We start from the raw sequence: 60,948 nt of genomic DNA on the forward strand, positions 1-60,948 counted from the left end.
TTGAAGGCAATTAAAAGTAAGGAATATGGTGAACTTGTTGAGTTCTGAGTTGACAGGGCAGTGTTTTTTTGTGGGTTTTTTTAGAACAGTAATATATGGTGCTGGTTATATAAGAAGTGAAAAAGTGTGTTGGACAGGTAACTTTAAATTTGGTGTTATCTGGAGGTTAAGGCAGGTCTTACTCAGTATCCATCTCCATCAGAGGGAAATTACAGTACTCTCCTAAATAAATGCTGTGTTGTTGTGTAAGACTGTGTTCATACAGTTTATGACGTTCACAAAATGGGGAAATTATGCATTTTCTTCCAATATAATTGCTCAGAGACAATGCTTTGCTTTTCTAATAAGATGATTGGCACCCTGTTTTCAGTAGTTTGTGCACATTCCCTTCATAAAACAATCCCACCAATGACCCGTCTCCATCGGGGGCTGATTCCAATCCTGTATTTTTCTCCTCAATTTTCTTTTTCTTACTCCTTTTCTTGCCCCTAGCTCCACCCATTACACTACATTACGTAATTTGTTTGACGCTTTTATCCGAAGCGACTTACGGTTGATTAGTCAAAGCAGGAGACAATCCTCCCTTCCAGGGCTGTGCGGATCTTATCGTGGCTACGCCGGGGGATCGAACCACCGACCGAGGCGGGTCCCGGTCATGTACCTTAACCACTACGCTACAGGCCGCACACAGAGGGAGAGGCTAGGAAAAGATGAAAGTAAGAGAAGTAAGGACGGGGGAAATCGAGGAAACGTCAATTAGGCAAATGGAGTGTCTTTGCTCCTTCAAATGTTAGAGACGTGGCAGATGTGTGGCAGATGGGGAGAGGTGGGGAGAGGTGGGACCCGCAGGTCTGCCTCAAAGGATGGGCCCAGGTTTCCTCACAACAAAGCTCTCAGCTTCTACCTCCAGCTCCTTGGAAGGACCATTTCACGGGTTGGAACGTCCTTAAAGGTGGTGGACCTGGATTTCCGGGTCAGGGGCGAGTGAAAGGCAGATGAGGAGAAAGCGACAAGCGACCGGAATGAGCCCCCTGTAGGTCCCAATTCCAATGCTGACCTCTGTTTGAGATGGAGATTATCTTTAGAAGAAGGACATTTACGCTGAAAAGGATGTCATACCTGCTGTGAAACACTGTGGTGTGCCGTGGAGGAAGGGTTCTAAAATCGTTCTGGGGTGACAAGAGCAGTCGTCTGGCAGTCGGAGGGTTGCCGGTTCGATCCCGCCCCGGGTGTGTCAAAGTGTCCCTGAGCAAGACACCTAACCCCTATAATGCTCCTGACGAGCTGGTTGGTGCCTTGCACGGCAGCCAATCGCCGTTAGTGTGTGTGTGAGTGTGTGTATGAATGGGTGAATGAGAAGCATCACTTGTACAGCGCTTTGGATAAAGGTGCTATATAAATGCCAACCAATTGCCTCATATGTAACTGTATGGAACCCTATTTGGTTTTGTTGGGCAAAAAGGTTAAATCTGGGAGCTATCTCAAGCCAAAGAACCCTTTCAGAACCCTTTTTTCCATAGTGGAGTTGGTTTGTATGTACTGGTCCTGCTGTATATCTGCATGCATTTCACACCACTGACTTAGACATCGGGCTTTCTTTTTCATATGCACACATGCCATTTTCAACCATGAAATTAATAGAAATACAAAAAGAGAATTTGAATCTCATTGCCATGGCAATTCATCATATTGCATGCTTCTTAACATTCGTGTAATGAGCTATGTACAATTTCAAAGCAGCCAGCTCCAGCACTAAATGAAAAAAAAAAACAGCGTTGGAAAGAAAAACAAATTGACTCGGAAATTCATTCATATCACATGACCACATGCGTTACTGAGGCTGTTAATCCGTGGAATTCATCTCTTTGTTCTGTTTTTCAGTCGTGGTGGGAGGACACTCACCCACAGATTCTTCATGGAGACACTTCAAATCACAAGAGTGACGGCCCAAGATTTCCAATTGGTCAAAATCCAATAAGCCTCAACCAGGCCTGAATGATGAACAGATTCTGATTTACACATGCAGATATGAACAAGATAGACCATTTATATTTTTACATTTATAAATATTAAATGTATAAAATATTATAAATATTCAAATCAAATGTTGCACATTTATAAATATAAGAGGCTGAGGCAATTTTCTCACCTGATTCTTTTTTCGGATTTCCTGGTTTGGTTTTGCCAGTTGGTTTGTCAGCTACACAGGGTTTTATATAAATACTAAACAGGGATTGCCCACAAACTTGTAATCAAACAGAGCAGATTTAGGTCGCTGCTGTGTGATTCAAGCTGTGGATGTTATTAGTGTTCATTTTGTGCCACTCGGGTGTGAAACCAAAAATGTGTGCTTTAAAGATGTTTTATGAGGAATATTTTTGCAATAAAATTGCAGTGTTGGTTTATTTCTTTGATTAAATAAATACCATAAATTATAAAGCAATACTGTAGTCTTGTTCGTCATGTTCCTGTGCATGCTATTTATGTATTTAGTTAATATAGATTAACGGATGTGAACATCACAATCAGGGTTCTTCTGAAATTTCAGGCATTCTTGCCTTGTTCTGGGGTAGATATGTGGCTTTGGTCGGGGTTTCTCAGTTCAATGGCCTTGTCACTACCTCATCTGCTTTCTCCTTACCTTAGTGTATGACTTCTCTACATGACTACACCTTATAGTGACCAAAGCAGGAACATTGGACACTGTAGAGAGTTTCTTCTTGAAACAACATGAACAACATGATTTTAAAGAATCTTTTTTTTTTTTTTTTTTTTTACTTAGTTTTCTTTATTCCTGTAAGCTGGGGCAAATGTTCAGCATCAAAGCTAACTCTGATTGTTCATTAGAATAATGGAGATATTTTTGGCCCCAGGCTCAAGTTTATTATAAGCTGCAGCATTTAAAAAAAGGAAAAAATATGATGCTTAATTCAAAATGTGTTAATGAATACATAAAATTTGTGACCCCCTGATCCTACTCCCTCTCAATATTTATACTGTTCTGTGATGGTCGGCCTTTGTATCTTTTCAGTATTAATATACAGAACTGTGGGATTTTTTCTGCCAATAAATCTGGATAAAATAAATTTGTCCTGTTTACGCTTCAACTGTCCCATATTAGCATGTTTAATTAAGCCTTGATGATTGAACATGATTGCGGTTTACTTTGCAATGTGCAGCTTTATACATTTTTATTAGATACATTATACCTAATTCCTTGATTTAGTTCATTAAAAAAAAAAAATGAAATGACAAATTATTTTCTGTAAGAGTGGCATCAGGGAAGGTAATCTACCCACAGCGTTTAACAATAACGCAACCCAAATAAAGTCTATTAGATGCTTCCCAGCTGCAGTAATACGCTTTAGGAATTCAATTACAGATGATATTATTCCACTCAGATTCAGCCAGGGAATTAGGCAAAAAAATTGAAAAGACACAAAAACAAACCAAAAAAAAAACAAGAATTGTTTTAACAATAAATGTAATGCACTGTAGGTTGTACATGCATGTGTGCGTGCATGTATGTGTGTGTGTGTAAGTGGGTGGGTGCGCACATGTGTGTGTGCATGTCCCTACTTGGGTAAAGCAGCCAAGGGGATTAAATCTGGGAAACATCGCACTAATAATAGGACAGACCCTCATATTTACTGGAAAGATAAACCTTTAAAGAATCCCACGTCCTCATTAATTAATTAACCACACATAGTGTACAAAATTATTCTATATCGCCTAGTCATTTATAAAGGCTATGGAATGGCGCTTTTTACAGAGAACTGTCATAAAGATGCTTTACTGAGTAACAGAAGGAAAATTCGGCAGAAACAAAAAGCCCCCCAAAAAGCGAGGATAAACTCCACAGTGGAGTTGAATGATAAAAACATTAAAGGTACAATAGGTAATTTCGGACTTCTAATGCGTGTGTAAGGCGTGTGTGTGTGTGTGTGTGTGTGTGTGTGTAGGTATATGTGTGTGTGCATGTCCATGTGAGTGTGTGTGTGTTGGTATGTGTGTGTGTGTGTGTGTGTGTGTGTGTGTGTGTGTGTGTGAATGTGTGTTGGTATATGTGTGTGAATGTGTGTTGGTATGTGTGTGTGTGTGTGCATGTAGGTATATGTGTGAATGTGTGTGTACGTATATGTGTGTGTCCGTGTCCACGTGTGTGTGAATGTGTGTTGGTGTGTGTGTGTGTGTGTGTGTGTGTGTGTGTAGGTTTATGTGTGTGGGTGTGTGTGTAGGTATGTGTGTGTGTGTGTGTGTGTATATGTGTGTGTGCAAAGAGAAGAAATAATGCTGTATGATGTAACTGTAAGACATGTGTTTGGCAGTACAGCCACAATACACAGTACACAAGTACTCCTGCAGTAGACATTAAAAAAAAAGTTTCTCAGTCCCAATAGTATTTGCAGTACCAGCCAAAAAGCGTTGGCTAATAATCAACTAGGTTTTTTCCATTAACCATATGCTGCTGCTTAGTTTTAATTTTATTCTATGAAAATAAAAATAATAATAGAAATGTACTTTTCATTACATAGACATACACCATAAAAGCTATGCCTTACACTTCACCCAGGCATATTGAGAAGTTGGCTACAGCAGATACTAGTCAGGAATACAATATACAGTATTTTTCCATGACAAATAGCTTGTAGATAAAGATTGTATACCTACTCATGTTTTTTTTAGGTTTTTTTTTTTTTACAGTTTGTTCAATAATCAATGTAAAGCCTCTTGTGGTGTAATGATGCTAAATGGGGTGAAGGCCTTATCCATACAGACGGCAGAGTGATGAATCCGAGTCCAACACAGGACATCTATTGATTATTTTATCTCTGAGCGTCAATTCTGCCCGAACATTTCATTGTCATCTCAAATACTCTTTTTGTCCAAGTATGTCATCATACATACTTGTTCCATCGATTATCTTGCGGATCATTTCCGAGGTACATACTTGAATTATCATGAGGTATGGACTTCAAATGCGAAATTCCGACAAAATATGTAAATTACCTCATTTGCCTACTTTATTGAAGAAAAATGATGAGATTCAAGGATCTAACAATAAAGCTTATAACAAGAAAATACTCGGCTCAAAACACTCTCCTGGATATGGAATAAAGGTTTGAAAGTTTTATGATAGGATGACTATGCACTTAGAAAAACGGTCTCCTGTAATATCGTCTAAAATATGCTGGAGACGTGACCTGTCAATCTTTAACTACTCACTCATGACTTCCAGAGTTCACAGTCCTTTTCACTCCTTTTCAGTTTTATGAAGGTTTGTTTTGCAAGCGCGAGCCTTTTCCCCTCATTCTCCGTGATTGCTGTATTGTTTACTTCTGTGCAAAACAGAGCTCCTCAAATATCCACATGAGACGCGAGAACCGGGAATACGCGTCGGCCAAATAGCCTCCCGCACTTCTGATCGCATCTTGAGAAAAATAAAACTTCGAAGCAAACCCGGATAAGGCTCTGTTTGTCCGTGTTTTTAAAGACTGACCCGGAGATACGGAAAGCGAGGGGCCGTTTCTGAAGCTCTGAACTTGTAGAAAGGTCACGGTGAGGTGCTCCTCCAGGGATGATGTCATTGGATTAGGAGGAGGCCAATCAGAAGCGGCGACGGATGGTAGAATGCGACGACGAGCGCACCGCGCACCCTCAACCTTTAAATTGTTATCTGAAATCCAAAGGACAGCGGAAAGGGAGACGTGACATTTGAATGACGCATTCTAGTCTGAGTGCATCATTTTATCAGTTAAATGTGAAGAAGGATGTAATTGCTGCTAGGTGAGCTATTTCGAGCAGGAGTGAAGACTTCCACATCAGTATTTTATGTGGTTAACACTTGATTGAAGGTGTTATTCTAACTAGTATGGAACCAACGAATACAAAATGCCCAGATTATGTGGCAATGTGGACAAAGGGCCTAATTAATTAAGAATTATACTTTATCCACAAAATGATGCATCATTACATCGAGTGAACAAACACAAAGCTTGTGCATCTTATGTGTTCAATACCATATGCCAAGGCAAAGAAACATACAGTATTAATGAATTACATACTATTTACTGTATATTGACTGTGCTGAAGGTAGGTTGTAGGAGCTGGGTGTTGGGGCACAGGCTGAGGAGGTAGGTTGTAGGAGCTGGGTGTTGGGGCACAGGCTGAGGAGGTAGGTTGTAGGAGCTGGGTGTTGGGGCACAGGGAAGGGATACAGTCAGTCAGAGGGTAGGGAGGGGGCAAACAGCCAGATATTCAAATGCTTCTCAGTGGATAGGAAAAACCGTCAGACTGAACTGCGATGTGAGTGAACTGGGACGCACTGTAAAAGAACATAGGCTTGGTGACTGGGGGACGGAACGTCTGAGAGGGAGAGAGTGAGAAATGCAATTGAGAGAGAGAAAGAGAGAGATAGATATTACTATAATAATATGATCATCAGTGTTCATTGTTATCCATCCATCCATCCATTATCTGAACCCGCTTATCCTGAACAGGGTAGCGGGGGGGGGGGAGGGGGGTCTGGAGCCTATCCCAGCATACATTGGGCGAAAGGCAGGAATACACCCTGGACAGGTCGCCAGTCCATCGCAGGGCACACACACACCATTCACTCACACACTCATACCCACGGGTGATTTAGACTCTCCAATCAGCCTAACCTGCATGTCTGCAGGACTGTGGGAGGAATCCAGAGTACCCAGAGGAAACCCACGCAGACATGGGGAGAACAAACTCCAAAAGGTGCAAAAGGTGTTTTTGTTTCTTGGGGGATATGAAGAAACACAGTAAAGGTTTCACTGTAGTTACCCTTGTTCCGGCGTCATTTTCAATTCAACAGACACCACTTGAATAATTATAGTTACTGCAGCCACTTCCTAATAATAATAATAATAATAATAATAATAATAATAATAATAATATTGATTAGTAATTTGTTCAGTGATAGATCCCCCAGAGTGAGAGACACAGATTTAGGGTTTGTTCCCGTTTTTGAGGGGAAGAGGATGCTCGTTTGGCAGTTCTGACATATGCACCCGATTCTGAGCAGAGGAAGGGCCGGATCGGTGTGACGGTAGCCGGCTCCGAAGGGAGACGCGCGTCGACAGCATGTTTAAATCAATACCGGAGTGCGTACGCGGCTGCAGAGAAGCCCGACGCGGACGGCAGTGATGGGGATTTCTGGAAACAGTCCCCGGCAGATACCGATGACGGAGGAATGTAGCAGCGCCGACATAGACACCGTCTCTTTTTCCACGTGCCATTTAAAGTGCACGCTGCAAGTTCATCAGCAAAGGGAATGTACTATAAGTAGGAATAAGGTGATAACACTGTCAAGGCTGAATCCCCGAACCAGCGCTCTGCCGGCTGTCATCTACTCAAGAGTGAAGGAGGAGAGAGAAGAGAGAGAGAGGTTTACAAACTCCTTCATTACTCCTTCATCATGTTCACGTGATCAATCTATTCCACGTGCAAAAGAAAGCTCACCGCACACATCAAACTCTCCATCACTTTAGAATATTTATTCTGCCCCTGATCATACCCTGAAGAGAGAGAGAGAGAGAGAGAGAGAGAGAGAGAGAGAGAGAGAGAGAGTGTGTGAGAGAGAGAGAGAGAGAGAGAGAGAGAGAGAGAGAGAGAGAGAGGGAGAGATTTAAAAATGATTATTTCAAACATATGCTCGAATGATGACAGTCAAATCAAAATTATTTGTTTGCATGCCACAGTAATAGGTAATTACTTACACGACACGCATGATCACTCCCAAATGGTAGCCACGATAAAAATATAGTTATTTTTTCATGGTTTTCTGTATAGAGTTGGCTACTAGTTATTAAAAAGGATGGAAATTATTGACCCACCTATAGAGGTCGCTGTTATAAAATATCTGTCACGACCTGACGTAGGATGTACTTCTCTTGAATACATTCGTTGACTTCCTCGAATGTATTCAAGAGACTCCGGGACCGTCTTCGCAGGTGCATGTGAGTAGTTCGCAACAGTTATATAGAGTCTATACTGTACTGCACAGAGTCAAACACTTTAAGTCACTGCTAACGTACGGTACAGTAAATCAGTAAAACAGTGCACGTAAAGCAGTTTGCTTTAGGCATTTGAAGTACTCGTTCTGATGATAATTTATTATTTGGTTCTCCAAAGTCGTTCTTTTTTGCAAGATAGAGTATAGCTGGGTTCTAGCGCACGACGATAGCATAGCTGCCAACTCTCACGCTTTCGGAGTGACACGCATTTGCCTGTTTTCACACGCACATGCAAATGCGTGTGTCTCACGCCGAAAGCGTGAGAGTTGGCAGCTATGCGATAGTTAAGTTAATCAGTTAGTTAAAGGATTTTGGTGGGTTTTTAACACTGTATTATTATTATTATATATTATTATTATATATTTTTTTTAAGTCAGTGTTTTAGAACTCTGTTTAGAGCTTTCAGTTACCCCCGTGGTTACATTGTTGCATCACCATTCGAACGCCCACGCAACATCCTGACCACGTTTGTGATCTTTTGAGGTATAACTTATAGCTTATACTATTACCGACATTTTTGGGGGCTGGGGTTTAAGCGAAGCATGTGGCGGGGCACTCACCCAACCGACACACACTATTCCCACCCCGCTGTTGCCACACACTATGTCCATAACACGGAACCTGTTTAAATTGTACTGAAACGCATTATTCCACGAAGAAACCACAGATTTAATGCAGTAATGCAGTCAGTGTTCGGCTGTTTAGACCAATTCAGTCACATTAGATCAGTGGTTTCTTTGAGTTGGGAGGGAAGTTGGGAAGGATGCAATTTAATGGAAATTTTTGAAGCCTTTCCTTGCTGGGCATTGGTCTGCAACCAGCAGAGCAGATCATCAAAAAATGACGGACATGTTTATCCCAAACACAAATTAAAAGCCTGAACCTGGACCAAAATGTCATCATAGAGTTGTGCTGACCTGGGACCTGTTTTATCTATCATTATAGGTAATTATACTATTCCATATCAGGAGTTCTACTCTGACATGTTTGATACATAACCCCCCTGAATTTGGGGTTTCAATACTTATTTGTTTTCATATTCTTCTTCTTTCATATACCCAGAGCAGAGTGCTTTTTAAAGTGATAAGGAGTATTTTTTGCATACTACCTATACATTTCCATCTTTATATTTGATAGAATTTCAATAACAAATAAGGAAAAAAGATAATATAATTAACACCAGCCAAGAAAAGGGCCAGCCTACCTGTGTACGTGCCTGGCAAAAAGCTGTACAGTACATTAACTGGCTGTTCAGAGTGTCACAGAACAAACAAGCTCACCCTGTTTCCGATTTGACAAAGGGCATGTTCTGAACACGTTTTGCTACAGTTTCTGTGTTGAACGATATGTTTTCTCCCAACGGTGTGCAACATTTTACAACGGGCTTTGAGGTACGTTTGCTCCCGTTTGGTGGGTGTGTCGGGTGTGTAGGCAGAATCAATAACGACGTAGGCCTATGCTGGATAACGCTTTCTCAAACGCCATTGGACCAAACCGTACTATGTCCGTCAGTTCCCCGACGGTTTGCAACAGGATGTTCGGTGCGCCACCGTTTCTTTTTAAATAAACATTTGTCTACGTTTTGTTTGGGCTGAACGTGGACCCTGAGTAGAGTCTGTGAGGTGTGAAAGCTGTCACAACGACAATGCTGAAACAAAACGTGCACGTGGGCGTTGCCCAAATGCCCAGTCCGTTCGGTCGCTAACGTTAGTGCTTTTCATTGCGTCATTGAGTCGTTGTTCATTTAGTATTTCCTACATCTACAGGCGTAATAGACGCAATATTGTATTGATAATTATTACGACAAATTGCCTCGGTCCTTAAGAAATAAATGGTACTCTTGCACAGAGCCGGTGCTTATAAGTAGCTGAAATACCAGTCGCTTTCATAGCGAATTTTGTTCTAAAATCCTTCTTTTTTGATGTAAAGTTCAACAAGTTCGAGATGAAAGAAAACACAGAGGATTTTTTTTATACGGAGTAACAAAATAAAAATGTATTACATTCTAATATTTCTTTTTGAAAGTACAAACGGAAAACCGAATGTTGAGCTTTATTGCAAAAGTTGCTGTGTTGACGTTTTACAATGCGTTTGTCATACTATTTGCAGCATTCTGTCGCATTTAGTGCATTTCAGGCAAAGCACTGTAAAAGTTAATGTATATAAGCTCTTGGAAAAGTTTGAAGAAGGGTAGCTGACTTGGATCATGGTAGGAAATGTAAAGGTTAAGGTTTAAGACACTTAATTTATTCAGGCTCAGCAACTATTCCGACAGATTTCTCTGATGTTTTTTTTAAAGGCATCTGCTATGTTTTGTCGATGCCCATATTTTTGATAATGAATAAAATATTGATTGCAGAAAATAAAAGGCATTGACTACGGGAAATGCAAAATATTTGACTTCTGTCACCAGAACAAGGTTTGGGTTGGAAATGTAAAAGGTCAATTCTGCAGTGACGTCTTTGAAGTCTTCTGGTATTGGGAGCATACTTGAGAGAGAATCAAACTGCTGTGCTTCATCACTGGACCTTTAATGATTTATTATTTATTAATATTTATTTTACAAAAATGGAAAGTCAGCATAGTTTCCTATGCCCTGAAAGTAGTAACCATGCGGTGTTTAGCGGTGATTACGGAGAGCTGTTTTGCCTGGGTCATTACATTACAGGTACTTACCAAAGTGATTTACAGTTGATTAGACTAAGCAGGGGCCAATCCCTCCTGGGGAAATGTGGGGTACGGGCCTTGCTCAAGGGCCCCAATAGCTGTGCAGATCTTACTGTGGCTACAGTATGAATACTTGGACCTCCAACCTTCCTGGTCCCTGTCATGCACTTTAGCCACGATGCTACAGGCTGCCCTGCCCAGTGGACAGACGTGATTGGCAGGGAGCCTCCTACAGATCTGCTTTCATCCGTTACTTTCTGCAAGTCACGTTTATGTTCTTTGCTGTTGGACTTTGAAGTGAAACCTTTGTCATTCATTCCATTTAGCCATTCTATTCACGGCTCACCACCATCTAAAATCAAAGATAGACTTTTATATCCCAGTTAAACCAGGAAAGAAGTTACTCTTCTTGCATATTGTTATTCCATGCATAAATTTGCATCATTTTCTCATCATGTTTGTGGTTATTTAACTGAAATTGAAATCCAGGGAATTTTTAATCATCCTTTTCTAGTAGCGTATACCCTAAACTATTACTAAATTACAGCGAGTGGTGTGGTTCCACGCGTAAAATTGGAAAAGCATTTCTATTGAAGGACGCTGGAGGTTTGCAGATCCACCAACCTAGAGCTATGCTCCGATCCCCGAGCAAAACAAATACAACTGTGGATTTAGTCTCGCAGCGCTGAGTAACGTGTTATTGCAAACCACCCGGACATGGTTTGGCCGGGGCATCTTTTGTTGCGACTGTGTTTAAAAAAAATAAAAAAATAACGGGCGTTATTTAATGCTTTCGCACTCGATGCGGCCCCCTCGTCATGGCGGGAGATGAAACGCGCCGTCGAGCCGTGGCAGTACGTATGAATCGACAGCGCGGTGATTTCGCGTTGATTTGTAATGCGTTCGTTTCAGCCGTTCTCCGACACAGCTTCACGTCTCCACTGAACCCTGTCCCCCCCCCAGGGGCTCCCCTCCACCGCGCCTTCTGCAAGAGCCCGCTGAACCGTGACCTCCTCGACAAATTGGACCCCCCCCCCCCCCCCCCTCGTTCACACTCAAACCCCCCAACCCCATCCCATCCCACCAGGTTCTTTCTCATTTCACTGCTATTCATCTCAAACCACCTGCCACAAGGCTCCGTTTAAAAAGAAAAGTAGGGCGAGAAATGTTCAGTAATAAAATAACACTTCATTACTTATTTTTTATTATTTCTCACAATGCGAACATCATGGAATAAAATCCCGATTATTATTATTTAAAAAAATGTTTTGTTTTTAAGTAAAAGCGTGTCTTGTATCGTTTTATTTCTTGCACACGTGTGTCACTTCTGTGGGCCTTCTTTTTCTTTGTGGGGGGGGTGGGGGTGGTGGTGGTGGTGGTGGTGGTGGTGGTGGGGGGGTGGATGGATTTGGAGTAATGACGTATTTTTGTGAACTAACGCATCTGAAGGCGGCCTGTAGCGTAGTGGTTAAGGTAAATGACTGGCACACACAAGGTCGGTGGTTCTAATCCCGGTATAGCCACAATAAGATCCGCACAGCCGTTGGGCCCTTGAGCAAGGGGAGGATTGTCTCCTGCTTAGTCTAATCAACTGTACGTCGCTCTGGATAAGAGCGTCTGCCAAATGCCAATAATGTAATGTAACGTAATGAAGCCTCTGTACAGCATCTACTGCTCTACTCAGGAAGATAACATTTGGCGGAGACGTGTTTGTATTTATGTATACAATAGTGGTGTATGAGAGAAGTCATTTGCATTTTCAGTATTGCCGTGCTTCCTGGTCATAGCAATAGGCCTCTGCCAAGATAATGATGTTGTTTTCATCTCAGCAGTAGATCTCTGTCTCACTCCCCCCCCCCCCCCCCCCAATCCCTCCCCTTCACAGTAAGGAAATAACATACATTCTGGTGCCCTCTGTCACAAAAAAATATGTTTTCTGTCGCGTACAATGCCTAACAAGCTGCTTTACTGACCTCTGTCACAGTTGCCAATCTAGCGTAGTGTGTGTGTGACTTGAGAAAATCCCAAGAGAGTTTTCCGTCAGGCAAAGCTGATTGTCGATGAGCCGCACAGCTGTTTAGTAGTCCTCCTTTTGACATACGCAGTGTGTGGCTAGTTAAATTAGTCACTGCGCTTTACTGAAAAAATATGATTAAATCACAGTCAGTGCGTTTCAGAAGCGTCTAATGTAGCTCTCGTTGGCTTTACTGTGTAGGTTTATACAGAGATATGCTTGTTCTGTTAGCCGGGAGCTTGAAGAAGGCTTGGAATATCAATGATCAGGTTCTTTGGCCAGTGTTGGTAGTATTGGGGAAGTCATTTTTAAGGTCTTTGAATAATTTTTTTGGTAAGCCCAAATACTCCTGGCTAGAGTTCTATCACCTGACAGTGTATGGCACTTGTATGGCACATTAGTTGTTTGACGACAACAACGTGTGATCTAGACTTACAAGCAGCAGGCTAATTACCAAGAGAGGCAAAGACCAGTAAATAGGCCGTGAATTTAATGGGGCACATAACTGCTCCTGAGAACCGCTGCTATAGCTGGGCATGCGGTGGTCATGGCTTTAAATCACTACTGTGCCATCACTCTGGTGCTATGCAGAACTGACTATGACCGATTATTTCCGGTTCTTATTAATTTGACGATATTACTGAGCAACGGTTATTTTAACCGCCAATTAGTTGAGGTAATTTAATATGTGATTTACACTCACTGAGCAGTTTAGCCTTTTTTTATTTATTATTATTATTATTTCTTTCTTTTTTTTTTTACGTATCGGTCTGCTGTAGCCTGTCCACTTAGAGGTTTGATGTGTTGTGTGTTCAGAGATGCTCTTCTGCATACCACCGTTGTAATATGTGGTTATTAGCATTTTTGTCAGCTTCGACCAGTCTGGCCCTTCTCCTGTGACCTGTCTTATTAACAACACCTTTCTGCCTGCAGAACTGCTGCTCACTGGATGTCTTTTGGCACCATTCTCTGCATACTCTAGAGACCGGTGTGCGTGAAGATATCAGATCAGCTGTTACTAAGATACTCAAACCACCCTGTCTGGCAGCGACAATCATTCCGCGTTCACATTTCTTCTCCATTCTGACATTCAGTCTGCAAAAACGGCTGAACCTCTTGGCCATGTCTGCATGCTTTTACGCATTTCGTTGCTGCCACATGATTGGCCGATGAAATATGTGCATTAACAAGCTGGTGTTCAGGTGTACCTAATAAAGTTCTCACTGAGTTCTCACTGAGTGTACATGGTTGAAATTGTACTTACCTCTAGGGTCTTTCAGCGAACTTATCCCTGGTTATGGGTATGCACTTTGTTGTACGTCGCTCTGGATAAGAGCGTCTGCCAAATGCCAATAATGTAATGTAATGTAATGTGAATGTTTTTTTCTCTCCTTAGGTTTCCTGGTAAAGTTACGGCCATGGATGAGGTTTTCACCCCGTTGGACTGCCTGCTCAATGCAGGTATTTTCACTCCTTTCCTTTGTACTCAGCTGTTAACCTGTGGGCTGTGAGGCTGTTGTGATTGTCCTCACTGCCAAACCTGCAACATTAATTATCCGCCATTAATGGTGTGCGGGTGGAAACCACTGTTCGAAATATGCCGGGTAAACCTATTTGAAGTTGTTTAAAAGATTTATTGATTAATTTTTAACTACAGTTTAATGGTTGAGTTCACCGCTCGAAACATAATTCACCTTCTTTTCTTTGAAAACGTTGCGACGTTTCTGTGTCAGGGATAGTCAATCCTACCCAGAAAGGGCCAGTGTGGGTGCAGACCCAACCGAACAGCTCCACGCCTGATTCTGCTTATCCAGGTCCTTAGACCCGAATGGTTGATGAGTAGAATCAGGCGTGTAGCCGTTTGGTTGGAACAAAAGCCTGCACCCACTCCGGCCCTTTCTGCCTAAGATTGAGTGTCCCTGGTTCATGTAATCCACAGTTGGGGCCTTGTGTTCCCGCCCAGCCAGATTGAGTAATTTGAGCTTTATTTCCCCAAAGAATTCAAATTCCTGAGGTTCCTGTCAGTCTACAGAGCACCACAGCTTGTGAGAAAACTGCAAGAGACTGGCTCTGTTATAGGCCGTCTAGACACCCTAAACACCCGAGACGTTGCCCTTAAACACTCAGTCTAAATAACTTAAATCAGATCGGAAAATGGAAGGAAAGCACCGGCCTTTGAAGATGTTGACAGGGTAACCACAGTGACTGCATTTTAAGGAGATTTTTTTTGCAGCTTGGCTAACAGCTATTCCTGTGTTGAAGTGTTGAAGTGTTGAACTGAAGTTACACTTTTAAGCAATTTACTGAAAACTCCTATTAATATAAATTACAAAACTATCTGTATCATATTGTTTCTATCAGTATCACATACCCTGAGTGTGTTACATGTACATACATTTGCATACAAACCCATGCAGTCATACCAGACCTAGGTCGAACGCATAATTGCTTTGGGTTCAAATAGATTGAACTCACATATTCTGGGACAGCAGGTTATGTGGGAGAGCTAAGCTTTGACATGTTTATTCCCCCTGTGAAGTGGCAATCAAAATACTTGTTACTAAATTCGTGCAGAGAAACCACATGATAAAAGTAATTCCATTGATGAGATGTCCTAATGGGGGTTCAGGCAAGCTTCATAGCTTGTTTGGTGTACTGGTGTGCTGAACCTATGAAATGGGCCTACTCTCAAACTGCAAACCCTGCCTTCTGGTCCTCTTGGTCAGTTCATGTGCACCAGGCAAGATTAATCGAGCTCTGAAAAGTATTTGAATCCAGAACAATAACGTATTTGACCCAGGTGTGATTTACAAACAAGATTCCTGTTAACATAACGATAAATCAAAGCGGACGAATGTGTCTCATGTCATTTCCTGAGGTGACATATTTTTACTTCCTTTGACCTTTGACTGGTTGATTTGGGTTTCGCTTGAATGTCGGGGAACGGATCTCCAGTGAATTCAGTCCGCGTGAGAAAAGCACAAACCTGCACAGCAGTTTAATGCCAATAAGAAGTGGAACATAAAGGCCGGTGACCTGGGTGATGATGTGTGCGGTGCATTTAAAAGTGCATTCCAGACTCAGGCCAGAGGAACTGACGCCTGATTATTACTCGGTGGGCGGGGGCCTGGATCTGATTGGGGGACGCACACACTGGCCGTAGCATGGCAGACGTTACTGTCGGCTGTCAATCATGTAGGATTCTGAAGACCTGTTTGGAGTGTGGATGGGGCTAAGGTTCCTTTTTTCTTTATGGTGATTTGAGCAATCGGGGGGCGCTAATCCATCCAGAACTGCTTCTCTTCGCGCCAGCCTCTGTATTGACCTTAAGGCCTGGTGCAGGGTGCAGGCTGGTTGTTGTGTTCAGCCTGGTGCTGTAAAGGTGCTTTATAATTTCCCAGAAGACCGTGCAGGTCACTCCTTGTCATGGTTGCAGTCCACTGCCTTTGATGTGCCCACAGTTTCCCCTCATCTGTGGGTAATTAATAAGCAGTTTTGCACTGCAAATGATTTTCTTCTGTTATGGTATACCAGTGCATTATCGAGCTGGAGTCAGAGCACCACACCCTAGCATTCTTTGTTTCCTTATATTGTGTGTGTGTGTGTCTGTTAGTGACTGAGTTAGTGCATGTGTGTGTCTTTGAGTGTGTGTACGCATGCGCGTGTGTGTGTGTCCGTTTGTGAGTGCCTGTATGTGTGTGCGGGTGGGTGTGTATGTGTGTGAGTGAATGTGTGTTTGCATGCATGTGTGGGCGGGTGTGTTTGCGTGTGTGAATGCAAGTGTGGGGGTGTGTGTGCATGTATGTGTGTGTGTGTATATGCATGTGTGTGTGTGTATGTGTACGTATCTGTGTGTGTATGCATGTGTGCGCATGTAGTTGTGTGTGTGTGTTTGTATGTATGCGTGTGTGTGCATATATGAGCGTGCGTGCGTGTTTGTGTGTCCGTGTGTGTGTGTGTATGCATGTGTGCGTGCGTGCGTGCGTGCGTGCGTGCGTGCGTGCGTGCGTGCGTGCGTGCGTGCGTGCGTGCGTGTGTGTGTGTATGCATGTGTGTGTGTCCGTTTGTGAGTGCCTGTATGTGTGTGTGGGTGGGTGTGTATGTGTGTGAGGCGGGTGTGTTTGCGTGTGTGAATGCATGTGTGTGCGTGTGCGTGTGTGTGTGTGTGTGTGTGCGCGCGTGTGTGTGTGTGTGTGTGAGCACATGAGCACATTATTTTGCTGTGAGACTTGTCAGCACGGCGGCCCTGTGGCTGTAGTGCGCAGAAGGAGCAGCTCTCCACGCCCCATCCATCACCCGCTCTCAAACTGAGCATATGTTTTATCCTCGCTCTGCTCTCATAAGGATTGCTTTACAGCGCCTTTGGAAGTGTTCGCTCCATGCGCGGGACAAGGTCGCTGGGCCTGAGTGACAGTCGCCGGCGGCAACGGGTCCCTTCAGATTGGGGCCGGCGCCGGACAGGGCCGAGGCGCGCGGAAACGAACCCCGCGGGGGACGCTGTGCGGCGGACGAACCCCGCCCTTAATACGGCACCGTGCCCTGTATCAACCCTTTTACTGGGTCAGTTTTCCCCTCTTTTTTGTACCCGGGGCACTTTCGGTTCCCCCGTGATTAATGTTGGTATGGTTTTGTATATTACGTTCATTTATACAGCCGTGTATTTGTAGGTCAGGTACATTTATCAGCGGCGTAGCTGGCAGTGCCTGGTTAAGGATTCGAGCACATAACCTTCTGGTTACAAGCTCCCCACCGGCTACGTTATATTGCAAGTGTTTATAAACCTTCTCGAATGAAACATCAGATAAGAACTATTTAAAACAAAAACGGTATGGTAATGTGATCAATTTTCAGATGACCCGTGGGTCTCCTTTAAACGGTATGGTAATGTGTGTCGAGTCGGGGTGGGTCAGTCTCCAGCTCCACGTTTCCGTCCCTCCAGGAAAATTTGGCATTCCCGCCTCCGGAAAAGCGCCCACGCGCTGCCGCGTCGGAGGAACCCGGGAGCCGAGATCAATTTCACTTCCCGCAGGGCGTGTGTGGCCAGACACGAAACTCAATAGAGGTCAAACGCAGAGGTGGACCTGTCCACCGCCATTTTATCCAAACATACATACATTAACCCAAGTCTCTCTCTCTCTCTCTCTCTCTCTCTCTCTCTCTCTCGCTCTCTCGCTCTCTGGGAAGATCTACACTCGGAACATCGCACAACGGTTTTTAAAATTTTTAAATTTAATTTTATTTGTCGTCCGTCTTTTCCCTCTCTCTGTCGGTAACGGAAATGCGCACTTGCGGTCGGGGAATTCATTTTCGTGGCTCTTGTGTGTTAGCATCCAGTCTGGTTTTCCTCCGCAGAGCAGGTGATGTTTCTCTCTATCTCCCGGGCTCTGTGGTGAGCTACAGAGCTCCAGGTTTATGTATTGTCCTGCCGCCCAGCCGGGGACGTTATGAAGCCGTTTCTCCACCCGACTGGAGCGTAAACGGGTCAGCAGGACCAGGTTCCTGACACTGCATTGCTCCATGTGTCAGGATTGTCTAGTAGAAATCAGGCTGGAGGTTCCAGCCCTGTAATTGTTTTGGAGTTATGGTCACATCGCAAAACCTTGCATTACACCAGACATCACATTACATCACAAGGTTTGTGGTTCAAAATCCACCATAAGATCCGCACAGCTGTTGAGCCCTTGATCAAGGCCCTTAACCCCGCATTGCTAGAGGGGTTGTTGTCCCCTGCTCAGTCTAATCAACTGTAAGACGCTTTGGATAAGATTTTCTGCTAAATAACAAATTATTATTATTACAAGGTGAGCCCTGCTGTGGTGATAAGTGCCTGTTTGGCACAGTGCGTCCCAGCTGAATGATTACACAGCTGTGGTAGTAGTAAAATATTCATTATAAAATCAGTTATTATAAAAAAAAACAATTTAGAAAATTGTGGGCCTGTGCCATTTCCGTAATTAAAAACCCAGGACTAGCCAGCGTGGTGTTTCGCAGACTCTCTGGCCTGCTATCTAATGAAGTCTGGCGCTAGCAGAGTGCACTATGATAACTCCACAGGTCTGGTGGCTAACAGGCCCCGCTAGCAAACACAGCTTGAGAGGCTGGTCAGTGTAGGGCTCATAGCCAAGTGTCACCCATCCATATACTGCCCTGACCTTCACCAGCCTTTCTTATATATGGGGGGGCAGCCTGTAGCGTAGGGACTGGGAACCGGAAGGTTCAAGGTGGTTTCAGCCCTGGGTGTAGCCAGGAAAAGATCCGCACAGCCGTTGGGCCCTTGAGCAAGGCCCTTAACCCCACACTGCTCCCCAGGCACTGCACTGTGGCTGCCCACTGCTCCTGTGTGACACTGATGGGTGAAAAGCGGAGGGCTAATTAGCCCACAGGGTTAAGCCTATCTCCTCTCTATCACATGGAACCCTGCTGCTTCCAGCTGGCTGTCTATCATGGCTTTCCTTCCCTTTTCTATTGATTGAATTTGTTTTAAGTACTGCTTTATGCATATCATGTACCTTGTGGGTTGGTTGTTGTTTCTATGTTTTTTTATTTTTTTATTATTATTATTCCTTTCTGTGCTCATTTTTGTGAAACACAGAATAAAATATTAAGATATCAGATTTTTCCCATTTTCTCCCAATTTGGTTGCCAGCTGTACCCTGTTTTATTTGAGGAAATACCGTTACGATCCCCCCTACCCCCCCCCGTCACTCCCCCGTCAGTCCCCCTCCCTCACTGGAAAGAGACTTCTTCACGCCGCATGGTCTCCAGCCCCGGGCCTCGTTTCCGAGGCCATCGGCACACTCGTACGCAATGATCTCCCCCCGCCCCCTCCCCCGCCCCCGCCCACCGAGCCAATTCTGCCGCTCACCCAATCGCCGGCCGTACTCTCAACTGGCAAGGGTCCTCACTGTGCGGCTGCGTGGAGCGAAAGTCCGATGCCTTGGCCCCAGCACTCTGCTTTACGGACACGCTACGTAAATAAAATAAATAGTAGTTGTAGTAGTACATGTCGTAATAGTTGATGACGATGATCGCAAAGCCTTAGAAATATATCAGCTGTCAGCAAGCCATTGTTTTAATGTATTGCCGATTAATGCAAGTCCTAGAGTAAACTTTTGAATGAAGGTTCTCCATATAAAACTCAATTTAGTTCAGGACTAAGCTGAAAGGTACACTGGGTAATTACTGACTTCTAACAGTCAAGAGAGGAATAGTAGCAACAAACACCTTCAAACCACAACACTGTTTATCCCTCCCCCTTCTCTGTGAACGCGCTGACGTTAAAAACGCCATTGGCTGTGGCAATTATAACCAATTTTCAACCAATGAGCTTGAATTATTGTATAGTTATACAATGTTTTGGGACAGAGTGTCAGGCCGTCAACTGTATATTTTGAAACACAAATTTAAGGACTAAATACAGGCAGAGGGTCAGTCAACATGTCAGTGAGCCTTTTCCAATGATAGGATGGGATTTGCAATGGTCTTGTAACAATGTTTTAACACAAAGATCTTTGTGTTAAAGATCTATCAAATCTTTGTCTTTGTTTTAATCTTAAAGTCGGCCTCTGTCCTTCTTCCTACAGGAAAGCAGAATATCTGTTTGTTGATCCTCAACCAGCCCTTGGATGAAGACTACCTGCATGTGCTGTGGAAGAAAGGTACTGATTTTGGGATGAGCTTGGAGCGTTTAGCCTGTCACCGGCTCCCTTTAGCACGTTAGCGTAGTCTAAACACGGCCTTCTCCGGAACGGTCACAGTCCTCCGACTGGCGATTTCTGGGAGGAAGGATCTCCTCCCCACACCCTGGCAAATTCATCAGCTTTAATCATGCCCCTAAGCAAGTTATAGGTCCAACGCCTGTCGTTTAAAGACCGTGTTTAACAAGACCGCTTTGATATCTGGCTTCTGTTAAACGTTGGAGGCGTGCCGGATAGTGTCTGGGTGTTCATTCTGAGGGTGTTTGTTCTCAGTCCTAAAACAATAAATGTGCTCTGAGCTAGATTAGATTCTGTTGAGTTTCTTGTAACAATGCCAAGGCGGTAGCTGATTTGCAATTGATGCTAACCGGAACTGCTTAACATTGCTGCTTCTTTGGCCACTAAGCTTGATAGTCTAATTTCACATTAATTGTCAATGGTCAGTGTAGGTAATAAAGGTAAGCAGTTTTTTCGGTGATTGAAAGTTTTGTTCCGTTTTCTCATTTCACGGGTTTGTGGAAATGCAAGTCACCTTGGATGTTATGTGGTCTGTGCGCCCTTTTGTCCACTGTACAGTGATGAATGTTTTTCAGGAACCATAAGGAAACTTGATCCTAATGAACGTAGCTTGGGATGTAGTCTGATGGATTACAGCTGCTAAAGAAAATGCAATCAGTAGCACAATGTTTACTCTACCAGTGACTAATTGCTGCAGTGTGACTGTAAATATATCATGTGGTAATGTACTGATGTAGCCTGCTGTTGCTGATCTTAGAATCATGCAGTTGAAACACATTACTTAACTTATTAAGGAACTTCATAACCGGTTGCATGGTCGCTGTCCAGATTATATTTCTGGGCGTTTTCATTTTGTTAGGAACTCTCTTGGAATACAAGGGCTTGTGTGTACTCGTGTTCTAAAATCGCCCAAAGCAATGAGCAAGTTAGGGAGAAGCACACTGCTTTCCTCAGGTGGGGAAGAATGGAAGAACATCCCAAATGAAATGACATCTGCCCATACTTTGAATAGGTTTAAGAAGCAGTTGAAGAAGTGGTTCTTCAGTGGAATATCAGTGCATTTACTCTTCATAAGGCTGTGTATGTGTTGAATATGTGTTGTTTTTATACTGTGTAACGAGTAGCTTGCATGCTGCACCCTTTTCCTGCCTGCATCCGAGCCAAGTTTTCAGTGGAAATAATCTATTGCAGTATCTTGTCTAGACTTGATGTTCTTGTCTACAGATAGCAGAAACTATGAGAATAGTACTTTATCAGACCTGCATTTGTATTTATTCCAGTGACCTTCAGTATCTATTTGGAACCAAATAAAATGTCTGGCAAATAAAATGTAATGTGATGAAATGGCAGAACTAAGCTTCATTACAAGGGGGGTGACAGTATCTGGGTATGAGTAAGCTGGGTGTTACAGTAACTGGGTATCAAAGAGCTCGCCATCTACAGTCGAGACACGGTTCTTAAGCAGGCACACCACAGGTCTCCTACTCGGAGCCAGAGTCTGCTGGTTTCCAGCGTTACCTAGCACTTAATCGAGTGATAAGTGCAGTTACTTATACGGATAATTCACCTCACTTAAATTAATGGATCGGTATTGCTTACGGATTCATACAATGAAAAAACGAAGACCGACATTTCAAAAAAACAACCGAAAACAGTGAGCCATTTGAACTGTATTTGCGTACGGCGGCCATTTTGTTTGTTGCTTCTCTCGTCATGGACCCCAATAAAAGCTTGGTCTGGTATTGTGAACACTCGATTAATTTCTGCTTAGATAAAAACTATAGATTAGCTGTAATATATCACACATTACAATTGAGTAATAGCAGTGAAACAAAGGAGCACACAGAACATCAGAACATCCCCCACAAGCTAGTTGGCAGTTGGTTTACTTTATAGTTTTATTGGCAAATTCTTTTTTTCCTTTCTGTTAATCATCAACTGTACAAATCAAGGGGTAGTATTTTTAGTGCCCGAGGTATGACGTTAAGTCAACAATAAGAAAATCCCTCTGATTTATTAAACCCCTAATGATGAAAAAGTTTTGATCGAAAATACTTCAGTCTGAATTGCAGAGATTGCCGGTCAAATTCATTTCAAATTGTCCATCTATTCATTTCAAATTAAATGCATGTGTGGGTTTTATTTACAGGTTTTGCCAATTTGACAGTTTAGCATCTTGCAGTGTGGATGTGTGTGTACAATCTGGATTGCACTCAAACTTTGTCGTGTCACGTTTGGAAAGTGTATGGCATTCTTTAATCTTTTGAAGTGAAAGAAGAGAATAGAAGTCAGGATGAGCACAAATTCTATAAGGATGGTTTAAATGCAAATTCAAACTTTAAGATGTCCATTGTCCCTGCCCAGAGCAATCTTTCTCTTTAAGCATGTTGTATTGATTGTAGTTGCAGTGTTCATTGCTTTTTCCATTGCTTTGCCAAGGATAGAGAGAAGTGTTTTCAGCTTCCAATGAACATAAATGCAGAACACTTAGCATTGTGTGTGGTTGTGTGCTTGTGTGCGTGTGTGAGTGCACAGTTCTGTGTATGTGGAGGAGGGCAAGGGCTTTTGAGTATTTTTACTGAAATGAATGCAAGTGTGATATTTATAATGTTAGTTTTGCAAATGGAGTATTTCGGCAAAAGTGTCTAGAAAATGGAACAGGACAGGAAAAGGCATGTGTGATTTCATGATTTGTGCCTTTTTGTAGATCTAATATCATTTATTTTCCTGGAATTAAAAGTGCACAATGTTTCCCATTAAGCAATTAGGACTTTACTGCTGAGTAAGTCTGCCAGTGGCCATATCTGTGAAATATTTAATCAATTACTGCCTCTCCTACCTCTTTTATCCACATATGTCTCACAGTAAGATGTGAAAACTCCTGTACAATTATGCCGTGGGCCATTTGCTTTATCAGTTGGGTTATGCTGACATGGTCCACTACTACTGGGTGCCTAATTCCTCCTCTGAATTCTGAGCTCCGTGTCCCTGTGTGTTCTCATATGGTCCCTGGTCTCTGTTATTGTTGAACAGGCCTTAATACCAGAAGGTTGTGGCCTCTGTTATTGTTGAACAGGCCTTAATACCAGAAGGTTGTGGCCTCTGTTATTGTTGAACAGGCCTTAATACCAGAAGGTTGTGGTCTCTGTTATTGTTGAACAGGCCTTAATACCAGAAGGTTGTGGCCTCTGTTATTGTTGAACAGGCCTTAATACCAGAAGGTTGTGGTCTCTGTTATTGTTGAACAGGCCTTAATACCAGAAGGTTGTGGGCTCTGTTATTGTTGAACAGGCCTTAATACCAGAAGGTTGTGGGCTGTGTTATTGTTGAACAGGCCTTAATACCAGAAGGTTGTGGGCTCTGTTATTGTTGAACAGGCCTTAATACCAGAAGGTTGTGGCCTCTGTTATTGTTGAACAGGCCTTAATACCAGAAGGTTGTGGTCTCTGTTATTGTTGAACAGGCCTTAATACCAGAAGGTTGTGGGCTCTGTTATTGTTGAACAGGCCTTAATACCAGAAGGTTGTGGCCTCTGTTATTGTTGAACAGGCCTTAATACCAGAAGGTTGTGGGCTCTGTTATTGTTGAACAGACCTTAATACCAGAAGGTTGTGGCCTCTGTTATTGTTGAACAGGCCTTAATACCAGAAGGTTTTGAGCTGTGTTATTGTTGAACAGGCCTTAATACCAGAAGGTTGTGGTCTCTGTTATTGTTGAACAGGCCTTAATACCAGAAGGTTGTGGTCTCTGTTATTGTTGAACAGGCCTTAATACCAGAAGGTTGTGGGCTCTGTTATTGTTGAACAGGCCTTAATACCAGAAGGTTGTGGTCTCTGTTATTGTTGAACAGGCCTTAATACCAGAAGGTTGTGGTCTCTGTTATTGTTGAACAGGCCTTAATACCAGAAGGTTGTGGGCTCTGTTATTGTTGAACAGGCCTTAATACCAGAAGGTTGTGGCCTCTGTTATTGTTGAACAGGCCTTAATACCAGAAGGTTGTGGGCTCTGTTATTGTTGAACAGACCTTAATACCAGAAGGTTGTGGCCTCTGTTATTGTTGAACAGGCCTTAATACCAGAAGGTTTTGAGCTGTGTTATTGTTGAACAGGCCTTAATACCAGAAGATAGTTTTACTTCCTTTTCATGCTATATGAATGTTATAACATGCATTTTCACATGGTGATTTCCTTCTGAAAAGCAGTGTGTAAAAATCAACTGTGTTTTATCAAAGTGTTTTGACACATATCCATAATCTGCTAAAATGTTCGTTTTTTTCTCTCACTTTAAGCCACTGTGGATAAAGCCATCTGCTAAGCTAATTAATTAAGAGTGACAATGTAATGAAGCTTACTGTAAAGGGAAGGCCGTGAAGCTATGGGCCACTTCTGACCACGAGGCCTTGAACATGCACAGCTCCCAGAAGTGTCTCTGCTGGGTGAAGGAGGGCTCACGTAATCACATGAACGCATAATGTCTGCACACTGCTGAATGCCTCGAGAAGAAAGAAGAACGTTTTTTGAGAACGACACATGACGAAGAAACGGGCAGCTTTTTGAGCCCGCTTGGATCTTTCTTCTTCGCTGGTACATTTTAGCAGTGTGCGGACGCTACGGTTTTATTTCCTCCGCGTCTAACCGTGTCCGTCTCTGTCTCCTCCCGTTTCAGCTGCGCTGAGGGCTTGTGCGGATGGAGGTGCCAATCACCTGCACAGGCTCACCGCAGGAAAACGAGACAGGTGAGAGCATGCGAGCCGCGCCCACGTCTGCTGCCGCTTGGAATGGCTCAACCGTTTAGAGTTTCAGGTGCATTCTGTATCATTTTTACAAAATGGCCGCCTGGGTGTGTGCGTCGGAAGCGTGTTGCTATGCGCATTGGACAGTGTGGCTCCACTATGGCCGAATCGGCAACTCTCGAGCATTTGGAGTGAGACTTCAGGCTCTGTCTCACGTCATCACATCCTGATTTTTGACAGAGGGCAAGGCATCTCACGCTAAAAATATGATTTATTTCAGAGGCAAGCATTTAATCTCACCCCAAGACGGCGCTAGCCCTATAACTGGCTATGGATTTCAAATTTGAGGGGTGAGATGGTTAGAATGACATGGACTATTATAGTAATACAGGAGGAAGGAGAAATGTTTGATTGGACACATTTATACAGTAAATGTATGTCCAATCAAACATGATTTTATTATATATTTCTTTTAGGCTTTGGCTTGGTGTGTTGAAAAGATTTAACTAAAGATTGGAGAATGATCACCTGATCCTTCCGGGCTGCCGAGGGCGTACGCCTAGAAAACACGGGCAATTGGAGTAGAAAGGGAGAAAACTGGAAAAATCCGGGAAAATGTATGATAAAGTTTATTTGTATATCATGTGTGTGACATAAATGCGATTTTGGCAGAAACTGTACAGCTAGCTATGCTGCATTTTGATCAGTTATAAATGAAAGGAATTAATGACTCACACATTATCATTTACTAATCATTTAATGATGCCCCTTAGATGGCAAAATGTGTCTGAGCAGGTAAGATTATACTAACGAAACAAAAAAAAAAAGGTCCTTTCTTATTGTATCCCCAGTGAGCCAGCGGTTAAGTGGTTAAACAAATTATTCATCGAATTAACGGTCCAAGATAACAAGAAATCATCAACGTTTCTTCGCTCAAATTTTTCATGTGTGGCATACGATCAGTTTTAGCTGCACTAATAACTTTTAATGAGGAAAACACTTTGACTTGCTGATATGACAGCGACTTCTTCAATCTTCTTGCGGTGCCCCGCTAATTGAATATTCTACAGGTTTGGAACGGGTGTCATTTGTCAGGGCTTAACGATCAGTTTACGAAATGACGTGCCACCTTTAGGCCTCAGCCAAATGATGGCAAGCTTACACACTGTGACGCGTGCTCGTTAATCAATCGTGCGTGTGGTTGAGACTCCATTCTACTAAAATAAATGTTGCAGAAGAGGAGAAGACGCAGTGTACATCGTCGGTACCCTTTAGATCAGGGGTGTCAAACACCGGTCCTGGGGGGCCGCAGTGTCTGCTGGTTTTCGGTGTGTTTCAGCACGGGAGATGGAAGTCTTTCATTGGCTAAAGAGTACACACACCTTGTTCTCGAGGCCTTAATTGGCTATTGATTGAAAGGAAATCACAAATACCAGCAGACACTGCGGCCCTCCAGGACTGGAGTTAAACCTGCAGACACTGCAGCCCTCCAGGACTGGAGTTAAACCTGCAGATACTGTGACCCTCCAGGACTGGAGTTAAACCTGCAGACACTGCGGCCCTCCAGGACTGGAGTTTGACACCTGTGCTTTCGATGGACTGATGAAGCCTTTGTGAGAACAACTAAGGTCCAGTTTCCCCTCAGCCCCCTTGTGGTCATCTTGGGTAAAGGCATGCCTTTGTCTGTGTCCAAAATAGACTGGTTAAAGGTACTATAGATCATTTTGGACTTCTAATGGTCAAGAGAGAAGTTGCAGCAACAAACACCCTCAAACCACAACACTGTTTATCCCTCCCCCTTCTCTGCAAATGTGCTGACGTTGAAGACCCCCCCCCCCCGCCATTAGCTGCGGCAGTTAGAACCAATTTTCAACCAATGAGCTTGAATTATTGCACAATGTTTTGGTGCAGAGTCAACTGTATATTTTGAAACCCGAATTTAAGGACTATAAACACAGGCAGAGGATGAGCCAACATGTCAGTGATAGGAAGGTATTTACAATAACAATGTTTTAACACAAAAATCTTACCTCTTTAACTTAACTGGTTAACCAAGCACACAATTTTCTTTAAAGAATAAAAATGAAAGTAATTACATTTGTGTGCTGAAATGTTTTGTTTTGGGGTTTTTTTTCTCCAAAATTTGGTTTATTTATTTATTTGTTGTGTTTTATTATGCTACTGCAATTGCATTCCAAAGCTCTTTTCATGTTTCAGTAGGGGGGGATTTGACAGCTCTCCCAAAAATAATGTTTTTGGAATTAATTTTCTGACCCGCAGCCAATTTTGGGAGCGTTTTGTTTCAGTAGCGTTTTCCCCATGGACTGCAGAGTGGAGATAATAGGCCATGGTTTTCCCACAACAACAGCGCAAAGCCTGGCCCTTCATGTGCAGGAAGAACAAAATGGTTCCCGCCTCTCTGTCCGAACCGTATCGGAGTCGGTCTGGCAGGGAACACGTCATCACACAGATGTTTGTACTCCTCTGTGGAATGTGTCCGGTTAGGTAGACAACACGGCCCATCCCTCCAAATGCTCTTCCACTAAGACTTAACCCTTTAAGGTGTGTGGTCGCAGATATGCTGTTAGAATGTCCTCAACTGAACGTTCTAATGCCGAGTTAGACTTAGAATTTTGAAAGAGAAAAAAAAAAAGATAATTCAAATTCAAAGGACATTTACGAGAGACATAATTGCAGTGCCTATTGCACAGAAACCACTCAGGTTCCAAGGCCCTGTAGCAGATTTCTGAAGATGCATGTCTGATAATGAGGAGGGACATTTTATTTTATATTTGTTCTTCTTCTGCCCCTTCTATCATAGCCCCCAGGCGTCTATGCCCTGCAGTGAAATCCGCTGCCCAGCAGCACCTGAGCTTATTAAATCTCAGATTAATAAAAGCCCGGAAGGTTCTCTAGTCCGGGCTCCTTGCCTGGGAGCTGGCAGACTCTGCCTGAGAGATTTATTAAATATGAATGCAGTGTTTGAATGTAATATCATATTTAACTTTGAAGCATAACACGAGGAATTGTGAAACAGGACTGGCGTGTACATGTCTGCAGTTAGGGCCACTGAAGGTTGTGCGTTTATTCTTCAGCTGAGATGTACACAAAGGTCGCGTTCGTCCTTGACAATGCACTGGAGAGCAGGAGTTGTGTAACAGGCTAGTATTTTCTGCAATGGCTTAGACACGTCTGTTGTCATATCCTGTTGTTGACGGGCTCAAGTCTGTATGTCCTGCCACACCTTGTGGTATCAATGTGAGTCGGCGTTGTCATGGAATTTCATGGAGTAAATGGCAACGAGATGATCTGAAGCAGAACAGTTTGAGAGCTCAGAGAGACGCATCACAAACACTCCAGTTTCTATGGATAACGGAAGGCATTTCTCAAGAAGGAATACGTGCCTAATAGATTGCAGAAAGCAAATAAACACAAAGAAATGGAAAGTACAAAGGACTGTTTGTGACAAAGTTTTGGTGGACAAAATATCTAAAACTCAGAAAGTAGGTAGGAAATCAACCTCAGAACCATAAAAAAAGAAAAGAAAATGTCTTTCTGGTTGGTTCTTCACGTCACACGTCTTCCACTATTTTAGTTTTAATAGGTTTAAAATAATTCCCATTGAGAGCAGACCAATGAGAGTTTAGCTCAAGCCAGGATCATGTCAGTATGTGCAGGGGTACGTAGTGGGAGATGGGGGGGGGGGGGGGGGTGGGGGGGCAGCAATGTATTGATTTGTAACTGCCAGGAGGATGAGTTTAATTTGGATCTGTTCACCGCAATGTGCCAGTGGGTACACCGGCCCTGAAGGTTTACTGTAGAGAGACAAGGCCTTCAATGCCCCCTGCAAATGGCCCCTTTCACCTACTGCGCTCTGCTGTGCTCATGGGGACCAGAGTGGGTTCGAATGCACGTGGTGTGGTCAAGGAAGACGCTCCGATCAACATGAGGTCGTTGCTGATGCAGGGACCAGTGAAGTGTGCGACACTAAAAATCATATCATAATGCGGTTTTGCCAAAGACAATGGAGAGCGGCCTGTAGCCTAGTGGTTAAGGTAAATGACTGGGGCCCACAAGGTCGCCGGTTCAATCCCCAGTGTAGCCACAATAAGATCCGCACAGCTGTTGGGCCCTTGAGCACGGCCCTTAACCCTGCATTGCTCCAAGTCTCCTGCTTAGTCTAAAATCAACTGTAAGTCGCTTTGGATAAAAGCGTCAGCCAAATGACATGTAATGTGCGAACCAGGTTTTTGTTCGTCTCACAAGGCTGATTGTAAACAGATGTGGATTAAGAACGAGTGCAGTAGACACACGCTCAGATAAAAAGCGTTGTGGGTATGAAAAAAAAAGGAAACGGATGATATTGGAAAGGGAAGTGGTGGAAGAAAACGGAAGCTGATCATTGTGAAAGGAGGAAAGGCCGGCGTGTGCGGTTGTGACACAGTGATGCTCAAAGCAGCACGGTTTGCACTGTGGAGAGAGTGAAGCTGCTTCACTATCAGATATATATACATACACATATATAAATATACATATACATATATATATATGTATATGTGTATATATATATATATATATGTATATATACAGTGGGAGCAATCATTATTTGATCCCTTGCTGATTTTGTATAGTAATAACAACATCATATAAATTTTATTAATTTTATAAATTTATTATCGTATTTTTGCATGAAATAAGTATTTGATCCCCTACCAATCAGCAATAATTCTGGCTCCCACAGACCAGTTAGTTTTCCATTAAGAAGCACTCCTAATCTCAACTCATTACCCAAAACACCTGTGTCAACTCGTTACATTGTTATGTAGCTGTATAAAAGACACCTGTCCACACAATCAATCAGATTCCAACGTTTCCACCATGGCCAAGACCAGGGGTCGGCAACCCTGGTCCTGGAGAGCCGCAGGGTGTGCTGGCTTTCGTTGTTGCTTGGCATTAATTGATCAATGAAAGCCGTTGATTACACAGTTAACTCACCTCACCTGGTTTCTTGAGTCTGAGTCGCTTGCTTATTTTAAGGTGGAGACGAAAGCCAGCACACCCTGCGGCTCTCCAGGACCAGGGTTGCCGACCCCTGGCCAAGACAAAGGAGCTGTCTAAGGACATCAGGGACGAAATTGTAGACCTGCTCAAGGCTGGGATGGGCTACAAGAAAATAAGCAAGCCGCTTGGTGAGAAGTTAACAACTGTTGGAGCAATTATTAGAAAATGGAAGAAACACAAAGTCACCGCCAATCTCCCTTGGTCTGGGGCTCCACGCAAGATCTCGCCTCATTGGGATATCAGTGATCATGAGAAAGGTCAGGGATCAGCCCAGTACTACACAGGAGGAGCTTGTTAATGACTTGAAGGCAGTTGGGACCACAGTCACGAAGAGAACCATCAGTAACACACTACACCGTGAAGGATTAAAATCCTGCTGCGCACGCAAGGTTCCTCTGCTGAAGAAGGCACATGTACAGGCCCGTCTAAAGTTTGCCAAAGAACACCTGGATGATCCAGAGGAGGCTTGGGAGAAGGTGATGTGGTCAGATGAGACCAAAATAGAGCTATTTGGGATCAACTCGAGAAGAGAGAAATGCTGAGTACAACCCCAAGAACACCATCCCCACTGTGAAGCATGGAGGTGGAAACCTTATGCTTTGGGGGTGTTTCTCAGCTAAGGGGACAGGACGACTTCACCGTATCGAGGGGAGGATGAATGGGGCCATGTACCAGGAAATTTTGGTTGACAACCTCCTTCCCTCAGTGAGAGCACTGAAAATGGGTCGTGGATGGGTCTTCCAACATGACAATGACCCAAAACATACGGCCAAGGCAACAAAGGAGTGGCTCAAAAAGAAGCATATTAAGCATAAAATCTGTGGAGGGAGCTGAAGCTTCAAGTTGCCAAGCGACAGCCTCGGAACCTTAAGGATTTGGAGAGGATCTGCAAAGAGGAGTGGACCAAAATCCCTCCCAAGATCTGTGCAAACCTGGTGAAAAACTACAACAAACGTCTGACCTCTGTGCTTCCCAACAAAGGTTTATCCAAGTATTAAGTCCTATTGTTCTATGGATAAAATACTTATTTCATGTGAAAGTATGATATTAAATTCATAAAACTTATATGATGTTGTTATTGTGGATTATTTATTATATATATTATTTATTATTATATATTATTATATATTATTATTATATATATTATATTATTGGATTATATATATTTATATACACATATATATATATATATGCACACACACACACACACACACACACACACACACGTATAACTAAGTGCCGTTATAGCCTATGGCATGAAAAAGGATAATATAAAAAGTATATTATAAATAAAGTTTCAGCCCAAGCATTTCAGCCGGGCCTGAGGAAGAAGCCTCTCTTGGGGCAGCCTGAGGCCGGTGCTTCCAATCGGACCTGGGCCATACCTCTTTTTATTTAATTCAAATACCTTCCTGTGCTTGACTGAACTTGCCTGGTTCAATTGAGCCAACCAACCTAGAGGAGAAGACAGCGAGGTTTCCTAGGTTCTGATACACCGGACTAGCTCCGTAAAGTGTAGAAAAGTATTAGAATCCAAAACAATTGCGTATATTTGACCCAGGTCTGCTTCCAATTACAGGCCTCCGCCCCCCCAGCCAGGACATTGCCTGAAGATTACATTACATGTTATTTGGCTGAAACTTTTATCCAGAGCGACTTACAGTTGATTAGACTAAACAGGGGACAATCCCCCTTGGAGCAATGTGGGGTTAAGGGCCCAACAGCTCAGCAGATCTTACTGTGGCTACACCAGGGATTGAACCACCAACCTCCTGGGTCCCAGTAATGTACCTTAGCCACTAGGCTACAGGCTACCCCCACCAAAATGAACCAAAGAGGACGATACCAAACCAAAACAAAAAAAAAAACAGCCATAAGAATTTGTATGTGTTCACCATGTACATGGACTCAACATTGTTCCTGATGCGGAAAACCAGCAACGGCAGCCATTTTGTATCAGTTTAGAGTATTGTGTCTACCATTCAACTTGTAACAACAACCGAATGTAATCTCAGAAAAGGACCCGCCACGTCTGTCAAAGCTAGCCATCGCCAGTAAAAGGTAAATGGTTGGAATTTATATAGAGCCTTTATCCAAAGCCTTGTACAATTGATGCTTCTCATTCACCCGTTCGCATGTAAGGCACCAACCAGCTGATCAGAAGCATTTTAGGGGTTAGGTATCTTGCGCAGGGACACTTCGACACACCCAGGGGGGGGTCCGACTGCCAGACAACTGCTCTTACCGCCTGAGTCAATGTCGACAGTATGTAAGGGCGTTGTGTGTGTGTGTGTGTGTGTGCGTGTGTGTTGTCTGAGGCTGCTCTCTTTCAGTGGGAGCGATTTCGCACCGCCTCACCGTGGCGAAGACAGAGGCCGAATCCCCTGTCCTTAAAGACCTATCACTGCACATTTGGGCGTCTGAATTCACACTTGGCGCCGGGCTAGCAGCCTGGAGACAGGGAGCTGCTTCACTGGACTCATTCCTCTTTTCTCATCTTGTCCCGTTCAGCTTTCTGCCAGACTACATCAGCGGGGATTTAGATTCCATTGCCCGCGAAGTCAAAGAGTTTTACACAGAAAAGGTATTCATTCCACGGGGCTATTTCCCCGTAATTCTTTCGGTGGTGGTGTCGGACGGTTGCTTGTATGAAAATGTGACGCATGTCGAAAGGAAAAAAATGTGAGTGCTTGTCAGAAACTGCCAAAAGTTGTAAAGAAATATCAGTCACATTGCCACTTTTGGACTGCATTACATGGATATGTGTATTCTGAAGTGAAGGTGAGCACAGCACTTTGGTAGCTTAAAATGAGTAATGTTTAGTATTTTGTTTTCAGCAAAGACAGAAAATGAAGTACATTGACTGTTTCTCCGCTGCTTACCATTTTCTAAAATGTGCATAAATGTTCCTCTAGGCCTGGTATTCTTGAAATGGGTCATTCGGGGAAATCTGAAGGTCGAGGTCATTCAGTACATACTTTTTTTAGCTTGCCTCTTACTCGTCTCCCTCCTCCTCCTCCTTCTGGATCCAACGCTATTTCCCCGCTTCCTGCCGAAGAAATGCCAGATCTTAGAGACGCCCGATCAGGACCACACCGACTTCACCAAGTGCCTTGAGATCATGTTGGAGGAGATGAAGAAACGTGACTTGCGGGTATGTTTCCATGTTCGTGTTCAACCTCCTGTGCAGACCAACCTCGGCGAACACGTCCTGTGCTTCCCCCCGCTGACCGGTCGATCCGTATTCTACCATTTCACAGCAAAAGCCAGAGTGCCTTTTTCGAGGCAAGAGGGCAGTAAACTGAAAAATGAACCAACTCTGGCCCTGTCCTGTGCTGAAGAATAATTTGAGAATGATGTGTAGGCCTCTGTTTTACTGTGCCGTCAGCTGCTAACAGCCGGTTAACACCCGTGGTTAACTCAACACTGCAGAATTACAGAGCAGACACGACAACTGACATGCGAACACTGAGAGGAAGGGAGAGGCTGGAAATAGATGCGCCTCATTATACAGTTGACATTTTCAGGTTAGTGATTTAGGTAATTGTGTTTGTTTTTAATTTTCTGAGGTTGCTCGTGGAGGTTTATGAGCTTGGAGTAGAAGAGAGAGGGGAAAAAAGAAAAAAGGAAATATCCGTTGTTGGGGCCAGTTTTTGGTATTTATCTTTCCTGATTAACAAGAGTGTATATTTAAATGAGGATCACCCATCTGCAGCTGGTTATTTTTCCACTTAATTACATCTCACGGCATTGGCGTTACCTCTGTAATCCCTGTGCCTTTGACACGAAAATATTAATTGGAATTTAAAAAATGAAGCCTGATCCCCACGCTCTTTTTTGGGCCGGGGGTAAATCTCTTTTTAATTAAACTAATTTAATGTAAAGAGCACAAAGGTAGAGGATATCTTTCATTGAAGAAAGGACGTTAGAGAGAAAGGGTATGGAGTTGCAGGAGCCCCTCTGGGGGCCAGTGCTGGTGAGGGCGGCCATTTTGTGGGCGTCTCTCAGGTCCAGAGGTAGTTCATTCTGCAGCCTCCAGAGCCCCAGAGGTCTAAGGAGGGGTCTCAGGTGGTCCATTCAACCTGTCGGTTTGAAGAGACGCCCTGTGCCTTCCCTTGGACATCCTCGCTAAAATTGCGATCGCTACACAGCTGGCACCACGGAGAAGCAATTTGTGTTGGGCTGTGTACCGAGAATGGATACAATCATGTGTATTTATTCAACATATATTTATCAGAAGCCTTTTTCGGTCGGCGAAGACCAATTTGTTTGTGCAAATTGACTCATTTTGAGCGCTGACAGGCTGCACATGAGGCAGGGCTTTGCATAATGGGGCTGGTTCCTTTTTCAGGCTTATCCACCTCAGGGATGCGTCCATGCACTGGCTAATGACTTAACACAAACAATTTATAATCATTTTTGGTGAAACTACCAATGCATTTAACTTGAGTATGTTTTACTCCAGTGGAGCCTACTCATTAGAATAAAGGCACAACACAAAACAAAGTTTATGAATAAAATGGAAATTGGTAATATGTTATTCTCCGACACAGTGCTCATATTTATTTATTTAGTTATTTATTTAACCATAAAACCCCTTCTTTCAAAGGAGACCTGGCACATGCACCGTTATATTAACAATATCACAGTGACAAGGCCCATAAAAAGACTATAATGAACATTAGCATTAGCTCCGTGATCGCTCGCTGTGATTCTTGATAAATGATACAAAGGGAGTTGCCATCTTTTCAACAGATTATGAGACCGGTTGTAGAAAGATACAATGGGTAAACAAGAATGAAACTAATATTTTGTATTTAATATTTACATTTGGGAAAGCATGGCCAGATGCTAAAGATTATTCCAGTTTTTAAATGGTGTCTGTGTGGGTTTCCTCCGGGTACTCCGGTTTCCTCCCACAGTCCAAAGACATGCAGGTTAGGCCACTTGGGGGGGGCATTAACAGGGCATTGCTGCAAAAGAGCATCAACCCAGTAAACTTACCCAGTATATAGGTTAATAAAGGTTAATAAATAAAATTAATAGATTGTGTAAATACATTTTGGAGTTTGACCATATTGCTCTATGGTGATTATATTAATTAAAAATCAAAACTAAATTCAGTTAGATGGCTGCATTGGTCGACTAATCGCAGGGATTGCTATGTCGATCACTGCAGCGCTGATAGGCATGCGGTTGCTTTGGCCTGTTTCTCTTTAGGTGGACACCATTGTCACCCTGGGGGGCTTGGGTGGGCGCTTTGACCAGATCATGGCCTCTGTGGAGACGCTCTTCCACGCCCAGAAGATGACCCAGCTGCCCGTGGTGGTGATCCAGGACTCCTCGCTGATTTACCTGCTCCGAGAGGTGAGGGAGGGGCCTCTCTCCTGCTCCGCCCCCAGCTGCCAGGACAATTACATCACATCGCATTATTGGCATTTGGCAGACGCTCTTATCCAGTTGATTAGACTAAGCAGGAGACAATGCTCCCCTGGAGCAATGCAGGGTTAAGGGCCTTGCTCAAGGGCCCAACGGCTGTGCAGATTTTATTGTGGCTACACCGGGATTAGAACCACCGACCTTGCGTGTCCCAGTCAATTACCTTAACCACTACGCTGCAGGCTGCCCAATCCCATCCCCGCCATTTTGACGCAGCAGGGAGAAATTGTGATCAAGCTTCTTTCATTTTCTTTTTTTTCTTTTTTCCTCTGGCCTGAAATTTTCTCAATATTTATTTATTTTTTGGTTCCATTCTGGTTTAGCATCTCAAAAAATCACAAATATAATCATAAATCATGGCTTCTTACTCTAAGTAAACCTTGGTATGTAGCACAAAGTAGGTGTATTTTTCTCACCCTTGGGACTGTTGCTAAATTTTAAAGTGACTTATTTTTAATTACAGAAGCTAACAGCAACCTGTTTTCTACAATCTCATGTCCCATGATGTCACTTAAATTTGGAAAACAGCAAACCATATTTATTAAAAACGATGTGCCTACAACCTGAAAATATCCAAAACATCAACAAAAACAGTTACTGAATTGCCCGTATGGCTGGATATTTTCAAAGCTTTGGTTAACTTGGGCAGCAACATGCTCTTTGAAAAAGGTGTATATAACCTGGCGTTGGCCTTGTACAAAAGGTACATTAATGTTTCAAGAGAGCCCAGTTTTACTGAAAAAATTTCAAACCACCATCTGTGGCTTTCCTTTTTCTTTTCTTTTTTTTTAAAGTCTCCAAACACTCAGGTAAACTCTGAAAGTAGTTACCAGAAAATGAGCTTCTGGGAAATGCTTGCTTTGATTTGCCACACATCAGTTTATTTGGTTTTACAAAGCTGATTTGTGCCTGCTATGTTAATCCAAACTGTCCCTGCATTTTGTTTTCTCAGAACAAAGCATTACCACAGTCAGTTATTTTATTTATTTATTTTTTTCCACACAGTCCTAGTGTAGCCTTAGATGTCTCGCAAGAATGTTCAGTCAGATTCAGCGAGCAGATGTGTGTGTGTGTGTGCGTGCGTGTGTGTGTGCGTGTGTGTGTATGTGCGCGTGCGCATGTGTGTGTGTGCGCGTGTGTGCGCGTGTGTGCGCGTGTGTGCGCGTGTGTGCGCGTGTGAGTGTGAGTGTGTAGTGTGAGTGAGTGAGTGAGAGAGTGAGAGAGTGAGAGAGTGAGAGAGTGAGAGAGTGAGAGAGAGAGAGAGAGTGTGCGGCGGGCCTGCTGGTCTGCACGCGGTGCACTGAACGGGTGGTTGTGATGCCTCTGCAGGGGAGGACGCACACGCTGAACGTGGACACAGGGCTGGAGGGTCCATGGTGTGGCCTGATCCCTGTGGGGAGTCCCTGCAAAACCACCACCACCGGGCTCAAGTGGAACCTCAGTGAGTGCGCTTCTCATTACCCTGCTCCCCCCCCCCCCAACCACACCCCCCACCCCACCCCGAAAAACCAGGACCAGTTCGTTACTTGACGAAAATAATCCATAAATGCCTTTGCCTTGTGTATATTTTTAGGAATATATTTTAAAGGATACGTGTATTTCTTCCCATTGGCAAGTGCTATTTCTGTTTTTGAAGGACAGAACTGCATGATGGGTAATCATGGCAGCAAATGAGCACTGGAATTCTTAGGAATTTAACAAGACCACCTTCTGAGGGAGGATGGTACATCTGTGTATCCTGCCTCATTATAAAAGAGGACTCATTGATTGGTTAAAAATAGTCTTTTTTTTTTCTTCCTTGAGCTTGATAGATGGTTCAAACCGAAAAGTATGAACATTTGTTATTTCTGTTAACTTTTTAAAGTTGAAGATCCTGCTTCGCTTGGCACAATGTGCCCACACATAGTGTGGTTCTGAATAAAAATGTCATTTGCATAGTAAGATTCAAAATCCACTGTTGAAAATTAGCTTTAAAAAAAAACATATGCGAAGGAGTAGAATTGGGTGAGAGAAATCAGCGCAGCACTTTCCAAGCAAATTGGGTTGGTTAGCACCGCAGTTCCCAATCTTTTCGGTCTGAAGGGGTGCCGCTATTTGCTGTGCCCCACAAAATCATCATTATCTGGGTGAGGACCCCCTTCCACCCCTCTAACGGTTAGCGTAATGACACACGCTATTATCCAGCATTGACCACACGCTACAGGGCACGTTTTTTAGACACTGTATTTAGTAAATACTGTTCGGCATAAATGACAATAGAGTAGAGGCTTATTCATTCATTCATTCATTCATTTATTCATTATCCTAACCCGCTTATCCTGAACAGGATCGCAGGGGGGTTGGAGCCTATCCCAGCATACATTGGGCGAAAGGCAGGAATACAACCTGGACAGGTCGCCAGTCCATCGCAGGGCACACACACCATTCGCTCACACACTCATACCTACGGGCAATTTAGACTCTCCAATCAGCCTAACCTGCATGTCTTTGGACTGTGGGAGGAAAACGGAGTACCCGGAGGAAACCCACGCAGACACGGGGAGAACATGCAAACTCCGCACAGAGAGGCCCCGGCCGACCGGGATTCGAACCCAGGACCTCCTTGCTGTGAGGCGGCAGTGCTACCCACTGCACCATCCTTGCCGCTGAGGCTTATTCCATTAAAATAAATGTTCTAAAATAATCAAATGAACCGTTTTAAATGATAAAAATGTACTATATGTAAAGAAAAATGGAAAATTTAAGCTAAATCAATATTTGTTGTGACCACCCCTGCTTTTAAAACTGCATCAGTTCTCTTCGGTGCACTGTCCTGCAGTTTTATCAGAGAATCAGCTGGTGGGTTGTACCAAATGTATTGGAAACATGCCACCATTCATCTGCAGACTTTGGCTGTGATCCCAGACGGCCTAGATCAAGTTTTCTTGTGAAAGGAGGTCTCTTACTGGACTTAATATGTTACTTTATTCAACATAATGCTCAAATTTCACTACAATTTAATCTTAATGCTTGGAAATCTCAAATTTCACATTAATGCAGAAAACAAAACAATAAATATAAATATGTATGTTTGAAGAAATATTGGGTGCCTAAGACCCTTGCACAGTACTTTTGCAGGTACATAATTAATGAAATACAGAAATATGAACGAAATGTTCTTAACATTGTCCATTCTGACGACCCCTGGGGGGGGGGGGTGTCCACGGACCCCCGTTTTGGGGAACCCTGGGCTGGCACACTGTGGATACTTTGCAGAGGCTGAGAAGGGAACGAAGCAGAGAGCTGGTTGCCCCTGCGGCAGACAGAACCGACCGCTGATCATGCCGGAGTCGGGCGTGTCCAGATCGCTGAATCGGGCAGGGTACACCCCGCAGGGTGCGGGTAGCCATTCGTCTGGTTAACGGGCCGGGGCGCGTGCACTTTCCCCCCCACCGCACAGCGTGTTAGGGTGTGTACCGGTGCCGTAATAGCGTCACTCTTCCACAAAATGGCCGCTTCAGTACCGGTTTGAACACGCCGGTCGTACCCGACGTCGTTGGCAGGGAGTGATCCAGATCCTCCCGCATGTTCAACAGGCCGTGAGTGACTGCTGTTACTGGTCGTAGGTGCAGGCGCAGGACTGCTAGCGCTGAGCACTGAAGACACGCTGTTCCGGCGCAGTAAAGCTCCATTTAAAGAGAATGTTTAGAGTGCTTATCGACCAGAAACGCTGTCTGTTCCGAACTCATTATGGAGACATTAGTCTGCCTGCACCAGCCCCTTTGATTTGGGCACATATTTTGACCTTTGTCTGAGCTTTTATGGCACATACACGGGCTTTCATGGGCAGTTTGACGCAGCGGAAAGATCATTAGCCTTTGTGATGTTGTTTTTCTACCTCCTTTGTAGCTTGACCCAGATATGACCGTCGTCCAGTAGGGGGCGGGTGCCCATGCTGGTTTTCTCTGTCCCACAATGCACCGCTCTCCATTTGAATCCTTTGAAGAGCAGGTTTTCTATTTCTATTTTTCAGTAAAGCCTGGAACTCCCATTACTTTCTACTGATTGTTATATCGGCATTGAAATGTTAAGCTGAGAATGTTCTAATCGCCAATTTGCGATCTAAAAGCTTAATCAGGTTGATCGTTCTGTTAAAAATTACTGCTGAAGTCTACGTAGAACATGAAGCTCTTTATTTTCCTTATTTGTTTACCAGATAAATTTCACCTCGAGTAAGTTATCAAGCATAGCCTCCATATGGATTAGATAAGTATTTTTTTTTATTTACTTACTTATCTGAGCCGTGTAGGCGCTGAGACTGGAGCACAAAGGAGCGTCTCTCGTTGGTAGTTGTTGGAGAGGCTCCATCTTGGCTTGCCATTGGGGAAATTTGCGGTGCGTATCCTGGAATGTCCTCGCTATGCCGATAATGCCTTTGAATAGCAGGGAACTCCCCGCGCTCGCGTCCCTGTTGCGTTGTTGTAGTGTAGCCTTGTGCCCTCTTTCCTCCCTGTTCTCTCCCGTTACTCGAAGCACAAACGAGGAAGAATCCAATTTAAGGTCATGATAACACTTTATTTTCTAGTAAAACAGCCTTGATGTTTGCAGTGGTTGGAATTTTTTTTGCTGTTATGGATTATACACACGAAGAGCTGTCTGTCTGTCAAACGGCCCTCTTAAGATTAATGAGCAGAGCTGCGTGTGTTACCTTACACAGGCCACCAGCCACACGGGAGCAGATTTCCAGAGAACAACAGGGCACTCTTAAGTCAGGCATTATTAAAACCATGTAAAGTTACGCAGTGCATTCATTTGAGCAGTCAGCAGTCCTCTTTGTAAGGTTTTTTTTTTTTTTTTTTTTTTTTTTTTTTTTGCTGGCTTCAGAAAGTCAGTGCGCAGTGCGAGTGTGTTTCCGACGGCAGCCATTTTGTGCGGCACCCACCTGTGTGATGCAACGGCAGCCATTTTGTGTCAGGATGCTCACTGCACATCAGCAGAGGTGGAGAGGAGAGAGATGAATTAGGAGATAAATATTAACACTGCTGAGTGTAAAACGCCCCTGATCTGTTTGAGGATTTGTGCCAACTCCTGCTCTTAATAAATTTCTCGATCTGACATTTCTATAAGCAACAGCCGCAGACTGCAAGTGTGTCCTAAAGATTGTACTGCGCCCAAGTACAGGAGTGAACCATCGTAGTTCATAGGGCTGTCAGAAAACTAAAACTCAGGTAATTGGTTGGTTTAAAAAAAACAAAAAAAACAAAGCAACAGCAGACCGGCCGTCCAGGCCTGGAGTGCCCCACAGTCTTGGGTAAAAGCATAACCGTTGTGGCCACTGTGATTATAAACCTGGCCCCTGGTTACACCTCCATCAGCATTAAATGCTGCTATTGATTGGAGTTGGTCATTATGAACAATTTTCACCACCCATTTGGCGTACGAATGGATCGCAACAGCTGGTGGTTTTTATAAAAGGCTGCTATTAAATGCCATTTACTGTGTGTTATTATCATTTGGAGTTATTGTTTCCTGCTTTTAAGGGCCTGCGGGCTCAGGTCACGGTGACAGGCAGGGCGTGCGCGTGCTCTCTGTCCTGTAGAGGGCAGCGCGTCTCCTGGCTCGTTCTTGCCACCGGGGCTCGGCCGGTGAAAATCACCAGCCACGTGGACAGCAGCTTCCTTCAGCTTTACCTGCAGGCTTCCCGGAGGGCGCAGAATGCGCCCGCTATAGTAATATTTGGGGTGAACCATTTGGATTTGGAAAAAAAAAAAAAAGAGGACCGGTGCAGACAGGTTTTATGAACATAATACTGTTTGCTTGTGTGTAATATAGGCTGTGGAATGAGGTAACTAAAGCTAACTAACGTTTTTAAACGAATGTAGGCTACTGTTGGCTATATCATCCATCTTATTGGATGTATATATCGTCCATTCTATTGGATGTATCATCCATCTAAACCGTAATTTCCATCATGTTGTTAATTTGAAAGCAGTGTATACTTCTATTCAACAGAGATCATAATTGTAGCTGGCGTTTGGGGAGATCCCACGGAATATAACATGAAGTTGGTCCCCACTCCCTTTCTTGGAAGAGAGAATGTGGTGTCGGACCCAAAATTATTTATTTCACGGTCGCACTAATCTCAAACGTCACCTACAGATCTTTTGGAAGGATTCGTACCCCTGACGACTTTCCAAAGACTAGTTTTGCCGTTTTTGCGTCAGTTCAATGAAACGCATAATGAACACAACAACGGCTCTGCTTTCATTAGCGTACTGGAGTGATTGGGAGTATGGAGAAGGGGCGTCGAGTTCACGCAGAACTCTGACAGGTAGGATATTGTTCTGCTTTGAAATGACAGTAATTTAACTGGAGCTGGATGCTATTTCACCTTCCCTTCAGCGTAATCCTGGAAGAGAGCGTGACTAAGCGGGTTCAGAATGAACCATATCTCCCATTTTCTCACTTGGGCTAGAACAGAAATGCGGCTTCGTCACGTTCGGTTAACGAAGCGGTGGAAAGAAGTCTAAAAAAGAGATGGATTGCGAACGGCTTTAGTTTGCATCTTCTCATGAGCCTCTTATTTCATTTAACATGCAGAAATGCTAGTTTCACTCGATATGAGGCCAACGGCCAGGAAAATAAGTAGCATACAACTCATAATTGTGTCCATCCGTCAGTTTAATGTAGGTACCGGCAGTGCTTAGGGGATCTTGCAGATGCTGTCGGCTGCACCATATTTTTTGTACGTAATCTGGTTCCGTTTTACTCTTCGGCTGCTGCGGCAATGATTTGTGATTGGATCATCGATCTTGCCTCTCTCTCTCTCTCTCTCTCTCTCTCTCTCTCTCTCTCTCTCTCTCTCTCTCTCTCTCTCTCTCTTTCTCTCTTTCTCTTTCTCTTTCTCTCCACTCTGCACTCACACGCGCTAGCTTCATGCAGTTATTTTATGTTGACGTGATCACTACTTCATCCTTTTGTTATTATTTACTTTCTTGTCAAATGTATATATCACCTTTAACTTGCATGACTTGCATTTAAATATTAAAATAACATCTTGCTGGGAGTTGGCCAGGCTACAACAGGCTAATCCTTTAAAGTCTGTACCATACTTGGCGCATGTTCTTCCTTGAGATATTGTAGTTGTTGCTTCTGGTTATTTATCCTTTCAAACATGAGTGTGTTTCAGGGTAAGACTTGAACAATAATGTTTATAACCCGTATGGAATTGTCGTGCCATACTCAGAAATTTAGTTTTAAGCATCCTGTATGTAGGTGACACCAAGTATCATTAAACTTTAGCTTATGTCCTTATACATAATGCACACTGTGGCTGTATCTCTGGTTCATCATTAGTACTGATTCAAGGCTGACACGTTGCCTACCCTTCAGCTGCCCCCCACACGCGGACACACTGACATACACACACAGAGACATACACACAATCATACGCGTACACAAACACGCACAGCACGCTGATTGCCTCTGTATTCAATGTTTTCTTTAAAGCAATCAGTGTCCCTCCTGTGAAAGAAGGCAGTGCCCCATGGAGACGGCGCTCTTTGTGAAGGTCAAATTAGTTTGGTTTTTGTCTTCTCCGGATTATTACCGTCCAACTGTGAAGCTGTAAACCTTTTCATGGAACCGCCATTACCGCCCAGCGGAGGCCAGGTTATGATGCATAGCGGCATGCGGGGGATACGGAGAAGAAACCAGAGTTTTGGAGGGAACAGCTTGGCCTCGCAGTCAAAATATTTAACAGTTGAGCTTTGCCTCCATTTACGTGTGTCATTTTAGCAATTTTCTCTGGCATTTTGATGTATTGTTATGCATCAAAATGATTCCCGGCATGATTGAGCATTGTGAACCGCGTTCTATTATACTTCCACCTCCAGTCAATTCACGCGAGCTGGCCTAACTGCAAGCGCTCGAGCAGCAGTCTTTCACTCGTGTGAATGGATAAATGCGAGCCCTTTGAAATTCTAAGTGGCTTTCCAGCGTCCAACTCTCACTTGTCACGTCAGGAAGAAAAAAAAAACTCGCATAGAAACCGCCAGGCAAGCGTTTGTGGGCGACGATTGTTTACTGCCATTGTTTAGAAGGCCTTTTCCCCTTTTAATGAAAACCATAGTGTAGAAGACTCACAAGATTTCATGTTGAATACTGGGATATGAAAAGCTCAATTGAAGGGAATTTCCTTCGATGACCACTTACAGCGCAGCAATATAAAACACACACACACACACACACACAAAACTGTCATTGTGCTTGCTCAACCTATATAAATGAAACACTTTTCACAGTAATGTCGCTTTCATATACATACTGGTGCTGCCCCTGCTGGGTGATCCAGGTATTACCAAGGCATCACAGATCCGATGGCCAAGGCGCGGCTGCCCTCAGTGGATATGCCGTTTTTACATTTATTCTAATGAGGGGCACTCTTCTGATTTTCGGAGACTCAGAATTGTTTGCTCTTGTTCATGGCTCCATTATCTGTATGCTGAAGGCATCTCAGACTTACATGAATTGAATTGTGTGAAATGAATGTTGCAAATACTACATTATACATTTACTATAGTCCGGGCTATGTCCTCCAGTGTTAACCACAAAATAAATTAAATAGTTTAGCCTTTTTAAATTATTATAAAAATCTATATGTGAAACTTCCATAAAGACGTAGGTGTAGATTTAAGGTGTTAAACATCTGTCCGCAGTGTCCAGTTAACGTTTTAGTTACCTTTGAGAAATCTGATGAAATACCTAATATGGCCACCAGAGGTCACCGCTACCACATACGGTGCATCCGGAAAGTATTCACAGCGCTTCACTTTTCCCACATTTTGTTATGTTACAGCCTTATTCCAAAATGGAATAAATTCATTTTTTTCCCTCAAAATTCTACACACCACACCCCATAATGACACCATGAAAGAAGTTTTTTTTCAATTTTTGCAAATTTATTAAAAATAAAAAACTAAGAAATCACATGTACATAAGTATTCGCAGCCTTTGCTCAATACTTTGTTGATGCACCTTTGGCAGCTATTACAGCCTCAAGTCTTTCTGAATATGATGCCACATGATTGGCACACCTATCTTTGGGCAGTTTCGCCCATTCCTCTTTGCAGCACCTCTCAAGCTCCATCAGGTTGGATGGGGAGCGTCGGTGCACAGCCATTTCCAGATCTCTCCAGAGATGTTCAATCGGATTCAAGTCTGGGCTCTGGCTGGGCCACTCAAGGACATTCACAGAGTTGTCCTGAAGCCACTCCTTTGATATCTTGGCTGTGTGCTTAGGGTCGTTGTCCTGCTGAAAGATGAACTGTCGCCCCAGTCTGAGGTCAAGAGGGCTCTGGAGCAGGTTTTCATCCAGGATGTCTCTGTACACTGCTGCATTCGTCTTTCCCTCAATCCTAACTAATCTCCCAGTTCCTGCTGCTGAAAAACATCCCCACAGCATGATGCTGCCACCACCATGCTTCACTGTAGGGATGGTATTGGCCAGGTGATGAGCGGTGCCTGGTTTCCTCCAAACATGACGCCTGGCATTCACGCCAAAGAGTTCAATCTTTGTCTCATCAGACCAGAGAATTTTGTTTCTCATGGTCTGAGAGTCCTTCAGGTGCCTTTTGGCAAACTCCAGGTGGGCTTCCATGTGCCTTTTACTAAGGAGTGGCTTCCGTCTGGCCACTCTACCATACAGGCAGAAGATGTTTGTCCTTCTGGAAGGTTCTCCTCTCTCCGCAGAGGAACGCTGGAGCTCTGACAGAGTGACCATCGGGTTCTTGGTCACCTCCCTGACTAAGGCCCTTCTCCACCGATTGCTCAGTTTAGACGGGCGGCCAGCTCTAGGAAGAGTCCTGGTGGTTCCAAACTTCTTCCATTTACGAAGGATGGAGGCCACTGTGCTCATTGGGACCTTCAAAACAGCAGAAATTTTTCTGTACCCTTCCCCAAATTTGTGCCTCGAGACAATCCTGTCTCGGAGGTCTACAGACAATTCCTTTGACTTCATGCTTGGTTTGTGCTCCGACATGCACTGTCAACTGTGGGACCTTATATAGACAGGTGTGTGCCTTTCCAAATCATGTCCAATCAACTGAATTTACCACAGGTGGACTCCAATTAAGCTGTAGAAACATCTCAAGGTTGATCAGTGGAAACAGGATGCACCTGAGCTCAATTTTGAGCTTCATGGCAAAGGCTGTGAATACTTATGTACATGTGATTTCTGAGTTTTTAATTTTTAATAAATTTGCAAAAATTTCAAAAAGACTTATTTCATCTTGTCATTATGGGGTGTTGTGTGTAGAATTTTGAGGGAAAAAAATGAATTTATTCCATTTTGGAATAAGGCTGTAATATAACACAATGTGGGAAAAGTGAAGCGCTGTGAATACTTTCCGGATGCACTGTAGGTACACACTATTGTGACCGGCCTTGGCAGTCGTAAATTTATTTTACTCAGTGCCTTGAGTAATGTAACTGCAAGCATATTAATTGATATTGCCTGTAAGGTACACCACAAACAAGCATTTTGTTTAACTGGACCATCATACCCAGTTGATTCAGACATTTGGGGTTTGCGAATGAAACCACTAACTGGCAACCACAGTGGAAATTAGTCTGACCTTTCTGTTTTTAGTCCCAAAACGGAACTGTCTTCAAATAAATGACCATCAACCAAAGTACATATTCTCCCATAAGGCAGGGGTGTCAAACTAAAGTCCCAGGGGGCTGCAGTGTCTGCAGGTGTTTGAGGTTTCCTTTCAATGAGCAGTCAAAGCTAGGAGAAACAACCATGTGGATGATTCTTTAGCCAGGCAATGACTTGACCCCTTAAGTGTCATCCCCTTTCTTAACACAAGCTTGAAAATGACATACCCAAAATAAAATCTCTCACTGACTGTTGAGGACTTTGTAGTTTCCTCCACCCATACGGCAAAGAATCTTGGGGTGACTCTTGATAACAGCCTCACCCTGGCCCCACAAGTATCCTCCACTGCCAGAACCTGCAGGTTCTTCCTCTACAATATACAGCGTATTCGTCATCTCCTGACGGAGAAAGCCACCCAGCTCCTACTCCAGGCGCTCGTCATTTCCCACCTGGATTACTGCAACTCCCTACTAGCTGGTCTACCAGCTTGTGCCATCAAGCCCCTCCAGCTGGTCCAGAATGCTGTAGCCCGTCTGATCACCAGTCAGCCTAGGTCAGCTCATGTCACCCCACTCCTCATTGGCCTCCACTGGCTTCCTATTGCTGCATGCATCCGATTCAAGGCCCTAGTATTGGCATTTCAGGGGAAGGGGACTGCCCACCTTACATACAATCCCTGATCACTCCCTACTCCCCAGCTAGACCACTCCGGTCTGCCAGCTCTGGTCGCCTTATGGTTCCCTCACTACGAGCACCTGGTGGTCGAGCTGCACGTATGATGACTGTATGTTTAGAACAGCACTTCTTGTATTTTACTAGCTATGGATGTGAAGCTTTAACTTGTGGAAGAACCTATGCACTTGTAACTCGCTTTGGATTAAAAGCGTCTGCCAAATTACTAAAATGTAAAAAAATGCCTACTATTCTTTAACCCTGTGGACTACATAATCCTGGTGTATACTGAAAGGGGACCCTTTAGGGTTTGGTATACAAGAGTCAGAATAATTTCAAGTGTTACTAAATCAAAGTTACAGAAGCTCAAACACAGTGGAAGATTTCTTCTCACAGAACTGGCATCTTAAAATAGTTTGTGTAGATAGAACCTGAGTTTTAGCTTTTTTGCACCAGAATGGATGCAAAAAAAAAAAAAAAAAAAAACCAGGGGCGGCCTGTAGTGTAGTGGTTAAAGTACATGACTGAGACCCGCAAGGTCGGTGGTTCGATCCGGTGTTGTCACAATAAGATTCAGCTCGTCTTGAAGAGGGAAAAAAATCATCCTTCAGTAGACATTAAGTGGCTTAGGACAACAATTAACAGCTGCTTAGGGTTGAGAGATGGCAGTTGCAGTAGGAGGAGAAAGAGCCGTGCACAGCGTGCGTCTCTGCGACAGTGATGGAGTGCTAAAAACGCTATTCTCTTGCCTTTCAGACGAGCAGACGCTGGCGTTCGGCAACCTGGTGAGCACCAGCAACACTTACGCAGACCATGATCGCGCGAAGGGAAGGAGCCCTGTTACTGTGACGAGCGACCGGCCGCTGCTCTGGACCATGGGGATTAACTGGAAATAGATCGCGGAGGGACCCGCCCCCTTCACATCGCCCGTGCCTTTTAACAGCCGCTGCTGATGATGAAACGAATGCGCTTTTCATTTCTTAGTTTATTTGGTCATTTATTTATAAACACAGTCGAATACAAAATGTACACTGAATGTAAAAGTCAAGGCAGATCAACGGATTCGGATTGGGTCTCTGGTCATGTGTGGTGTCCGTTAGGCATCAGGAATGGGATTCAGCCACCACTGGAATAAAAAAATAAAATAAATGCACTCAACGTTAGTATTATACAAACATTTGATTATACTGCAAACGATAGAAGACAATCATAGCTTTTGCATAATTACATAAAGTTTAATTATATGCTGAACATGAGCATAACCATGGCCAATTAAAATGTCCACCAGAGATGCAAATGCTGTGCATATATCGGGAAGAATGAAACGCCGCTCTGCAGGGAAGCAGTATTGGCAGGACTACATGTCCCATCAGCCCCCAGGATAACGATCTATCCCGGACCAAATGAAAATAGAAACCTGGCTCTGATTTTTCACATTTCCCAAATCCCGATATAGGCACTACATTGTGCATCCTCTGGATACATACAGTCTGTCGTCTAAAAATATGTCCTTTGGAAATAAAAATGCATTTGAATAAACATAGGTTAATGAATGATTTTGTATTTAATACGTAAAAACGGTTTCAGATTAACCCATATCCAGAAGTGTTTTAGCGTCTAACGCAGGCGTGCACAAGCCCGAGGGTCTGTCCGCGTACTGCTTTTTGTTCCAAACGAATTCCTTGTTTTTAAATTTGCAGACGGCTCTATACATTACCCTGGTTCACGCATGTACATTAAAATTATTAGGATACACTTGCAGTCAGCAGTTATAGCCGGTACTCATAAGCAATGTCAAATTAGATATGATCGAGTCCATTAAATAATCAAGACTAACGTCCAACGGTACTCACACAATGATGTTGTTGATGGGGATGTGAATGAGTTTGACGAAAAATCCGATAAATCCCATGATGGCAAAACCAATTGCTGTAGCCATTGCGATCTTCTGGAATTCTGGAAAAAAGAAAGAAACGTACAAGGAAACTGCCATTAGAAATGGGTTGCATAGACTTCTAATGTACACACACTAGCGATTTATATTGCGAATTTGCATATATGCAGTTTGTTTCAAAATAAATGACTGACGTGGCATAGCCAACATGAAAAAAACACGTTGCATTTATCACAGCAGCAAATTCGCTAAAGTGCTAGAACATTTGAGGGTCGGGTTCGATCCGACGGCAAAATTGTGTCACATGATTACGCATTTGGGCTGACGTATTTCACCTTTTCTGTCTGGCTTGGTACACCTCTTCACGAGCCGTATGGAGTCCTTCACAAACTGCCGGCTAGGCTCAACAAACTGCATTACTTGGTCCATGGTGGTTGACTGTATTTTTCTGTAAACCAAAGATCACAAGTGTTCAGAATCTGTATTGTCCGCAGCTTTACCCAACCACATCGTCTAAATCACGAGATTGACACCTTATTAACGTTAACTATAGTGTTAGTTATAACGTAAATAAAGTTATAAGTTAGTTCACTGGCAAACGAAGAATCAGGCCTTGAGAGTCTCAACTAGCGTAGGCTATTATGCGGTTTTCATCATATCTTCTGAAAGAAAAATAACTACATCACGCGAGCAACTTAAAAGCAAACTGCACAACGTCAGAAAGGCTGTTTTCTAATTTAAGAAGAATAAAAGAGTATTTTACTCGATATTGCAAAGATTACTCACCCGTGTTAAATCAACGAAACTGCCTCTGCTGCCTCCCGTTCGCCAGTCTGTTCTCTAGAAAAGCCACGTACTCTTCGGTCTCCACTTAAAATGTTACAGCTGACGTATGCGTTTGGAAGTTGACCCGGAAGTTGTTTTCCTTTGACATACACGTCTGTTGTTCGGAAAAATGATGGCAGAGGGAGAACCCCGTATACTCGGATGGTAGTATGTGGGGTAATATAGACGCATGTTGGCTGCATAACATTCGGTGTTGGAGAAACGTTACCCGAACCTGAATGCTATGCTATTCATTTGAAATTACAACCTTACAAATACTGGTATGTGGGTAGGGTGCAAATATTTTTTTCTGAAGAATAGCAAATAAGGAAAACCTATTTATTATTATTGATGATATTTATTTTCAGATTTCCATAAAATATTTACATAATGTTACATAGTAATGAATAGGGCAATTCCATGGCTAATATTCCCTCTGAAACATAACAGAGTGATTTATCCTAAACTATTCCTTGCACTTGCCATACAATTACACTACTAAATGAGATAGTATTACAATATCTTCCAACTTTACGATACTACCTAATTTTCCGTGAGGTATGTAAACACTAAAAGGATGCACATTTATGGTAAAAAATAAAAATAAAAGAATAAAAAAAAGATTAAAAGATATGATTAATAAATATATTAAATCAACAAAACACAAAAAATAAGAAAGATTTTCTTCCTGCAATACTAGTAGCCTTCATCATCTGGACACCATTTATGCACACTAACATAGGTTGACAGTTCCAGGTTAGTGAATTGGTTGGGTCTGTATTATATTGCATCACCATAACCATAACCACAATAACTATCAACAAAACTATCAACAAGAACAAATCTAGGGAAATATTATAATACATTTTGTGATTGAAAGAAAATCCACTGATAATATATTGCAGCAATTTGTTGAATTCAGAATTTGAATTTTATAAAAGTTGGCTGTCAAAACAATGTACGAGGCAAGGAAATTCTTCACAGGACCTCAGAGATAGTACTAACGATACTACCAATTATGAAGCAAGGGTAATAATGGTACTTAACATTAAGTTTAAGAACTGCATCCCTGTCATGAGAATCAGCACAGGAACCCTAACCTGGTGCAGTTATAGATCATATCTTCAGTATATCCCGTGGAATGCCGGCAATGCGAACACAGTGCAACTGAATTGAAATGTTTGAAATTCCGTCTCTGAAGCCCGGCCGACGTCAGTAGAAAACCAGAGTGCGGCGGTGGCGGAATGTTGAATACGGGAATGTTGACGGCCCTGCCGGGAAGACCGCGGCGCGCGTGTCAGTCCCACGTTATACCCAGCATCTGGCAGCTGAGCTCCCACAGCTTCTGAGCCATGACGTCATCCCGTCCGGCCCTGCTGGGGCGGGCCTGCGCGCAGTCGCTACGTAGACAGGAGAGGCGTTACAATACCACACAAGGAAGGATTCTTATGCTTCATTTACAAAACATGCATGCAGAAAATTGAATCTTTAATTATTTTTTTGACAAACTGCAAATCCAGTCTTCGATGACAAAAATGTGAAAATATTTTCACAATCTTATTTTTATTTTGAATGTCCCTGGTAGTGTAGGTTTCAGCACAGTACACCTACAGGGGACACAAATTAAGTACTGGTCTTAGGAGTACTACTTTATCCACAGAAGTCCGGCTCTTCGGTGTATCATAGGTATGGATTTATAGTAATTTCTTTCAGTTATTTTAATGATACATCAGGCACGGTAGAGCGGTTTAATGAATCATAAAGAAGGAAATCTGTTCCATTTTCCTTGGCCATCACATACCACTGTAGTTGGGTGACACTGAGAATACCTGTAGAAGCCAGTTCCCTGGGTTTAATTGTATCGCGCAATAAGGCCTGGTGCCATTCGAACGCCGCTCCTCCGGTGTACCTGTAGTACTGGCCACTCTCGCCCTCCAGCTCCGGGGCCACCGCGCAGTAGATGGAGGTCTGGGCGCCTTGCACGGGCGTCTTGATGAAGGGCTTCACCACCACAAAGGCCGCCTTCAGCGGCGTGCTCAGGTGCCTCCCCAGCTCCGTCTGCACCACCCCGGGATGGACCGCGTACACCGTCACCCCTGTGCCTGATCAGGGGAGAGAATGAGCACAGTCACCCCTGTGATCGGGGGAGAACACACACCGTCACCCCTGTGATCAGGGGAGAGAACACACACCGTCACCCCTGTGCCTGATCAGGGGAGAGAACGAGCACCGTCACCCCTGTGATCAGGGGAGAGAACACACACCGTCACCCCTGTGATCAGGGGAGAGAACACACACCGTCACCCCTGTGCCTGATCAGGGGAGAGAACGAGCACCGTCACCCCTGTGATCAGGGGAGAGAACACACACTGTCACCCCTGTAATCAGGGGAGAGAATGAGCACCGTCACCCCTGTGATCAGGGGAGAGAACACACACCGTCACCCCTGTGATCAGGGGAGAGAGCACACACTGTCACCCCTGTGCCTGATCAGGGGGGAGAACACACACCGTCACCCCTGTGATCAGGGGAGAGAACACACACAGTCACCCCTGTGATCAGGGGAGAGAATGAGCACCGTCACCCCTGTGATCAGGGGAGAGAACACACACCGTCACCCCTGTGATCAGGGGAGAGAGCACACACTGTCACCCCTGTGCCTGATCAGGGGGGAGAACACACACCGTCACCCCTGTGATCAGGGGAGAGAACACACACCGTCACCCCTGTGATCAGGGGAGAGAACACACACTGTCACCCCTGTGCCTGATCAGGGGAGAGAATGAGCACCGTCACCCCTGTGATCAGGGGAGACAACACACAGTCACCCCTGTGCCTGATAACGGGAAAGAACACACACCGTCACCCCTGTGATCAGGGGAGAGAACACACACCGTCACCCCTGTGATCAGGGGAGAGAGCACACACTGTCACCCCTGTGCCTGATCAGGGGGGAGAACATACACCGTCACCCCTGTGATCAGGGGAGAGAACACACACCGTCACCCCTGTACCTGATCAGGGGGGAGAACACACACCGTCACCCCTGTGCCTGATAACGGGAGAGAACGAGCACCATCATCACTGTGCTAGCGGAGCGAGGATCGGCCATGACACCGCACGTCTGCGCCCGTTTCTGCTGCTGCAAAATCAGAAAGGGTGTTTTATTATTTCACGGGAAGAGTTTTGAGCGGATTTACCGGCTTTCTGTACTGCAGAACAGCGCCATCTTACATGTGACCAAAGATACGGAGCCTGAAGAACAAGGAACTGCTCAAGTCTCACATTTCATACGCACAAAGAACGCTGAGTGAGTCAAATAAGGAAATGATAAATATTTTGTCAGACAAGTCTGCACTTGAGAAATATTAGCGTCCCGTTGCATAGCCGCAGATATCGCAATACTGGCACAACTGCTGGTGTGTCTGCTTCCTCGTCTCTGTGAAACCTTTGCACCACAATGCAAATGATGAATACACGCACACTACGTCCACAAGAAGCCCTAAGAAGAAGAGTGTACAGTCATAAAAATTATAACTTAAAGATACCGTAAAGACGCCATAACCAAACCATCATAACGCTTGGGAGGGCACTGGGGGTAGAGATAAGAGGGGACCCAGATGCGGTTGGAAAAAGGTCTGCATCAGAAGACGGCCGATGATTATGCTGTCCTGTTGGCTTTGGCTCCACCGATCCGGGGCTGGGGGAGGGGAGAGCCAGCCGTCTTAGGGTGCGGGGAATGGAGGCATCTGGCCATGGTGTAGGGTTCGACCACGGACCGGTGGCTGTGCAGGGAGGGGAGAGCCAGCCGTCTCAGGGTTCGGGGAACGGAGACCATGGCGTAGGGTTCGACCACGAACCGGTGGCTGCGCAGGGAGGGGAGAGCCAGCCGTCTCAGGGTTCGGGGAACGGAGACCATGGCGTAGGGTTCGACCACGGACCGGTGGCTGTGCAGGGAGGGGAGAGCCAGCCGTCTCAGGGTTCGGGGAACGGAGACCATGGCGTAAGGGTTCGACCACGGACCGGTGGGACGGCAGAGCTGCTCCCTGCGCTGCCCCGTAGGGCGTTTAAATGGGGGCCGGCGAGGCGGGGCAGGGGGGTGCTGTGACACGGGCACACTCGGGACGATCACGGACCAGTCCCCTAACGACGCCGTCCCCTTCAGACGACGCATCCTGCAGAATCGCCCACTTCCACCCACCAGCTTACCAATACCACCGTCTCCCAGAGAGGACTGTGTTCTAGCCGTGGTTTTAAGCTTCCTGTAGAGCAGTTCATCAGGGGCTGTGTGTTCAGCGCACTTTTATTACTGCTTTCTTTTCATTCCTCTCACTAACTCTCATGGCTTATTTAAACACATCCACAGCGAAGATTAAATTAATTTATGTATTTTTAACGTTTCCTTTTGTATACTTTTATTGATCACTCCACCCATGGCTAGGCCATGAACCTCCCTCCCCACTTCCCCTCAGTTTAAAACACGGGGGCACATAAGATTCCTCCCGGTCCGACCCTCGTAATATTTAATTTGTTGCCCAGCTGCAGCACCCATCACCTCAGGAACACAGGCGGAAGTAAACCCACCCCAAGTCCTACTGCTGGCAACCTCTTATCAGGCATCAGCTGGGACACCCCACCAGGTCCTATTACTCAGTTTATTCACTTCCATCCAATCAGTTCCTGGGGTTTTTATGTCCTGGTGCAATAGCCCTGGGGAGAGTCATCAAAGTCAACAAGGCCCGGGACCCCCTCCATAGCCACAGACTCTTAAACCTGCCCCCATAGACTTTAGATCTGGCACTTTAATAATATTTCACATACCCTGCTTCAGAATCATCCTGCATTGTAAATATTTATTTTTATTCATATTTATATTTACATTCTACTTCATTTTCTATCTATGTTTATACTTTATGTATTATTCTGTATGTTGTCTGCATGCATGCACCTACAAACCTATGTGTATGTGAAAACTACTTGGCGAATGAAGCGATTCTGATTCTGATTCTGATTCTGATTCTGATTCTGATTCTCAGAGCGACTCACCTTGCAGCCTGGCGGCCAGTGAGCGTGTGCACAGGACGTTGGCCAGCTTGCTCTGGGCGTACGCCTTCCTGTCATCGTACCTCTTCTCGCTGTTGATGTCGTCCAGCTTGATGGTGCCCCAGGAGTGGGCCATGGAGGAGAGGTTAACGATGCGCCCGGGCGCAGACCTTTTAATCAGATCCAACAGCAGGTGCGTGAGCAGGAAGTGACCTGAAAGAACGGACGGGAAGAGGTGTAGGCCTTTCGGAATGCATTTCAAAATTCGAAAGTCAGCGCTCTAGAACTCCACTGCTTTCAGTCGGCAGCGGTGATTGTGACATCAGCATGAGAGTGTTCAGTCAGTTTCGAACATTCCAATCACGTATTTGTAATCTCACACCTTAAAGTGTTAATAATATATGAAGCATGTATTTGTATCCTGTCTTTTATTGCAACATTCAGGAGGAGACTGTGTGGCCAGCCACTGCTTCTCTCCAGAACACCTTTTACTATTGTAATCTCAACTTGTATAAATGTGTCATATGTCCATTAGCCTGGAATATGTACAGCGTACCAGTAAATGTTGATCATTTCATAAGGGGGCAAAGGTTGTTCTGAGAAAAATGAACACCCAGGGAACGTGTCTCTTGGCCATTCCAAGCGTCTATAATGGAGCTGTGTGATATGTCACACAGACTTGTTTACTTGTTACATCCAGCTACATATTTCTCCTATCAGATATGCAGGTCGAATACAAGTGAAAATGACTGTGCACACTTTAGAGCACGCTCTCATGAGGCTATCGTACAATAACCAAGTACGATAGGTACATGACTGGGACCCGCAAGGTCGCTGGTTCGATTCCCGGTGTAGCCACAATAACATCCGCACAGCTGTTGTGCCCTTGAGCAAGGCCCTTAACTCTGCATTGCGCCAGGGGAGGATTGTCTCCTGCTTAGTCTAATCAACTGTAAATCGCTCTGCATAAGAGCATCTGCCAAATGCCATTAATGAACATCCATCCATCCATCCATCCATCCATCCATTATCTTAACCCGCTTATCCTGAACAGGGTCGCAGGGGGGTTGGAGCCTATCCCAGCACACATTGGGCGAAAGGCAGGAATACACCCTGGACAGGTCGCCAGTCCATCGCAGGGCACACACACCATTCACTCACACACTCATACCTATGGGCAATTTAGACTCTCCAATCAGCCTATCCTGCATGTCTTTGGACTGTGGGAGGAAACCGGAGTATCCAGAGGAAATCCACGCAAACACGGGGAGAACATGCAAACTCCCCACAGACAGGCCCCGGCCGACGGAGATTCGAACCCAGGACCTCCTTGCTGTGAGGCGGCAGTGCACCATCTGTGCCGCCTCCATTAATGTACAGAGGAATCAAAATAAAATGTTTAATAAGATATGGTATATACTACCAAAAAGGGGTAGTGTTCGTGTTTCTTCCAGGAACATGTGATAATACACACACAAGATGTCTGGTCCAAGGAAATAAGACAGCACTTTTCCGAGGAGATACTAAATTAAGAGAAAACAAGGAGACTGGTGAATTTCTGAGATATTTACTACCTTATACTGTGAATTGAATTGAATCAGATTTAATTGGCAATTGGGACTAAAAGTTTTGGAAAAATCAGACTAAAATTTACTCTGGATCTGCAAGAAAAAGCGAGACAGGCAACAGCACAATGCATTGGATAATGCAAGAACCCTTGTAAACCAAGATAAGCCTTCCTTCCAACAGTCCATAATACCAGAAATGTGTCTAGACTAATTCCTGCTCAACATCCTTGAATACATAAGAGCATTGCTTTTGCAGTTTTCCAAATGAATTTAAATACAAAGGGCCCTGAACAATGCCCTGTTAAATGATCGAGGCGGAATGGCTTTCTTCAAATTGTCACTTTAGAAACAAAAGGTTAATATTCATTTTAATCCTTCTATATAGGTCAAGACCTACTCAGCAGTACAATCCTTTAACCTTTGTACTGGACAATGTGTAGTCAAGAGGCAACCTTGCTGCTGTTCCGTCTCTGTGGGCACAGGGCTGCTCTTACCCAAGTGGTTGATACCAAACTGCATCTCGAAGCCGTCCACCGTCTTGGAGAAGGGACACATCATGACCCCAGCATTGTTGATGAGAATATTAACCTGCTGCTCATCTGGGGGAAGAAATTTTAAATGTTTTCTTTTTCTTTCTTTCTGCCTGACTTTCTTTCCTTCTTTCGTGAATCTATTCACCTGTCCAAAACTATTATAACCTTCTAACCCTTAGCAAACATAATACAGGTATGAAAATATCTATCTATAGTCCCTTCAAAAAGTATTGGAACAGCAAGGCCAGTTCCTTTGTTTTTCAGTGCACTGAATACATTTGATGTTGAGATAAAAAAGATGAACACGAGACAAGACTTCAGAATTTCAGCTTTTACTTCCTGGTATTTACACCTAAATGTGATAATCTACGTAGAACCATAGTACCTTTGGTATCACACCAGCTCATTTTTAGGTGAGCAAAAGTATTAGAACAGAGAGTATTTAAGTAAAGTAAATAAGTAAATAACACTTCATATTTGCTACCATATCCCTTGCTTGCAATAGCTGCATCAAGACTGCGATCCAGTTACATCACCAAACTCCTTTTTTTGCGATGCTTTTACTGCAGCCTCTTTCAGTTGTCGTTTGGGGGAATTTTCCCTTCAATCACCTCTTCAGGAGGTGAAATGCATGCTCAGTTGGTTTAAGGTCTGGTGATTGACTTGGCCAGTCTAAGACCTTTCACTTTCTCACCCTAATGAAGTCCTTTGTTGTGTTGGCAGTGTGTTTTGGGTCATTGTCTTTCTGCATGATGAAGTTCCTCCCAATTAGTTTAGACGCATTTCTCCGTAAGTTGGCAAACACAGTGTTTTTGTAGACTTCTGAATTCATCCTGCTGCTACCATCATGAGTTACATCATGAGTAGATCTGTTCTTTCTCCACACTTTGGCCTTTCCATCTCTTTGGTAGAGGTTAATCTTGGTTTCGTCATTCCATAAGACTTTGTTCCAGAACTTTTGTGACTCATCTCTGTACTTCTTTGCAAATTGTAATCTCGCCCTCCAATACATACTACTGATGAGTGGTTTGAATCTTGTGGTATAGCCTCTATATTCCTGCTCTATAAGTCTTTGAACAATTGATTGAAATACCTTCACCCTGCCCTGTGATGATTGTTTGTGATGTCACTGACTGATGTTTTGGGGTTTTCTTCACAGCTCTCACAATGTTTCTGTCATCAACTGCTGTTGTTTTCCTGGGTCGATGTCAGTTGCTCAGTACGCCAGTGGCTTCTTTATTCTTCAGGACATTCCAAGTTGTTGTACAAACTATCCCAAATGCTTGTGCAATGGCTCTGATTGATTTTCCCTCTTTTCTAAGCTTCAAAATGGCTTGCTTTTCTCCCAAAGACAGCTCTCTGGTCTTCACGTTGGTTTATCTTTTCTAACACAAATGCAGTCTTCACAGGCAAAACCCAAGGCTAAAACCAAGAGTAGACATTCAAAACTATTTATTGTTTAACCAATCAATCCAACAGGACACATGTGGGCAATGATAAACACCTGTAAGTCATATCTTCCAATACCTTTGCTCACCAAAAAATCAGATGCAAAAGGTGATATGCTTTAAGTTGTTTAACAAATGTAGATTAAAAAAATACCAGGAAATAAAAGCTGAATTTCTGATCTGTCATCTCATGTACATCCTTTGACTTCAAACTCAATTGTCTTCAGTGTATAACAAAAACAAAGGAATTCACCTTGCAGTTCCAATACTTTTGGAGGGGACTGTGTGCTGATGCTGGTTAATAATATCTAAGACATTATGTCATATATTTTACATGTTAACTGTCAGCAACACATTCAAAAATATGAAAGCATTAGAACAATCAACTCTGCATGCTAAACCAAAGTCACTTAAAGGATGTCTCTAATGTGTACATGCCTTCCACGCACTAAAAACATGGAATCACAGGAAGTCATGGTCACTGCAGACAAAGCACTAGACTGTCTATCACTGTCAATTCTGTGGGACTTACCTTTGTTGATTCCCTCAGCAAATTCCCTGATTGACTTGGTGTCGGCTAAATCGAGTTTCCTGACGACAACGTTCTCGTTTCCAGAATCTTCCACAATCTCTTTCCGAGCGTCCTCTGCCTTTCCGATATCTCGGCAGGCCATGATGATCCTGGCCCCTATGGAGCACCAAAAAAACAACAACAACATTATTCGCCAAAATACTTTAGAACATGCCACAATAAAAAGTCACCTGTCATTCATGCACACTGCTATACACACTGGGAGGAAACTGGCTATGCATGCTAAACCATTCAGAACTGTTAAAAAAAACTCCCAAAGCCACTTTGGTTAAAAGCTAAGTTTTTTATGCACTAATGTATAAATTAATTAATTAATTAAACCTGCAAGCTGGGTTGAAGGGGGCCAAGAAATCCAGCAGGGCAAGGTCACCATGGCAACTTGATGGGTCATGTTAAAAGTGTGGCTGTGACCATTGATGGCAAGTTTTATGTCAATTGACCAAATATTGGGTGTAACTGAGATATGCGCCCACGTCGTGTTTAGGCTGTTTGCCTTTGATTCGGCAACTGAAAATCAAAAGTACTTCAGATTTGTGAGGCTTGGTCTGAAGATCATCCAGGGCAAATTTGGTGAAGATTGGACAAAAGTTGTGGACTGTGAATATTTCTTACGCGTTTAACAGAAATATGGCGGACAATCCAATGTGGCAGAAATTGACATCAATGGGTGCGTTGAACTTGGCTTGATCCAATAAATCCAACGGTACCTCATTTTTTAAAATTGGGCATACAGCTCAAAACTTAAATGCATAAACGTACCTCCAAATTTGACCAGTTGGTGGCGCTAGAGCGCTCAAGGTGGAGACATTAATCTTGGTGAAAAGAATCATGGTACTGTCCCCAGTGCCAGATAAAAAAAAATTTTTAGGCAGCCAGTCGCCATTGGTGTGTACGAATGGGTGAATGATAAGCATAATTTGGATGAAGGCGCTATATAAATGCGTAATGGCGCTGAAACGCACACATGGGATCCCCAGAAACAACCTGAAATAAATTTGCTGTGTAGCCTACCTCTCTTTGCCAGATCCTTCGCGGTCTCTTTACCAATGCCAGTGTTAGCCCCAGTTATAATCACTGTTTTACCATCGAGTTTCGCATTGGAGGACCATTGTCCACGGAAAATGTTTCTAGGGAAAAAAAATAGAGGAACAAAAACAATATTTTTATTGTTGATAAGAGGCAGGCAAATAACTTATTTAATTCAAAGTATGATTGAACTGATAGTAAGTTTCAGCAAGTGCTGATCTTCTCGCAATTGATACTACATTAAATGATATGTTCCACTTATATTCAAGATTAACAAAAGAACAATCTAATTTTTCCAGAGTTGTAATTATGGCTTCCAACTTTTAAGAAAGGGCAGTTGCTTGTTTCGTTCAAGATTAGACTATTTAAGTTAGCCTTTATAACGTACGATGTACTGTCCATTGAGAGAACGGTCTGGACATTGTCACTTTGAGATTATCGCAGTGTTTGATAATTTTGTCTCTGTAACAGGTTTACATGTTACGTGATGTTATGCAATAAACTAAAACTTCAATTATTAAAGCAATGTAGATCATAGCTTACATAACGAAAGTGAACCCACGGCTGTGACTTAGGCGACAACATGACAACATACCTTATTGAGCTCATCTTTAAAACGAAGCAATGCTGTCGAAGTCACCAAAATCGTAGGCTGGAGACAGATTATAAACTGTTCAGCGTTACACTTTCCAGGCTAGCCTTTGACAGTTCACAAATAACCGCTGATGTCACGGCGGAACAAAGCAAATGTAGGCGTGATCGGGATCTGGAGCGTTTGCAGCGAAATGGTAAATGGATTTGGGCGTGGTGTTGCGCACACAAAGCTGGGTGAGATTAAGGTCGGGTTAGCCGGTTCGGCATGACAAATCTGTTTAGCAAAGGTTCGCTTTGTGTTGCTAACTAATGACCTAAAGAGAACGTATCCAGTGAGTAGGTACCATAGACTGTATGAAAACACTTTATATCCAGGTAATATTCGTGAAAGTGCAACGTCATCTTCAGAGTAGGTTAGGCTACCTGTCATATCAGGAATGT

At 43.7% G+C, this 60,948-nt stretch overlaps 3 protein-coding genes across 6 annotated transcripts; 1 reads left to right on the top strand and 2 right to left on the bottom strand.

Moving 5' to 3' along the window:
- Positions 1–7,937: 7,937 nt before the first annotated feature.
- On the top strand, positions 7,938–48,523 carry tpk1 (thiamin pyrophosphokinase 1). 2 transcript variants are annotated; one of them, XM_061253919.1, is made up of 9 exons: positions 7,938–7,988; positions 14,123–14,187; positions 20,310–20,384; positions 25,107–25,176; positions 32,746–32,818; positions 33,293–33,388; positions 35,455–35,601; positions 37,003–37,114; positions 47,741–48,523. In XM_061253919.1, coding segments are annotated over exons 1-9 (780 nt in total). In that variant the 5' UTR covers positions 7,938–7,986; the 3' UTR covers positions 47,881–48,523. The 2 variants fall into 2 exon arrangements, with proteins under 2 accessions (XP_061109903.1, XP_061109904.1); XM_061253920.1 differs by lacking the exon at positions 7,938–7,988 and adding an exon at positions 9,322–9,436.
- Positions 47,955–49,802, bottom strand: sec61g (SEC61 translocon subunit gamma). The gene is made up of 4 exons (XM_061253922.1): positions 49,665–49,802; positions 49,214–49,326; positions 48,838–48,940; positions 47,955–48,110 (listed from the first exon to the last, which is right to left on the bottom strand). Exons 2-4 carry the CDS (start codon positions 49,305–49,307, stop codon positions 48,101–48,103), a joined length of 207 nt encoding a protein of 68 aa, XP_061109906.1. The 5' UTR covers positions 49,308–49,326; positions 49,665–49,802; the 3' UTR covers positions 47,955–48,100.
- Positions 49,665–60,647, bottom strand: LOC133136442 (retinol dehydrogenase 12-like). Of its 3 annotated transcripts, XR_009709526.1 has the most exons (8): positions 60,509–60,647; positions 59,899–60,014; positions 58,828–58,983; positions 56,809–56,913; positions 54,750–54,959; positions 51,613–51,805; positions 50,804–51,103; positions 49,665–49,818 (listed from the first exon to the last, which is right to left on the bottom strand). XR_009709526.1 is itself a non-coding variant. In XM_061253918.1 (7 exons), exons 1-7 carry the CDS (start codon positions 60,520–60,522, stop codon positions 51,001–51,003), a joined length of 897 nt encoding a protein of 298 aa, XP_061109902.1. In that variant the 5' UTR covers positions 60,523–60,647; the 3' UTR covers positions 50,042–51,000. The 3 variants fall into 3 exon arrangements, 2 of the variants coding, with proteins under 2 accessions (XP_061109902.1, XP_061109901.1); XM_061253918.1 differs by lacking the exon at positions 49,665–49,818 and having other exon boundaries at positions 50,042–51,103; XM_061253917.1 differs by lacking the exons at positions 49,665–49,818; positions 50,804–51,103 and having other exon boundaries at positions 51,132–51,805.
- Positions 60,648–60,948: the final 301 nt, after the last annotated feature.

This window comes from Conger conger, chromosome 9, assembly GCF_963514075.1.
Source record: "Conger conger chromosome 9, fConCon1.1, whole genome shotgun sequence".
NCBI lineage: Eukaryota > Metazoa > Chordata > Actinopteri > Anguilliformes > Congridae > Conger > Conger conger.

Excerpts from the sequence above, each read along its gene's own strand:
- tpk1 (XM_061253919.1), top strand. Across the intron at positions 14,188-20,309 it reads GGACTGCCTGCTCAATGCAG|GAAAGCAGAATATCTGTTTG; the intron begins GTATTTTCACTC and ends TTCTTCCTACAG. Across the intron at positions 35,602-37,002 it reads TGATTTACCTGCTCCGAGAG|GGGAGGACGCACACGCTGAA; the intron begins GTGAGGGAGGGG and ends ATGCCTCTGCAG.
- sec61g (XM_061253922.1), bottom strand. The coding sequence starts at position 49,307 with ATGGACCAAGTAATGCAGTTTGTTGAGCCTAGCCGGCAGTTTGTGAAG. Across the intron at positions 48,941-49,213 it reads TACCAAGCCAGACAGAAAAG|AATTCCAGAAGATCGCAATG; the intron begins GTGAAATACGTC and ends TCTTTTTTCCAG.
- LOC133136442 (XM_061253917.1), bottom strand. Across the intron at positions 58,984-59,898 it reads GAAGGATCTGGCAAAGAGAG|GGGCCAGGATCATCATGGCC; the intron begins GTAGGCTACACA and ends GGTGCTCCATAG. Across the intron at positions 56,914-58,827 it reads TGCTGAGGGAATCAACAAAG|ATGAGCAGCAGGTTAATATT; the intron begins GTAAGTCCCACA and ends TTCTTCCCCCAG.